General features: G+C 53.1%; 4 protein-coding genes, 1 long non-coding RNA gene and 2 other non-coding genes across 11 annotated transcripts; 4 read left to right on the forward strand and 3 right to left on the reverse strand.

The window, feature by feature from the left end:
• Positions 1–2,357: 2,357 nt before the first annotated feature.
• Positions 2,358–12,432, reverse strand: CYGB (cytoglobin). 2 transcript variants are annotated; one of them, XM_055575213.1, is made up of 4 exons: positions 12,125–12,432; positions 6,676–6,907; positions 6,258–6,395; positions 2,358–3,853 (listed from the first exon to the last, which is right to left on the reverse strand). In XM_055575213.1, exons 1-4 carry the CDS (start codon positions 12,265–12,267, stop codon positions 3,782–3,784), a joined length of 585 nt encoding a protein of 194 aa, XP_055431188.1. In that variant the 5' UTR covers positions 12,268–12,432; the 3' UTR covers positions 2,358–3,781. The 2 variants fall into 2 exon arrangements, with proteins under 2 accessions (XP_055431188.1, XP_055431189.1); XM_055575214.1 differs by having other exon boundaries at positions 2,359–3,853; positions 6,232–6,395.
• Positions 12,433–14,666: 2,234 nt separating this feature from the next.
• Positions 14,667–23,453, forward strand: PRCD (photoreceptor disc component). 2 transcript variants are annotated; one of them, XM_055575216.1, is made up of 5 exons: positions 14,667–14,953; positions 15,254–15,319; positions 17,704–17,784; positions 18,175–18,266; positions 22,875–23,453. In XM_055575216.1, exons 1-3 carry the CDS (start codon positions 14,880–14,882, stop codon positions 17,723–17,725), a joined length of 162 nt encoding a protein of 53 aa, XP_055431191.1. In that variant the 5' UTR covers positions 14,667–14,879; the 3' UTR covers positions 17,726–17,784; positions 18,175–18,266; positions 22,875–23,453. The 2 variants fall into 2 exon arrangements, with proteins under 2 accessions (XP_055431191.1, XP_055431190.1); XM_055575215.1 differs by lacking the exon at positions 22,875–23,453 and adding an exon at positions 18,601–18,721.
• An 8,308-nt stretch (positions 23,454–31,761) lies between these two features.
• LOC129648671 (uncharacterized) lies at positions 31,762–36,308 on the forward strand. 3 transcript variants are annotated; one of them, XR_008712811.1, is made up of 6 exons: positions 31,762–31,906; positions 32,412–32,483; positions 32,918–33,010; positions 34,564–34,695; positions 34,780–34,857; positions 35,805–36,308. It is a non-coding gene; the product is annotated as an uncharacterized LOC129648671 (long non-coding RNA). The 3 variants fall into 3 exon arrangements; XR_008712813.1 differs by lacking the exon at positions 31,762–31,906 and adding an exon at positions 31,967–32,037; XR_008712812.1 differs by lacking the exon at positions 31,762–31,906 and adding an exon at positions 32,067–32,250.
• LOC129651922 (small nucleolar RNA R38) lies at positions 32,769–32,846 on the forward strand. The gene has a single exon (XR_008714414.1). It is a non-coding gene; the product is annotated as a small nucleolar RNA R38 (small nucleolar RNA).
• Positions 34,339–34,423, forward strand: LOC129651923 (small nucleolar RNA R38). The gene has a single exon (XR_008714415.1). It is a non-coding gene; the product is annotated as a small nucleolar RNA R38 (small nucleolar RNA).
• A 135-nt stretch (positions 36,309–36,443) lies between the features above and the next one.
• On the reverse strand, positions 36,444–55,678 carry ST6GALNAC2 (ST6 N-acetylgalactosaminide alpha-2,6-sialyltransferase 2). The gene is made up of 9 exons (XM_055575217.1): positions 55,447–55,678; positions 51,553–51,616; positions 46,682–46,856; positions 45,893–46,061; positions 45,335–45,473; positions 42,850–42,953; positions 40,997–41,080; positions 38,919–39,018; positions 36,444–37,781 (listed from the first exon to the last, which is right to left on the reverse strand). The coding sequence occupies exons 1-9, from the start codon at positions 55,569–55,571 to the stop codon at positions 37,614–37,616; spliced, it is 1,128 nt and encodes a 375-aa protein (XP_055431192.1). The 5' UTR covers positions 55,572–55,678; the 3' UTR covers positions 36,444–37,613.
• Positions 41,081–41,956, reverse strand: LOC129648670 (uncharacterized). The gene has a single exon (XM_055575218.1). It carries the CDS (start codon positions 41,954–41,956, stop codon positions 41,081–41,083), a length of 876 nt encoding a protein of 291 aa, XP_055431193.1.
• Positions 55,679–68,056: the final 12,378 nt, after the last annotated feature.

Raw genomic sequence — 68,056 nt, forward strand, 5'->3', positions numbered from 1 at the left:
CCGCCAGCAGAATCACTGCCTAGCTGCGGTGCCCGAGCTTCTCGGTGAGGTGGCTCCTCTTGTCGCAGAGGGCGGGCTCTAGGGCATGAGGGCCTCAGTGGTTGTGGCACGGGGCTGGGATCTTCCCAGACCAGGGGTCGAACCCACGCCCGCTGCACTGGCAGGTGGATTCTCAACCCGTGGACCACCAGGGAAGTCCCCGTTGTTTGTTTTGGTAACCCCTGGGAGGCTGTTGTGTCTCCAATTAAGTGAGTTTATCTGTTGATGTTGGTAACCTAACAGCTTAGGAAATGTGGGGCTTTGTGTATAGTCTTTTAAAAATTACTTTTTTCCCACTTGGGTCAAAACAGGGGAGGATATTTTCATAAATATACATGGGGTGTACATTTTTTCTTTTGGCTTTAGGCTTGGTTGGGGCACCACTTCCTCTAAAGCAAGGGAGAGGGAATTCCCCACTGGTCCAGGGGTTAAAACTTGGGATTTCACTGCCGAGGACCTGAGTTCGATCCTTGGTTGGGGAACTAAGCCACGCGCGGCCAAAAATAAATAAATAAAGAGACGGAGGAAGGTGAGCCCCAGAGGAAGGAAAAGAGGAATAATTTGGACCGCCCGCTCAGGCTGAGGCTTCTTCCCGCGTGACGTTCCCGCCTCGGCCAGCAGGCGTCGCTGTGGGGCTGCCTCACCGGGTCCGCGTGGCAGGGAAGGAGACAGTCTCTGCACTCGCGTTCCTGACACCCCATCACTCACCGCCAAGGGGAGCTGACCCACTTGCTCCGCTCGGTCGGCGACAAGGTTATTCCTCAGCACAGAGCACAAAACAAAATGCCAGTCACTGCTCCTGGACCCGGTAGCCTCCTGCCTTCAGCCTGCCACCCACCAGGACCCGGTGAGCCCTGCCAAGCATCATCGCCTCTGTTCAGACTTTTATCAGGCCCCTCCTCAAGCAACACCCCTCCCCCAACTACAGGGTAAATCACCAGTTGCCAATGTCCCCTCTTTGTGGGGTGGGCAGTGGAGAAAATCTTTCTCCAGAGCCGCGTTCCAGAAAAACTCCCATCTCCGAGGCCCCTTCACCACACTCCGGTCAAGAGAAGTGAAATGGGGAGGGGTTTTTCTTTCTAGAGACTACCCTCCACCTCCAACCACAGATACCCCTTTTCTTAGCCACAGCCACTGTGGGGACCACAGCCACGCGGTCCCCACCCCCACCCAGAGCCCTCTGGCTCTGGCTCAGTCTGAGCCCACCAGGGACCATGAGGCCCGGAACCTGGAAGTCTGGCAGTCTCTTCCAAGACTCGTCACTCATCTTAGCCAGCTCCTCGCCCACCCCCGCCGTCCTTCTCTTTGTTGCTTCCAATGACCTGGCGGTCACTTTGTCCTGAGCATTCCCACGTCCCCAGGACCATGGCATGCATCCTCGGTCTCCTCATACCTGCCTCGCAAGACAGGTCTCATGTTCACTCCTATTTTAAATTAGAGGTGACCCATGGCTCGGAAAGTCTGAGTGACTTGCCCAAGGTCATGCAGCGTAGGGAGACAGTCCCTGCAGAGCTGGGCGCTCTGTCCCTGGAATAGCCTTGCCCTCTCTCCATCCTCTCCACCCTGCACCCGCCTCCTGTATCGGTGAAGCGCCCAGCTCATTTTTGGCCCCAGGTACTGGTCTTGCTTTCTAAGAGTGGAGTTTATTTATTCCCTGGATTGCTATCCAGTACCTCTGCTGTGCCAGGTCCAGGCAGTGGAGGCTCAGCCTACATTCAAGGAGTTCACGGCCTGGAGAGATGAGACTTTCTTTGTATGTCAGCTGAATCTTCCCAGGCAGCCGGAGCCCTCCCCAGGGGCAGACGCTGCTTCCTGCTTCCCCTGCAGCCCACCCCGGGGGTGGTGACCTCCCGTCCGCTCTGCTCCTCAGGGAGTTGTGCTGCTGACTGTTGCCGCCATCAGGGATGGGGGCTGGGCAGGCCTGGCCTGAGGCTGTGGAGTGGGAGACAGAAGGGGCTGGGAGCTGAGGGTTCAGGGTGGTCCTAGGGGGTAAGGCTTATAAGGGCAGACTTTCTCAAACGCCCACAGGCTACCCCACCCATGAACCTCAAGCGGCAAGCAGGGTATGGGACACCCAGCTCAGGTCTGGAAGGTCAAGGCCTCGCCCTTGGCTTGCTTGGCTCACTAAACTATCAGGACCTTCCTTTCCAAACATCTCTCCCTGGAGTCTTCCCTCACTTATCCTATCCGCACCAGGGAGATTTCCAGAACAAAAGGTGAAAAGTCTCCCGGACATTTTAAAACAAGCCCAGACTCCCTTTCTGCCCCACCCCACCCCCAAGAGCCCAGCTTCCAGTCTGCAGCTCTGTGATCCCGACTGAACCACCAGGGGGACCCGCACCACCATCCTGAGCCCCAGTCAGAGGGGCCCGTGACCAGCCAAGGCTGAGACACAGGTGAGGGGGGCCCTTGGTGGGGAGGTCAAGAAAAATGCCCCGGTCTTGAACTCAGGATGGGGAGACAGAGGCGAGGGGCAGATGGCAGGAAAAGACCAAAGGAGCGTGCACAGACACGGGAAGAACGAGTCTGTTTAATGACACGGCTGGGTCTGGTTACAAACACCAGAAACTACAAAAGGAGGACAGGCAGTTACACGGACGGCTGCACGAAGACGGGACGGGAGGAGGCGAGCATGGAAACCACAGCAGCGAAGCATCCTTGAAGACAACACGCACGACCCAGGGGCACACATGGGCGGGGGGAGTCCCCAGCAATGCCGACCTGGATGGATGGACAGGCCCGACCACCAGCCAGCAGCCAGGCGAGGCAGGGGAGGGAAGGCCCGTGGCCCTCACAGTGCCAGGACAAGACAGAGGCATCTGGTCCCATCACCACTGCCCTGCCTGGCAGATCAGCAGCCTGGATTCCCTCCCACTGTCTTAGCGGCAAAGGCAGATGGAACCCAGCATTCCAGGTTTCTTGACTACGGCCCTTCCCCTGCTGGCTGCAGTCACCCCGTCCAGAACTTCCGGCCCCCTCTGCCTGCCCCGGCCCATCTGGGGGCAAGTCAGGAAGCCACCTCCTTTTGTAGGGGGCAGAGGTAGGGCGCGCCAAAACCTTTCTGTCTTGAGAGCTGGGATGTGGGCAGCTGGTCAGAGAGAAGGGTCTGCGCTTTGCTGGCGAGCTGTGTTGCCTCCGCCCTGCCACGTGGCCCTCTCTGTGCATCTGTGGGACCCCCATCGTCTCTTCCAGAACACTCTGATCTCTGCCCAGAAGCTGCCAGGACCCCTCGGTGGGCAGAACCGAAGCCTCATACGTACCTCTGGGCCCCACTGTACACATTATAAGATATGTATGTGTATATATATATATATATATTTATATAGAGATTGTATATAGAATATATCTGTATATGCAATAGACGTGTGCATGGTACTCTAGATAAGTGATGCAGAGACCAGACCGGCATGTGGCCAGGCAGATAGAAACAGGCCTCTTCGTTCCTCGAGTGACTCACAGACCTGTCCCTGATCCCCGCCGGTCTCTAACAGTGAGTAGAAAAGCTAAGAAGGGTGTGCCCGGCTCTTCAAAGAGGGAGGGTCCCCCATCCCCACAGGCCACCCGCTTTGGCGCCCTTGGAGTCGGCATCCGGGTAGCCGGTGTCACCTCCCGGTGGCTCCGGGGGGGACTGTGGCCCAGGCGGAGGCAGCCTCTTTCCAGGAAGATGAGTCAGGGATTCTTCCAGCTTCCTTGGCACCCAGAGATGGAGGGTCAGGAGGGTCTTCAGAACTCGGCCTTCTGCTCAAGGTGCTGCCAGGGACGGGGGAGAAGAAGAGGGTCCTATGGCCCCGAAGAGGGCAGCGTGGCTGGTGGGCTGTGGATGAGAGAGAAGGAGGTGACAGGTTACTAGGGCCTCGGCGTGGGGCCAGGGGACCTTTGCGGAGGGGCCAGGGGTCAGGGACTGGTGAGATAGACACTACCTTCCTGGAGACCCACGTGGGGCCCCTGAAAGGAGCCCACTGTACCCAGCTTCTAAGGCCCTCTTCTGCCAGGAACCTGCGGTATGACCTCCGCCAGCCCCCTGAGCCTCAGCTCTTTTCCTCTAATTCCTGAGTCCTGCCTGCAGCACCCACCTCCGTGAGAACTGAGTGATGGAACTGCCTGAAAGTGTTTCGCAAACTGCAAAGAACCATACAGATATGAGTGCTTGTCCTCAGTTGTAAGATGCAGACACTCCCAGGTTGGCCTGTGGTACCCCCTCGGGCCACCCATGGGTGTCCCCTTGGCACTCACCGCCCCCCACCCCCACTGCCACCTCCTGACTGCCCCCATCAAACCCACACACACACGCTCACACACCCACACACACCCTTAAGCAGAGACAGTTCAATAAACAGTGGCATCTGGCCCAATATTGCATCTCTGATAAGAGAGGCTAGATGGAGGCCTTCTAGAACTCTGCCCTGGAACTCCGTCCCGCCCTCTGAACCCGTTTGGACTCAGCAGTAGTTGGGCCTGCAGGCCCTGGGCCCAGGCAGACACTCTCTTGGGGGTTACATCTGTGCTCCAAGGAGACAAGAGTGTGGAAAGGGATGAGGGGATTCCCCCAGAAACGTGGGGTGCTGGGGCCCAGGGGGGTGCAGGGCCCCGGCCAGTCCCCACGGTGGCCAATCTCCACTGAGCCCACAGGAGCAGAAACGGGGGAGGCGGGAGATTTCGGCGGTTTCCTAATGTTTAGGGTTTGGCAAGATTTCAGTCCCAGGGGTCCGGCTGAGGCAAGAGAGGGGAGGCGACGGGGCTTCGTGTCGGGAAATGCTGTCCATGTGGCTCTGATTCACTCGCACCGGCCAGCTCTCTCTCCCCGGCCCTCCAGGCCCCTATAAAAAAGCCCTTTTCTCTAGAAGCAGGAAGTCTCCTCTCCTGGCTGTAAACAAGCTCCTCTTTGGCGGCAGAGCCTGCCTGGGGAGAGGCGTGGGAGGGCAAACCCCCTTCCTCCTTCTGACCCTCTCCTGGCCCCTCCGGCGCTTCCGGAAGCTCTGCAGGCTCTGCCAGCACCTCCTAGGCAGGTAAAAAGCCGCCTGCCGGCTTCCTGTCCATCCGCTCTGAGGTCTGGGGCCGGCCAGGGCCCAGCTGCAAACATCTGGAGTGGCCCCCTGGCTGTTGCCAGCAGTCCCCGAGGGCTCCGTTCCCTCGAGTGGTGCTGAGGCAGGGAAGGCAGCGGGAGAAGGTGGGGGCCAGGGTGGTCAGTGGCAGGAAGGCCGGGAGGCAGGGCCTCGCCAGGCTGCCCTCGGAAGACCCGAGCTGCGCGGGGACGCCTGCGAGCAGAGGTCCGGCCTGCCCCACAGGCCAGCTCCCAGCTTGGAGCCCCAGGGGGGGCAGGGGGAACGCCGCCTCTTCCCTGGGAAACTGCTGGGACTGTTTCTCTCCAACGCGTGTCCCGAGCCTCTGGCTGACCCCTGCTTCCCATTCCCTTCCCGCCCCCGCGCCTCTCCCCCCTCCCGCCTCCAGCCTGGCCTGGCCTCCGCCCCTCCATTGAGCTCCCAGAGCCCCAGCCCCAAGGGGGCCCAGGGAGGCTGGAGTGTTCCCAGCCGCCACGTCTGGGGGCCAGCCCTCCCCGCGTGCTCCAAGTCAGCTGGAGTCACCCGGAGGCCACTGGCCACCCTCTCAGAGCCCGTCCCCAGGGCCTCACCCCAGAACTGGGAACGTGGACTCCGGAGTCAGCCCGGAAGCAACCCTCCCCCACACCCACCCTGCTGGTGTGCGTGGGAGGGACACCCACGTTGGCCCCGAGTGGGCTCGGCACGTGCGTGCATCCCCGTGATTCTCCTGGCTCCGGCCTGCTTGGAGGCCAAGGCGGGAGGGAGCGCTGCTCAGCACGAGATGAAAAACAGCCCCATGTGATGGGTGCCCGGGGAAGAAGTGGCCAGAGCTGGCCTGGGCTGCCTCTGGGCCTGAAGAGCCAGCCTCCTGCCAGGAACCTTCCGAACCTCTCTGCCCGGGGCAGCCTCGGTCTTGGGGTGCTCTGCGTGCCCCTCCAAGTTCTAGGGGAGGGGAGGCTCTACCCAGGGAGAATCCGTCTGGGGCCCTTGGCATGAGTGGGCCTTTTCCTATCGTGCCTGTTCTTCTCTGTCCACCCCAGAGCCACCCTCCCTGGGAGTGTCCCTGCCCTGGAGGGTGGTCAGCCCCTGGGTGTCAGAAGACGTGGGAGGCCGTGGGACAGGGGAGGACAAGGCAGGGAGGCTGCCTCCTCACGTGGTGGCGTTGGGGACCTGCTGTACCCAGCCCACTTCCTTGTAGGCAGCGGTCACGTGGCTGTAGATGAGGCCGCGAAGCTTGGCCCAGGCTCTCTGCGTCTCGGGGGGAAAGTCGTTGGCAAATTCCTCAGCGATCACCTCCAGGATGACTCCAGAGAGGATCTGAGAACGAAGAGAAGGAAGTGGGGAGTGAACCCCGGGGTTCCCCCGCCCCCAGCAGCCCACAGAATCCTGTGGTTGGCTAAGGGCATCATTCAGGACACAGCACCTGGCAACTTTGGGAACCAGACACCCTCAGGACCCAGCCCCATCCTGCTGCCCCTCCCAGGGACAGCCACGCCGGGGGACGAGGCTGGGTGGCACCCCGGGCTGTTGCTGACCGTGGGGCTCGGAAGCCGAATGGGGTTTGGTGTTGGGTGGCAGCACCCATCCAGGGACCCACCTTGAAGTACACGGGCTCCACCTTGTGCTTGAGGGCGTGGGCTTTGCCCACCAGGGAGAGCACAGAGGACACCTTCTCGGGGTCGTGCAGGTTCTCCACCACCGTGTTGAGGGCCCCCATGACCCGGCAGGCATGCTTCCGCAGCTGTGGGCTCCGCTCCATTTCCAGGGGCTCCTCCATGTGCTTGAACTGGCTGAAGTACTGCTTGGCCGACGGGAAGTTCACAAAGAACCTGCAGCAGGCAGCAGGCAGGCGCTGAGCAGGGGGCGGCCTCGGGCCCCACCCTGAAGTGTTCGGATGATGGGGGGGTGCAGGGAGGGCCCAGGAGGGGCAGCAGGATGGGGCTGGGTCCTGAGGGTGTCTGGTTCCCAAAGCTCCCACAGGTGGGAGAGGGTGATGGGGGAGAGGCAGGACCCACTCCCATGCCACCACGTGCAGCTGTCCCTCAAACACCGGCCCTTCCTCTGGCCGAGCTAGTGGACATGAAGCCCCTCCCTGGGTCCCAGCCTTTTCCAGCAGTCAGATCTGCATGTCCTCTCCCAGGTCTCTGCCTTCCTTGCTCCCTTGCCTCTTGCCTTCCTTGCTCCCTTGCCTCTTGCCTTCCTCCCAGACACCACACGCTTTTCAAGGCCTGCTCCAGTTGCAGGTCAGAGGGTAAGAGCCTGCCTTCTGGGAATCATGGGCTGGTGTTGATCTGGGGGGCAGTTAACTTTTCTGAGCCTCAGTTCCTCCTCCACGAAATGGGTATCACTGTTCCTTTCTTGAGAGTCCTTGTGGGATGTTGGGAGGAGGCAATGAGAGAGCTCCCCGGCACAGGGTGGATGCAGGGTGCTCAGTGAAGGCCTTTGTTATGATAAGGTCAGAGCTCTCTTCCTAAACAAAGGAGGGCCCCAACTATGACTTAACTCCTGTCACGGAAGGGAAGGGAAGAAATGAGACTCAGTCCTCCTCCCAATGCCGTCCCTTCCCTCTTCACTTCCCTCTTCACTTCGTCCCTTCCCTGCCTCCCTCCTCAGCCTGCAGTAAACAGTCATTGGTTGATTTAATTAAAGATATCACTTGATGTCACCTGCCTGGTGTGGTTCTGTAAGTCCTTCCCATCTGTCCGTACATCTGACCTCTCCAGCCAGCCTGTGCACACCTTGGGGCAGACCCCAGGGTGATCTACCCCTTCCCTCTTGGGTTTATCTGCAATTGTCTAATTCCCCCCAGATATCACATTCACTATGCGCCAGTCCTGGGTTCGATCCCTGGGTGGGGAAGATCCCCTGGAGGAGGGCATGGCACCCCACTCCAGTATTCTTGCCTGGAGAATCCCCATGGACAGAGGAGCCTGGTGGGTTACAGTCCAGGGGGTGCAAAGAGTCAGACACGACTGAGCACACAGCACGTCACATTCACTGGGTCACTCTCCCACTCAGAAACATTCCATTGCTCACCATTGTCCTACCGGACACAGTCAAAATTCCTTAAGATTCCAGGCTTGTTAGAAACTGCCCCACACCTGCTTCTCCAACACGGGGTCCATATTCTGCCCCTATGCACCAGCCTGACAGCTTCACTTAGCATCGGTAAAAGATTCCTCGGGTGAGCTGGCCTGCCCTTCTACACAATGGACCACCTCCCTCCTTCTTTCCGTGTGTCAGTCGGGCCTCTCCAGGAGTACACAGCCCGGGCCAGGGTGACTGTTTTCCTTCCAAGGCCATCAGTGGGTTCCCTGCCACCTTTCACGGCTTTTTCCCTTTCTACCCGTCTCAGTCCCACAGCCCCAGAGCAGAGCCCGGGTCTCACGCACCCTCTGACCCTTCACCCTGGCTCAGGGCCCTGCGGTTTGCAGGATGGTGATGACATTCGCGTTCCATCTCTCTCCCAGTAGGGACAGGGAGGTATGTGGCCAGACTCGATCAGAACTTATGTAACTCAACTGAAGCTTCAGAAAAAGGATGGACCGTCTTGGACCTGTTTTTTTTTCAGGTTGTTTTCACACCTTTGGAGTGTTCCCCTTTGTGATCAGAGAGAACTGGTAATTTGCTAAAATGACCCTTGGGGCAGGTCTCAGATCTGAGAGCTGGGATAGATGCAGGGAGAACAGCTGGCCCCCGCCACCCTTGCAGGCGACGAGACAGAGGCTGGCGGGGGAGTGACCGGGACACAGTCCACATGGAGAGCTGGGAGGGCCCCTCTCAGAGGCCAAGTGTGACCTTGGACAAATCACTTCACAACCTTCTGTATGAAAAAGTGTGAGAGGAGTCCCTGCACCCCTGCTCGCCACTTCACAGATATACTGGTGAGGACAAATGAGGTGATGGGTCTGAAAATACATTGGAAAAAAGCATCATAGTGAAGGACAGCTATGAAAAACGCAATCTGGCTTTAAATGGGGAATCTCTGACTTTGGAGATCTTACACAGCAATAAGAATACTAATTTTTACTTGGCTGGTGAACAACAACATGCAGAGCATGTCCACTTGTCGGGTTTCCTTTAATGCCACCACCAGGTGGGTATTATGACGAGGAGGTAACAGGGACTATTTACTGAGCACTTACTATAGGATCTCATTAATCCTTGGGATACCATTCTGAGGTTGGCACTGTTTTTATCTCCATATCCTCAATGAGGAATTGCTGCCCAAGGCTGCCCAGCGGAGTGGGTAGCAGGACCAGGAAGGAGCCAGAGCAGCTCCCACATTGATGACTTCCCCAGTCCATCTCAGAGGCTGCTCTGCTGGGGATGGTGGCCTGGGACCCAGCGGGTCCGCTGCCCAACAACACCCAGCACCACGTTATGGCCCCAAGGAAGGACGGTCCTTCTGGGTCCCTCTTCTGAGCCGTGAGAGTCTAAGGGCCTGCACTCTGCCCCTTCATCCTGGGGTCTCTCCCGGGCCCCTGCATTAACTCCTGACCCTCTCAGTCCCGGCCTGCGCTGCTGCTGGGAGAAGCCTCAGCGGCCAGCCTTGGGGAGTTTCTCAGCTTCCAGAGGCATCTGGGCTTGCAAGAGAGCCTGAAATAGGCCTGTGTGCGTGAGGGGGAAGGCGGCAGTTACAACTGGGAGGGGAGCCTTCCTGGAGCATGGGTGCTCCCTCTTGGACTCTTCCTGCAGGGAAAGGAGGTGTTGGGTCTGGGCGGCCCCTCTGCTACCTTCCTTGTGGCTGCTGCCTCCTCAGGGGGTGAGACTGGCCCCAGGGCTACTGTCTCAGGCTCCACCTGGCCTGTGGATGGCCCGTGAAAACAGGAGGTGGTCAGGACAAAACTGGGGGGGTGCAGGATCTGGGGAGGGGCCTGATCTGAGAAGCTTATCAGTCTTGCCCCCTAACACTGCCCACCCTGGGGCAGACAGCAGGTGCAGGAGTGAAAGAAAAGGGAGGCTGGTGGGACGGGGGCTGGGGGACAGTCTGCTCCGCCAGCTTCTCTCCTAGGCAGGGCTGGGCTCCGGGCAACCAAGGTGGGGTCAGGTGAAGTGTAGCCGGGGGTTATCAGCAAGCCAGATCTAACTGCTATCTTGGTCTTCTTCTTGGGTTAATTGTGGGCCTGCACACTTGGTAAACACCTCCCCAGCCCAACCCAGTCCCCTCTGAGAAACCAGCTCCCCCCAGGGAACTAGAGGGGCACAGAGAGAGAAAGAAAACCTTGCCGAGAGCTCAGACCCTCCAGAAACACCTTGGGGTTCAGTTGCTTCCTTGGCAATTCCCTACCCCACTTTCCTGGGGAAGCTGGGTGGGATCCCAGGAGCGGAGTTGTGGACACAACTCCTGTGCTGGGCTTAGTCGCTCATTCGTGTCCGACTCTTTGCGACCCCATGGACTGCAGCCCGCCAGGCTCCTGTCCATGGGATTCTCAGGCAAGAACACCAGAGTGGGTGGCCATGCCCTCCTCTCATGTCCTTATTGGCAAATAGCAGGGTGTCGGGACAAAAAATAGCCATGGTCCTGTAAACCTCGCCTCATTTCCTCCTGGTGACCCGTGTGGGTATCCTCCGCATGCATCCTGAGACCTCCGTGCTAAAAGCCGCGCCCCCCCCACCCCACCCCAGGATGCAGTCTGGCGCATCTGTGACTCTGCGACCCACCGTGTGGGTGCTCGATAGTGCAGAGATGCACCTCCCATGTCTGATGGCTTGGGAACCTGAAATCCCCTCTTGCCTTCCCCACCACCCCAGCTGTTTCTGAGCCTGGGAGCTGCCCAAATAGCTGTCTCTTCCTTGGGCGCCCTCCTGGAACTCCTCAAGAGTGCTGCTTGCTCTTTTTTTCCTCCAAAATCTGTTTCTAAGTTGGAATCAGGGCACATCATTATGGAGCTGGGTAGGTCCCAGGCTTGGGGGAGGCAGAAGGGAGAGAGTGTGGGAGAAAAAGAGGAGCCAGAGATGGGGCCAAGCTTGGGAGACAGGCATGCACTTCAACTGTCCTTTCCAATGGGAGGTTTCACCCCATCTTTAAACCAAAAGACTGCCCAGATCTGTCCTAGATTTGATAGCTTCCCTCTGCCAAGGACAGAGAGTTGGGGGTGAGTGAGGGTCTGGGGCCTCCTTGCCTGCACCCCCCAGGGACCAGCATGTGTGGGAAGAGAGCAGTGATCTGGAGCAGTAGTCAGGTACTAGCTTATGCACTCTGTGGGAATGGCATGCATGTGCACTGACTGGCGTGTAGGAGTGTGAATAACAGTGTCACTCTGTGTGTGCATCCCTTGGGAGCATGTGGTTCCTGAATGACCCCTGAGCCCAAGACCCACGACCTTTCCTCCCCAGACCTGGGGTTCAGGATGGGGTCCCGTTTCCTGAAGCTTCTCCCTTTCCCTCCATCAAACTCAGCAGGGACTGTATCCGCGGGGACTGTTCACTTCTCCACTCACCTGCACCTCACCTGGGAGCTCCCTGCTGGCCTGGCCCCAGGGGCAGGAAGGGACCAGCTGGGAAAGTGGGACCTCTGGGGTCCACTTCTTCTGACCTCTATTCTTTTGCCCTTTGCGCAGCCCTTCCAGGTCTCTGCATACGGGAAGGGGCTGAGCTGGAGAAAAGGGTTTGCTCCTCTTTGTCCTCTTTGGCTGATCCTCAGTTTTCTTGTCTCTAGAATGGGAAGCCCCCACGACCCCTATTGGAAAGGCCGTAAAACGTGTGTCCAAAACAGCTGCGGGTGGCTGAGGTCGCGGCGAGGTAGGCAAGGCTGGCTGAACCAGGAGTTCTGAGGCCCGGGAGAGGAGGGGGATGGAGGTGCCTTCCTTCTGTGTCTGGTTCCTAGTTCCTGGTGAGCCCCTCGCCCAGAGCTAAGAAGGGCTCGGCCAGGGCTTCGCCCACCCCAAGCCGCCCCAGGCTACCCGCAATCCCCCGACCGGCCCGGGCCCCAGTCGCAGCTGGGAAGGCGGCGCCCGAGCTCGGACCCGGGCCGAGCCCGCCTCTGCCCGGAGCCGCTGCCGCTGTCCCTCCCCCGGGCCCGGCCGGGCCGGGGCGACACCTACCTCACCAGGATGGCCACCCCCACGTCCTCGCAGTTGGCATAGAGCCGGGCCCACGTCGCCTGCACCGCCTTCCTCTCCGCCTCGGACAGCTCCTCGCTCCGCTCCCTGCGCTCAATCTCCATCTCGCCCGGCACTTTCTCCATGAGCAGCTCCAAGCCCAGCCCGGCTTCGCTCGGCGGCGGCGGGGCGCGGGGCGCGGTGCGCGGGGAGCCGGGGCCGGCTGCGTGCGCGGCGGGCGGCGAGTGGTAGAGCGCGCCGGAGGGAGGGAGCGTGTCTGTCTGTGCGCGCCGGGTGTGTGTGTGTGTGCGCGCGTGTGTAGGGTATATGTGCAGGGGGCGGGGGACCGCGAGCGGGGGGCGGGGATGTGGTCTGCTGGAAAAAATGTGAAAAAAAATAAATCCGCTCCAAACCCCCAAACCCGTGTCCGTGAGCCAATTCCGGCAAGGTGAAGGATGGGCGGGGTGGGGGCGACGGGGCTGGCGCCTGCCCGCCCTCCAGACCGGAGTTTGATGGCCGGGCGGGGCTGGGGCGTAGGTGTGGCGGAGGTACTGGGGGTCCCGGGAGAAGGGGGCTGGCAGTCACCGGGCGCGGGGCCGCGCTGGCCGCACAGGAGTGCGCCGCGCTGGTGCGGGTCTGGGGGCGTGTGTGCACCCTTCCCGCCAAAGGGAACTGACTCTGAGTCAAACACTCCTGGGCATTTGCGGCGTGGCCGCGAGCCCGAGGGGGCGAAGGCGAGCCCCTCCGGCAGCGCCGCGGTGGGAGCTGAGCTCCGGCTCGACTCCCGCCTTCCCCAAGCCAGCCACGGGGCCCTGGCGCCACCCCCAGCGCTCCGGACCCCAGACTCCGAAGGGTTTGGGACTGGGGTCATCTCCCTGCTCCAACACCTTACAGGAAAACCCCGGTGCGGGGACAGGAGGGCGGCTGTGGAACTTGAGCAGCCAAGAGGTCAGAGCCCCTCTTTCCTTCCCGCCAGCACCCCTCCCCCTCGGTGCACGCACGTGGCCTCAGAAAGAAGGCCCTGGAGGCCCCGGGTGACTTACCAATGACACAGGCAGGCCAAAACCTGGGACTCCCCTAATGCTGGCCCTGGAGGAACAAAGTTTGAAGGAGAGGCAGCCGACTGGGCAAAAGGGCCCTGCGGTGGGGATGGCAGGATGTCAAGAAGTCCTGGGGAGGGCCAGGACACTGGAGCCATCTCAGCTGCCAGGGCCTGGGTTAGGGAGGGGTTCTGTGAGTGGAGAAGACAAGTCCTGGTGGGCTTCTCAGGGAGGCCCGGTTGGACCAGAGGTAGGGACCGGTACCTCTGAGAGCCACCCTTACGGCGGGGGTCCCACCTCTGACTCCCAGTTGAAGCCAGAGACTGCAAGCACCTGAAAGCTGCGAGGGCACTTGTCGGGTGTGTCCAGTTCTCCCTAAGGCTTCCTGGTGACCCTGCCTGTCCAACTCTGTGTCTACTGCTCAAGTTTTGCAAGAGGCGTAGCTTGGCTCTTCAGCTTTGGTTGATGTGCTTCTTTAAAAAATCATGTTTCCAAGTCGAGTGCCCTGGCACAGCCCGAGGTCTGGGCCTCGATGGAGTCCAGGGTTCAGGTACCTCGCTGGAACCCTGGCAGGAGGGTTCTGCCATCAGGTCTCAGCTGAGGGAGGGCAGCGCCAGTGCCCCCCTCTGGGGGTCTTGGAGAGGGATAGAGGAGAATGGGTGGGCTCAGCGCTTAGGCCACTCCAGACCCGTGTCCTCGCTTTTGATCTGTGCTCCGCATGCTGCCTGGACCAAAGCAGAGCACGATGTGCTGGGCCACCTCAGAAATTCCTCCGAGAGCTTCCCATGGCCAGTGCAGTGGCCTTCCAAACAGCGGCCCAAGAGGTTCCCCTGGGATGTGGACAGAAAGTAGGAGAAACTTACTTTCATCTCAATCTTTACAAGCTTTATGCATGTCTCTGGTGGCAGGACTGCATTTGTACAGTAATATGGTGTATAATTTATGAGTGGATGCATATAATTCCTTTATGAGTGTACCCATATGTTTCTTTCAGGAGTGCACACTTAAATTCTGCTTTTTACTGAAGAGGGTATGTAATCGGAAGCGTTGGGTGAGGACTGTCCAGAGGTTAGAAGTGAACCATTTAGCCAGCCCTTCACTCCCTGGCCTCCCTTGTCTTTCTGGCTTCATCATCTATATTCTTCCTCCCCTCATGACACCTCCCCTGTGACATCATGGCTCCACCAATACTCGAATTTCAGTTGCTGGAACATGCCTTGAGTTTTCACGCCTGCAGCCCTGGCAGAGTCTTCTGTCTGGGGGCCCACTCTTCCCTGCAGCCCCTGCAAATTCAGCCAAGATGAGAGAGCCCAACTTCTCTCTGAAGTGTCTCCTGATGCTTGTAATTCCCAGAGAGTTCTGTAGGCGTCTTTAATCGCCTGAGTCTCTCCGCGGTGGGTGGTGGCCATTTGTTTAACTTGCCAGGGAGTTTGTTTTAGACTCTAAGCCCCTAGAGGGCCAGGCCCAGCGCTTAGTCATATCTACATCCACAACAGACAGAGGGCGATTTACCCGGCCACTGGGGGGACAACCTGGGCCCAGTGAGGTTAATCAGGCTTCACAAGGTCGGGTCTGCTGACCCCACTAATCAGCTTGAGCCTCCTAATCCATCGCCAGCAGGAACTTCAGGACGGAGGGCAGAGGCTCGGGAGAGCTGGTGGGGGCCATCTTGGCCTTCTCCTGCAGACTCGGTCCGGAGGGGATGGGGCAGCTGAGACATGTGCACCACCCTCTTCCTGCTCAGCACCTTGGCCATGCTGTGGCGCCGCCGATTTGCCAACCGGGTCCAACCGTGAGAAAATCACCGGGCCCTGGGCTGGGGTGGGGGAAAATGATTGGGCTGAAGGCGGGCAGGGGCTGCCTGTACTCACAGGGAGGCTGGGAGGGGCTTGCCGGGGAGCCCTGAGAGGATTCCCCTTGGAGTAGGAGGCACTCTGAGTTCTTCGAAGGTGCTGGCTGCGGCCTCCGGTCCCCAGAACCCAATATGGCTTAGGTCTTGCAGAGAAGCAGGAGAGGGGTCTGGGGTCCGGGGTCTGAGCTCTGGGATCTGGGTGTTACCCACAGCTCTGCCGACCTCTTTTCCCTCCCGCAGAGAGCCCAATGGAGTCGATGGGGCAGTTTCAGGCAGCAGCTTGGACACAGACCTCCAGTCAGGCAGGTAAGGCAGAAGAGCCTGGGGTGGAGCAGGGAGGGTGTCACGAAGGAGGCTGCCACTGTCCCTAGTCCCTACCCAGGCCCTGGGGTGTACGTGTGTGTGTGTGTGTGTGTGTGTGTGTGTGTGCTCCAGGCCCTGGGGTGTACATGTGTGTGCGTGTGTGTGTGTGTGTGTGTGTGTGTGTGCGCTCCAGGCTGGCCCCTCACCCCAGCTTGCCTGTTCCCTGTGTGCCTACTGGGTAGGCTGAATGTCTGTTTTCTCCAGCTGGGTATGGGAGTCCCAGCCTTCCCCTGTGGACCCAAACTGTTCTGTCTTGCGTGTCCGAGTGTGGGGTGGTCCCCAGGGCCCCGCCGTTGGGAAGCGCAGCGGGAGAGGAGAGAGAGAGGAGTCATCGGCAGCTCTGTGATGCTCGGCCTGCCTTCCCCTCCCCCTTCTTCTCCCGCGGCCCCGCCCAGCCTCGGCAGCTCCACTGCCCGAACCTCCAGCAGGATTCGCTGTCTGGTCCCCAATAGAAGGCGCGGGAGGCGCATGACGTCACCGCCACCGAGTGCCATTGGCTGGGCAGCCCCTGCGGGCAGGACGTTGTCTCCGGTGGCCAGAAAGTTAACTCTTCCCTCTTCTGAAGCCATGTGGCCTTTAGAAGGGGTGAAGTTTGGGCGGAGGGGTAACGTCTGGACTTTCCCTTCCCCGGGTGACTAGTGTCCTTTGATGAGAGGGGCTGTATGCCCAACAATAAACACTGAAAAATCGACCAATATTTGTTAGGGACACACTGTGGGAGATGTTGGTTTGTGCCTGCCGGCCCACCTGGTGTGGGGGCCTAGCTGAAGAGGGAGTTCTCTCCTGTAACAGCTTCTTCTGAGCCCCTGGCACTGCTCCTCTTACTCCCCATGAAAGACAGAGTGTGATGGCCTTGGGCTTCGGGGGACCCTGGGAGAAGGCTGTCTCCCCACAGGCTCAGATGGCTGAGACAGACAGCATGCACTGGCACGCTTGTCTGGACGCCCCATGCCTCGTCCAGGGTGTGGGGAACGTGCCTGCGCTGTGACCCCTAGATAGCTAGAGATGGGCAATAGAACATGGGTCTTACTTCTCAGTCTTTGGATTCCCCTAGGTCTGGAATGTCAGAACCATGTTCCCCGGCTCCCCGCCCACCCCCAACTCCATCTCTCTGACCTCCCCTGGTCCCCAGGAAGCCCAGGGCCTGTGCAGGAAGCAGAGTCATTTCTGTGATGCCCTTCCTCTTAGTTCCCCGACTGGGGATCCAGCCTGTACCCCCTGCACTGGAAGGCGGTGTCTTAACCACTGGTCCTCCAGGAAAGTGCCCTGGTCCTCACTGTGGGGTTTGGGTCTAGCGTGGGGCAGGCATGCATGCTCAGTGGCTGTCATGTCCAACACTGGGCAGCCCCATGGACTGTAGCTCACCAGGCTCTTCTGCCCATGGGGTTTCTTGGGCAACGAGTGGGTTGCCGTTTCCTCTGCCAGGGGATCTTCTCGACCCAGGGATCAAACCCATGTCTCCTTCATTGGCAGGTGGATTCTTTACCACTGAGCCACCAGGGAAGCCTGGAGTGGGGCAGCCTGAGTTTAAATCCCACCTCCTCCCCTCTTACTGAGAGTCTGTGGGCGAATTATGTAATCTTTTATTTATATGTAAACTGAGATTAATAACAGAGAGGTTGCAAGGTTTCTGTGAGGTTTGAGTGAGATAACCATTATAATGCACTGGCACACAGTAACTGCTCAATTAACACCAGGTTCTCTCTTGCTGTTATGAGATCACTGCTTTATTCTTCCCTGGGGGGCTCTCATACATTAACTCACTCAAAAGAGTCCCTGGCCCCAGAGGTCCGGCCCTTCAAGTATTTCTGGCTTTTGTCAATGTTGCAGGAAACTGAAGGAGAGGGAGATGGAAAGGACTTGCTAGAGGTTGTCTGCCCAGTTTGTGGTTGACGTGGGACTGGCAGGTCTCTGACTTCAGAGTCCATCTCCTCCACATGAAATGCCCCTGGAGCTCCTGTCAGGAGAGAAAAGGCCAAATCTGGGACCATCTGGCCGGGCCTGGTCTGCTGTGGCCTTGCCAGGACTGTTAACTCCTTGGGACTCAGCTAACTGGAGAAACTGGCCTCCTATCTACCCCTCTCGCAGACAGTGGGTCCACGGAAGGCTGGCCTGGAGGTGGGGAGTGGGGCTGGGGACGGTGGTAGATGGGAAATTTCTGCTCTCCAGTTCCACTGTTGTTACTTCCAACTGGCTTCTGGGAGCGGGGGGCTCCTGTTCCTCTATTGTAGGGTGAATCTCTAGGTGCAGGGCTGGGAGAAAGAAGACTGGAAACAGGGGCGGGTCATCCCTCCCAGTCCTCTGACTCCATATTCTTTCCTGTTTAGGGAGAAAGAGCCTCTGAAGTAAGCCCTGGTCTCTTGAGGTGGAGCTCAGCCCCAGGGCCTGGGATCAGCTGGCCACGGCAGGTACGGCAGGGTCTGCAGCCTCGAGGGCAGAGGGCAGGGCTGGGGACAAGGCGGGAAGGACACAGAGTCCACAAAGCCTGGCAGCATGGGAGCGGGTCAGGTTGTGGTCACGACGGAGGTTGAGCGTAGGAGGGTGGACTCCTTCCGGTGGCTCCTGCCGGAAGCCTGTTGTGTTCCAGGTCACAACGTAAGGGTCAGTTTTAAGAGAATGAGGGGTCATCTCAACAGCATTTTCTAGGCCTGGGGATGAGGTGGTGGTCCTGCTGGGAGCCTGAGGGCTGTCTAGAGGACTTCTTAGGGAGAGGTGGCACTCTGGGATGCCCACTCTGTAATACAAGTCCCCGCTCTGGGATGGGAGACCCAGCCCATAAGCTGGTTTTTCTCTTTCAGCTCAAGTCCCAGTGTGCCCCCCACCCCGGAAGGACAATGTGCTGGAAGCAGCAGCTGCAGGAGGGGAACCAGGGAAAGCAGTTGTCGAGAAGGTAGACTCCCCTTTTGGCCTGGACCACTGGTCTGCACCACCCTAGGCCCTAGCCTGGGGCTCCTGGAGAAGTGGGCCTGGTCAGGCAGGCGGGAGGGCCGGAGGAGCTTGAGCTCTGGGACAGGCTCCCTTCCTCGGAGGCCACCCAGAGAGAGGGACTCAGTGGGGTGCCCCAGCCCTGTTAACTCTGAGGCAACTCTTGCCACCTAGGGGGCGACAGGAGGGAACAGTAAGGAGTGAGGGGACTCCAGAAGTGAGGCACAGCCATGGCTCACGTTTGCCGAGGAGGGGGCTGCCTGTTGTCCTCTGCTGAACCTTCACAATAACCCATGCAGGCTGGTCACGCGATCACCCACGGTTCAGAAACAGAGGAAACTCGCAGAGAGGTTCACTGACTTACCCAGCGTCACTCAGCCAGAAAGTGGGGGACCCCAGGCTCATAAGGAGGAGGGGTGCAAGCCTCCTGAAACCACCTGGAACCTGTAGCTGCTCAGGGGAAGAAGCGGTTTCGCTGGCCTGGCCACCCATCGCTGGCAGCTCAGCTCATCCAGAGCTGTGTGGTGTCACTTGGCGGCAGTGGCACTCACGTCCTGTGACATTTGCCGCTGCCCGGTCCCCAGAGCTCCCCAGAGCTCACCCTGCTGGCTGCTCTGCTGAACCGATCACTAGGAAGGGCCAGCTGGGTCTATGAGGTGTCTGCCTGCAGCTGGATGGAAGCAACCCACAGCTTGTCCTCCTGGCGTGCGTGCGTCTGTGTGTGTGTGTGCGCGCGCGCGCGTGCATGCGAGCCTGTGTTCCAACCGGGCAGTAGCGTGTGGGAAGGGAGAAGCGTGACACTTGTTTTTGTCAGTCTGCTGACTGCTCAGTAGCGGCGGTGGTGGCCTCCTTTGCCCCCAGCTGCTCTGCCATTTCTCTCTCTTTACGATCCTGCCTGATCCCGAGTGGAGATAAAAGCAGATTTCCGCTTCTGCTCCCTGAGATCCAGGCGCAGACCCGGCAGGCAGCTGCTGCCCACTGCCTTGCAGCCATTCATCTTCCCAAGCCCCCCTCCTCCCACGTGCATCTCTCCTCCCTCTCCAGCCCCTACTGCTCACCCTCCCACCAGGAGCGAGGCCTCTGCCTGGCCAGCCCTGCTCCCTGACTTTCGAGAAAGAGAAGCTTCTGTAGATAGCAGGGAAGGCTGAGATGCAGCAGACTCGGGGAACCCACTCTCAAGGGACAGGGAGGAGGCACAGCCTGCTGCAGGGAGCCTGGCAGTTCCGTGGGAGCCTCAAAAAGTAGGGCAGGGCGGAGGCAGGGGAAGGGTCGCACCAGGGGAAGGAGCTCCGTGCTGGAGCTGAGTCAGAGCCCCACTGCCCGCCTGATATGGGCCGCAAGTTCATGACCACCTGTCTCAGCTCCCGTCAGCCTGTCTTTCTCCGGGAGGCATCACCATCCTGGTGGCAGGACTCACAGGCTGAGGGCCAGAGGGCACTGTTCCCAGGACCTGGCCTGTGCTCCCCGATCCTACCTTTGCGTTCATTCTCTAATCTCTTTGCCATATTCCTGTCACTTCATCCTGGCTGCCGCTCTCTGCCTGTCTCCTTCCACTGGGCTGAGGAACTGTCAAAGCAAGGTCGGCTCGCTGTACCGGGGCTGGCTCACCGCCCAGACACACATCCACAGAGTGACACCCCTTTGCAGCCCTGTTCTCAGAGCCTGCCCAGGAGGTGAAGGCGCCCCTGGGGACCATTAGCCGGAAAAAGGGAGGGAAAGCAAGACGAAGGGGCTGCTGGAGGTGGGGGGAGGTGTCTGCCAGGCTTGGAGGCTGCCCAGGCCCTGGCAGCTGGGGTGCCATGTGGGCTGGCTGGGAGGGGCTCTCTCCCCCAGGGAGCACGCTGGCTTTGGTGGGAGCAGATTGTGTTTACACCTTCCCCACACGCCCAGCCCACGCTCGCCTCTTATTCTCAGGGCTCTCCCACCCCTGGGCTCTGCACAGTCTGCACGCTGGCAGCTCCTACTGCAGAGTGGCCACCCTCGGCCGAGAACTCCTCTTCAGGAGGCTGCCCAGGGCCGAGGCGCCCTTTCCTCGGCCCACTATCTCCCGTCCCAGCAGCTGGGTTGAAGACTGTGCGGGGGGTGGGGTGGGGGGGGGGCGGGTGGACCCAGTGTTCCCAAGAGGCTGAGTCCCTCTCTCTCCCATTTCCTTGGTAAGAGCTGCTGCTTGGATATGAGAGCAGAAAAGTTCAGGGGCTTGGTAGATCAGCTGTAACAAGAGGGAGGGGATTAAGGGGAGACTCAAGAGAGAGAGCTGGGTCCCTCCTGGTCCAGGGTGTGGGCTGTTAGGAAATAATGATCAAGGATTTGAGAGCGAGGAGCCCAGGGTCAGAGCACCAGGTTGAAATCTTGACTCCACTGCCACTTCGTACCTCTGTGGCCTTGGGTACGTTACTGAACGTCTCTGTGCCTGTTCCCTCATCTATAGCACGGAGCTAAAAGTGTTAGTTTCCTGTCTCACAGGATTGATGTTAAATTAGATAATGTGTGTAGCTTGGAGAAGGAAATGGCAACCCACTCCAGTGTTCTTGCCTGGAGAATCCCAGGGACAGGGGAGCCTGCTGGGCTGCCGTCTATGGGGTCGCACAGAGTCGGACACGACTGAAGTGACTTAGCAGCAGCAGTAGCGTGCTTACCACATTACTAAGTGTTCAGTATATGTGAGCTAGTGGGATTGTGTTTGTAAACTGTCAGTTACTGAACAATTACAGAACAATCAGTAGGTAAATCTAACAGCTGGAGTCCCTCCCCTCTTTCCCAGAGCCCCTCCTGGCCTGTCTTTCCACATAGACGACCACCGGGCACTGGGCAACTCTGAAATAAAGAGTAGAGGGCGGCACTGCTGGGTGGGGGCCACCAAGTAAGACCTAGCACCCAGTGAGACGGTACAAGAGCCTGCTGCTGTCGCTTCTGGGTACCTAGAATCCCATCCCAACCTCCAGGGGGTAGGGATGGTCCTGGCCTGGACACCTGCCCCCCAAGAGGCTCCGCTTCTTAGCTCCAGAGAAGACAGGCAGCAGTTGCCCTGATGCTCTTCTACCCTCCGTCTGAATGCTAATCTCCCTGCCGTGGAAGCCTGAGTGACAGGGAAAAGGCTGCTCGGAATTGCAGGGCAGCCGAGGGCAGCAGCGGGAGGCAAGGAGGTGCTGTCGTCTGCGACTTCTGCAGCTGAGGCTCAAGGCTGCTGCCAGTCTCTCCTGGAGCCTGGGAGACTGGGACACGACCAGAGAACTTATGAGGCAGCAGGGGTGGGGCGGGGCAGCAAGGGAGGCAGCCGCAGCAGCTGCGTCTGGCATGACCCTGGGGTGCAGAAGCAACCGGGGAGAGTACCGGCCCATCCCAAATGTGTGACTGTGTGTCTACGGACAAGACGGTCCTGGGCGGGGGCAGAGAGCAGAGGCCCAGTCTTAGACTGGCGGGACACAGCCCCATCTGAGGCAGCCACGCTGACACAACAGCAGGGGGCCCAGCTGGCCCCACTGCTCCCGGGCCCCCTCTGCAGGCGCCCCACTGCTAGAGAAGCCCAAGACCTTGAGATAGAGCCTCAACAGAAGAAGAGCCAAGTGGCTGATACCGAGGTTTACTTTGATGATAATGATAATGATACTACTACTATTAATAATAATGGCTAATAGGTCTCAAACACTCTGTGCCAGGCGCTGTGCCAAGAGCTTTATTTATAAGCACTGTCTCATTTATGAGGCAGGAACTGCTGTTAACCTCATTGACCCAATAAGGAAAGTGAGGTTCACAGAACTCATTCAAGGTCACTCACAGCTGGTGGCAAAGCCAGGACCTGCGCCCGGGCAACGTGATACCGGAGCTTGTGAGCTGGCAGGGCAGGAAGGGCCTGAGTCTTGAGGAAAGCCAGGGTGACCCGGCCTCCAGGCACAAGGAACCAGTCATGGCCCGGCCTGGGCGGTGCCTCTGCAGGTGGGCCAGGAGGGCTCTGCCAGGATTATCTGTGTGCTCTCTCTTCTGGAACCCATGGTTCAAGGGTAGACACTGGGTTCTGAAATGGCTAGTCCTTGCTTGCCAGCTGACAGAGGAAAGGAGAGCGGGCTCTGCAGGATCTGTCATCCTCTCAGGGAGGAGGCAGTGGCCACCGGCAGGGGTGACAGACAGGCCAGCACTCAGAGCCACTGCCAATCTGCTGTCCCCTTCAACCAGGACAGAGAGAGAGGACACAGCCAGCAGCCTGGCTGGAGGGGGAGCTGAAGGAGGGGGAGGGCTTCGAGCAGGTGGCTTAGAGAGGGAGCCCTTGACTTAAACTGGAAATGAGTCCTGGTACATAAGGACTATAGAACCTCTCTGTGGGATGCACATGCCCCCTAGTGGGGACTAAGCCTAGAGGGTGGACAGAAAATGAAAACAGAAGTAACGGATGACTATGACCTGTGAGCCTAAGTGGGAAGGGCCAATCCCATCCTTCGGTGAAGACACACACATCCACTTAATGTCACATGTAGAAGCCAGCTGAATTAAGCATTAAAGGAGACTATTAATGTATTCACTTGCTTGTTTATTTGACAAGCACATATTGGGAGCCCACAACATACAAATCTTGTATTAGGTGTTGGGAGTGAGACAGCGAAGAAAAAGACAGTGCCTGCCCTTCCAGTTAGAACAAGACCAAGACCTCGGCCTGGGAGGCCCAGTTCTGCCAGCCAGACACTGCCTGACCACGTGACGGCTCCTCCTCTGGACCCCCACCTCCCCATTTAACAGGCACGTGTCGGAATCAGGTGGGCTGGCGCTGGCGACATGAAGGACTAATGGCTGTCCTCAGGAAAAGAACTGTCGACTAAGATAAAGGGGACCAATCAGATGACCTCTGGGGGCCCCAGAACTTCTCCCAATCAAGAGACTCTGATGGACTGTGTCTGGAGGTGCTAACAAGGACTCGCTCACTCAACAGACATTTATGGAGTGTCTGTGTGCCAGGCACTGTGGATGCCAAAGTGAATTAAGACTTCCTGCCACAAACAACTAGAAAACTGAGCAAAATATAAGAAACAGACACTTGACGACAGGCAGCACACAGGATGGTGACCTCACGACTTCCTGGGCATCTGCCTCAGACAGTTCCCTGCCTGCGGCGGGGGGGCAGGGGGCAGAACATGCAGACTACGGCGGTCTTACTAGGGTGAGGAGGCACGATCAGAGTTCAAGACAGTGTGGCGGGGCGGGGGGCGGGGGTGGGTGGCGGAGGAGGCAGTTCCAAAGGACATACACACAGATCAATGGGATCCGAAGAAGGACAGTGATTCAACAGAGAAAGGGAAATCTTGACGACAGAAAACAGAAAGCACTAACCATAAAAACAAAATGGATAAACTGGACTAAATCAAAACCGGAAAGACTAGGAGAAAGTATCTCCCAAGCAAATATCTGAGACAGGACTTGTGTCCAAAATATATAAAGAACTTTCACAAGTCAGTAACATGATAGGCCAATAAAAAAGGGAGGGTTTTAATAGACTCGTCATAAAGAAGTACACGTAGGGCCAATATACACAGAAAGATGCTCAACATCACAGTCAACAGGGAGATGCATGTTAAGACCACAGTGAGATACTGCAACACACCCACAAGAATGGCTAGCATTAAGACTGACCATAACAGGTCCTGCTAAGAGTGCGGAACCAGCGTAACTCTGAAACACATTGCTTGGGGGAATGTAAGCAACGCAAACCACTGGGGATACCAGTTTGGCAGTTTCCCTTGCAGTTATCCAAGAGGAATGAAAACTTATGTCCACAGACAGATCTGTATAAAAATGTTCATTGCAGCTTTATTAATCATAGTTCCAACAGCTCAAATGTCCATCAACATGTGCATGGATAAAAATATTGAGGTATATTTATCTGATGGAATAATATTCAGTAATTAAAAAGGAAATGAATGACTGTTATAAGCTACAGCATGGGTAATTGAGGGAAGCCAGACACAAAAGAGTACCTGCTGTAGGATTCTATTCATATGAAATTCTAGAACGGGCAAAACGAAGCTGTAGTGACACAAAGCAGATCAGTGGCTGTCTGGGGCCAGGGCTGGACGGAGATTGACTGTAAAAGGGTGTGAAGGGGATCTCTGGGGGGTGAAAATGTTCTAAACCACGAAGGGGTCGTGGCTGCATAGGTGTATACACTTATGGGACTACTGCACTGTACATTTTTAAATGGATGCATTTTACTGTATGTAAATTATGCCTCAATAAAGATGACTTAAAGAGTTAAAAAAGCAAACAAACAAGAATAAAGCTTTGACTCTTGTCTTGCTTACGGTCTAGTGGAAAAGCCAGACATGAAAACAAATGATCATAAAATCAGATAAGATCAGTCGCTCAGTTGTGTCCGACTCTTTGCAACCCCATGAATCGCAGCACGCAGGCCTCCCTGTCCATCACCATCTCCCGGAGTTCACTCAGACTCACGTCCATCGAGTCAGCGATGCCATCCAGCCATCTCATCCTCTGTTGTCCCCTTCTCCTCCTGCCCCCAATCCCAGCATCAGAGTCTTTTCCAATGACTTTTCCAACTCTTCGCATGAGGTGGCCAAAGTACTGGACTTTCAGCTTTAGCATCATTCCTTCCAAAGAAATCCCAGGGCTGATCTCCTTCAGAATGCACTGGTTGGATCTCCTTGCAGTCCAAGGGACTCTCAAGAGTCTTCTCCAACACCACAGTTCAAGAGCATCAATTCTTCGGTGCTCAGCCTTCTTCACAGTCCAACTCTCACATCCATACATGACCACAGGAAAAACCATAGCCTTGACTAGACGGACCTTTGCTAACAAAGTAATGTCTCTGCTTTTGAATATGCTATCTAGGTTGGTCATAACTTTCCTTCCAAGGAGTAAGCGTCTTTTAATTTCATGGCTGCAGTCACCATCTGTGGTGATTTTGGAGCCCAGAAAAATAAAGTCTGACACTGTTTCCACTGTTTCCCCATCTATTTCCCATGAAGTGGTGGGATCATAAAATACTGGGTATTAAAAGAAGTATGTTCACATAATAAGAGCTCCACTCACTATGTGCTTCCCTGCGCATGCTAGGTGCTTTGCACGCACAGTCCTAAACGGTCCTACTGGGTTCGTGAGAGCCTCCACCTCCTCCTGCTGCAGATAAGGAGCCTCTTATCAGAGAGAGGTGAAGTCATCTGCCAGGGGTTACTTAGCTCACATCAGCAGAGCTGGGACCCGACTCCAGGTCCGCTTGGTCGCAGAGCATGTGCTACATCAGCCAACCATGGGAACGTTGGAAGGAGCTAGGGGACTGTCTGAGCATCTCAGGTCAGACTTCGCAGAGGAGATGCTGAAGCATGAATCGGGACTTGATACGCACAAAGGGAAGGACGAAGGGAAGGAAATGTCCAGGCAAAGGAAACAAACAGCATGAGAGCACTGCTGCAGCAGTTACGAGAAGGGGTTTCTGGGAAGGGGAGTCATGTCCAGAAAACAGGAGGAAAGGTCAGTGGCATATTATGTATCCTTCAAATTCACTTATTTTTAAAAAGCCTATTAAGCAATAATTTTATGAGCGGCAACAGATCTGCAGAGCAGGCAAATGAAACGTGTGCTACTGGTCACCACAGGAAGGAATCCACTGCAACCCAAGGTCATTCATTCTCAATAAACAGGGTACATGTTGTCCTGTTTCTTCTCCAGAAAGTTAAAAGCTCTGTGCAATGGTCCCAGATTTCTGCTGAACGGGATTTGTGGCCCTCTTTCACAGTCCTGAGAAATTGAAGTGGAAAATATCCTCTATGCTTTGAGGATGTGCTTTCGAGCTGGATGAATTAAAATCACTGGAGTTAGCAAAGCATGAGCCACTGTTACAGTGTATCTTTCCAGGAAACCCAGCACAATGTAAGACCCTAGGTCTGGAGGCTCAGCTGAGTTCCCAGTGCCTTCACACACTAATGACTTGCATTTTTTTGCACTTGAGTTGAAAAACAGAAGGATAATGACAGGGCTGTTGTGAGAGTCAAATGAAAGAGTCAACTGAAGGTGGTTAGGGTCATCAAGTTTTATACATTAAATCTGGGCAGCTTTTTGTATGTCACTCAGATCTCAAAGAGGTTTTTAAAAATATATATATTCTTCTATTTATCTTTGGTTGTGCTAGGTCTTCATTGCTGGATATGGGCTGTTTCTAGTTGTGGCGAGCAGGGGGCTACTCTTTGTTGTGGCGCATGGGCTCAGTTGCCCCGTGGCATGTGGAGACTTCCTAGACACGGGGTCAAACCTGTGTCTACTACATTGGCAGGCAAATCCAGTGGACCACTACAGAGGTTCAGTATATAAAGTGGTTTTTTTTTTTTTTAAGGCACTTAAAACAGTGCCTAGCATGGAGTCAACACTATACACCAGCTATTATTTTTTTCAGGATGGTAATTTGATCGTGTCAGTTCGTCTTTATTTTGCCATGACCCATTCTTCCCGAGAATAACCACCAACAAAAAAGAGAGGACGATTTGGGATATGTCAGTCCTATCATTTGGAGTCATATCATTCTAATGGAATACCCAGCTTAAGATGGCTTAAACAATAAGGAGGTTTCTTTTTTAAAATCTCCCACTCTGTATTTCACTCAAACTAAGATGCCAGTGCTCACAGGATGCCTCCCACACTCAGAAATATTGACATGTAAAAATATGTGTCTCTGAATCAAACTAAAGGTCTAAAGGCTGGGGACATCGGGACTGGCTTCTCCAGCCGCTCAAAAGCATCTTCCAGGACTCAAGCTTAGTTCTGTCCATCACTGCCAACCTTCCGCTCTTCCTAGGAAGCAGCCCTTCTGGACACAAGATGGCTTCCATGCTCTCAGGCATCACTTCACGGGGTCCCAAAACCAGAAGGCAGGCTATTGTTTTTCAAAACTAGAAAACCTTCCAAATGTGGCAGAACTGCACTGCAGATCATTTTCTAAACCAACTCCTGGTGAAGGGAAGAGATTTCTCATGGGCCTGGTGCAGACTATTCAAGACTCACTCCTTGGGGCAGAGACGGGGCTTGCCTCCCAGCAGCTCTGCGGTGTTCGTCACATGGAGGAAGGGCAGTGGTGGGGCTAAGGGTGCCTGCCACACAGGTGAACTTCCGGGAATATCACTGGTGCAACTGCTCCCCATGTAAGCAGCCAACTGCTCAGGAAACACTGCTCCTCCTTCGTGTTCTTATTCATAAAATTAAACACAACTTTCCAGTTAAGACATTAACCTCAATATTTAAAGACTCTTTTCTATTAATGTGGGTTTCAAATGTGTGTGCTCAGTTGCTCAGTTGTGTCCCGCTCTTTGCGACCCCATGGACTGTAGCCCACCAGGTTCCTCTATCCAAGGGAATTCCAAGGCAAGAATACTAGAGCGGGTTGCTATTTCCTTTGCCAGGGGACTCTTCCCCACCCAGGGACTGAACCCACATCTCCAGGGTCTCCTGGAGGCAGATTGGCAGGTGGATTCTTTACCACTGAGCCACCTGAGAAAACAGTTTTTGAATAATACCAAATCTTAAATTTGGAAAACTCAGCAGTGGCCACAGGACTGGGAAAAGGTCAGTTTTCATTCCAATCCCAGAGAAAGGCAATGCCAAAGAATGCTCAAACTACCGTACAATTGCACTCATCTCACACGCTAGTCAAGTAATGCTCAAAATTCTCCCAGCTGGGCTTCAACAGTACATGAACCGTGAACTTCCACATGTTCAAGCTGGATTCAGAAAAGGCAGAGGAACCAGAGATCAAATTGCCAACATCCACTGGATCATCAAAAACAAGAGAGTTCCAGAAAAACATCTACTTCTGCTTTATTGACTACATCAAAGTCTTTGATTGTGTGGATCACAACAAACTGGAAAATTCTTCAAGAGATGGGAATACCAGACCACCTGACCTGCCTCCTGAGGAATCTGTATACAGGTCAAGAAGCAACAGTTAGAACTGGACATGGAACAACAGACTGGTTCCAAATAGGAAAAGGAGTACGTCAAGGCTGTATATTGTCACCCTGCTTATTTAACTTATATGCAGAGTACATCATGAGAAACCCTGGGCTGGATAAAGCACGAGCTGGAATCAAGACTGCCGGGAGAAATATCAATAACCTCAGATACGCAGATGACACCGCCCTTATGGCAGAAAGTGAAGAAAAACTAAAGAGCCACTTGATGAGAGTGAAAGAAGAGGGTGAAAAAGTTGGCTTAAAGCTCAACATTCAGAAAACTAAGATCATGGCATCTGGTCCCATCACTTCATGGCAAATATTTGGGGAAACAGTGGAAACAGTGTCAGACTTTATTTTTTTGGGCACCAAAATCACTGCAGATGGTGACTGCAGCGATGAAATTAAGAGATGCTTGCTCCTTGGAAGAAAAGTTATGATCAACCTAGAGAGCATATTAAAAAGCAGAGACATTACTTTGCCAACAAAGGTCCATCTAGTCAAAGCTATGGTTTTTCCAGTAGTCATGTATGGATGTTGAGAGTTGGACTATAAAGAAAGCTGAGCGTCGGAGAATTGATGCTTTTGAACTGTGGTGTTGGAGGAGACTCTTGAGAGTCCCTTGGACTGCAAGGAGATTCAACCAGTCCATCCTAAAGGAAATCTACTGACTATTCATTGGAAGGACTGATGCTGAAACTGAAACTCCAATACTTGGGCCACCTGATGTGAAGAATTGACTCATTTGAAAAGACCCTGATGCTGCGAAAGATTGAAGGTGGGAGGAGAAGGGGACAACAGAGGATGAAATGGTTGGATGGCATCACCAACTCAATGGACATGGGTTTGGGTGAACTCTGGGAGTTGGTGATGGACAGAGAAGCCTGGCGTGCTGCAGTCCATGGGATCGGAAAGAATCAGACACAACTGAGCGACTGAACTGAATTGAAATCCTATCAGTGAATGGAACTCCGTGAGCTGACTGCCTGAGCGCAGCAGGTCAGCTGACCAGATTTCCCCTCTGCAATCAGAGCCAAGGTCCCTGCACAGCCCTGGGGACTCCTGCCCTGTAAAGCTTCTGATCTACTTCTGTCATTTATCTCTAGACTGTGTGACTCTCCATGTAACAAATATAGGTCTACCCTGGCCTTGAATAATCTAAAATTCAAATGTCCTAGAGCTCACCAGCAAATGAAGTCACAACAACATTAGCATTTCCCTCTCAATAGCTCTGAGCCCTTGCCCTCATTCAGGAACGCTGGCGCATTTTGTGTTTCCCAGTTATTTCCGGGTGGCCTATGCAGTGCACCTGACACGTACGTACTCAGGCACAAGGGCTCATTACGTTTTGCTCAGTCACTTGGCCACAGCCCAGCAGCCCGTGACACCCCTATCCGCCGTGAGCCTGCTGCTGTTCTACCAAGGGCCCTGTCGGGTGTGAAAGCTCCACATGGCCTCTGGCACAGTGGCCCTCCTAGAGCTGGGACGAACAGCCCTCACTGCACACCGGGTGGCAATTACTCTGGGACCCAAGACAGCCCCTTGCTGGCAATGTAGGGCACCTGGATTCAATCCCTGAGTTGGGAATATCCTCTGGAGAAGGTAATGGCAACCAACTCCAGTATTCTTGCCTGGGAAATCCCATGGACAGAGGAACCTGGCAGGCTACAGTCCATGGGGTTGCAGAGTCAACACAACTGAGTGACTAACACTTTCACTTTTCAAGACAGCCCCGCAGGAGCCCAGAGCCCTCGGTCTTTCACAGATCAGCTCCTGCAGCCTGTCATACTCACTCTTCCTGCCAGAAAATGGCTGGAAACTGGAACGGGGACCCATCATCCACACCACACTTCTCAGTTTCATCCCTAACCGCCCATGGAAACACACAAAATCTGTTTTCCTTCCCCTCCCCCACAACCCCAAACCCTTCTATATAAGATCAATTTATATATATATACTCACAGTGCAGTATAACTTCATCGTAAAAGTACAGACTCTACAGGCTAGGATCAAACCCGATTCCACCAGTTACTAGTGGGTGAACTGGGGCAAGTTATGTAACACTTCAATGTTCCTCTTTCCCCATTTGTAAAAACAGGAGTAGTGATAACGCACTTCACCATGCAGTGGTGAGGATGAAACAAATTAATATCCATAAAGTACTCAAGGAGTGAATGTCTCACAGTAAGTGCTATAAAGCATTAGCTATCATTATTGTTTTGCCAGCAGATCACCTGCCTACACACAAGCAGCTTTTGGCAAATTCCACACTTAGAGCCTGAAATAAATTTAGTCTGCAGGGAGAGACCTCATTCTTTCTTTTGGTATTGTACAAAATAATTTGTCTTCAAGGGTAAAACAGAGAAACTTAGGGGCCAATTTCACACAATTGGAGCTATTGCTGAGTTAATGATTGTATTTGTGGAGTACATACTGTGAGCAGAGGCAGTGGAATACCAACTAGGTCTGTGAAGAATTTAAAAAGAAAAAACAAATTAGACTTCTGCCTTGAAGAGCTTACAAGCAAATTAAGGAAGGCAAACATTATCAAATGTGGTAACTTGAAAATAAGTCCTCGAAACATATTACTACACACAGAACAATTTAATCCAGACTTAAATGCCACTGAGATCATTGCTAAAGGGCTGGTGAGAATGGGGAAAAGGTGATGTAGAAAAGGCTTCGTGGTCTTGCACCTTTACTATTATTATTACTATCGGTCGTAGGACATGCGGCACGTGAGATCTTAGTTCCCTGACCAAGGATCGAACCAGTGTTTCCTGCACTGGAAGCCTAGAGTCAATCACTGGATTGCCAGGGAAGTCCGCACATTTAATTTCCAAATAGGTATACATTCTGGCTCTGACTCTATAGTTGTTTTGCCCTTTTACAATTTCAAAACTAAATCCGGGGTGACTGCCTGAAAAACAGCCCTCAGCAGTAGCAGACGGTGTTACACTACTGTGTTCTTTTCGTAAAGTATAATTATTTTTGCGTGGCGCCCCTGGGGTTCAGGGGAATTTCGAGCCCGGCCCGGCCCGGCCCGATGCGTCGCTCTCGGGCGCCCTCTGCCGCCCGCGCCCCAACTAAGAGCAACGGAGCGGGACGTCGAACAACGAATTCCCCGGGAATCTCCTTTTCCTTCACTAACGCAACCATCCCTCCATGACTCTAATAAAATCCGTCGAGCAATTAACTACGAAGTCCGGCGGGGCCCGAGTTCCCTCAGTCGTTCCTCTGGAAGCCCCCTCGAACTTTCTGCGGCCTCCACCACCCAGCCAGTCTCGGCCAGGGACAGCCTGTTCTCTCAACAGATAGCGACTTTGTGACCGAAACGACCGTCGGTCTTCGTTTTCTAGCCGCCGGGTTTTCTATACAGAGCAAGCCTCCCGCCCTGGACTCTCTACTGTCCCCAGTGGCGGCCACCATCTTACCCGGGCTTCGGAGCCTCGGGCGCCCCTCAGTGGCTGTCGATCACACTACATTTCCCAGTAGCCCTTTCTCAATAGCGCGAGAGTTCGCGCGAGACTTCCGTGAAGACTTGGGCGCAGGCGGAAGCCCGCCCCCTCTTCCGCTGCGGGCTGCATGGCTGGAAGCCATGGCTTCCTCGCTGTGGTTCCAGCAAGGCCAGCAACTTCGGCCCTTTGGCCGAGGGAAGGCTGCGGAGGTGGGTAAACTGCTTATTCCTTGATACGGCGCTAGCATACTTGGCCTTCCGCTGCTCGAAGGCGAAATAGTGACGCTAGGCCTGGTTCCCCCAACCCCCACTCCCATAGGGGGTTGGGAGGATTAACTGAGGTGAGAAAACACGTTCCAAAGGGTGCGAGTTTTTGTTACTGAAGGGAGAGAGAGCCCAAGCCCACCTTTGGCATCGGAGCGTCCCTCCTGGGGGAGAGCGTCTCTTCCATCCTGCGCACCTCCCAGGCCTCACGGCCACCCAAGCGCTGAGCTTCCAGGCTCAGCGGCCCTGCTGGTCCCCAGGTCCTCCCACGGGGCAAGCTCGCATCCAGGGTATTAACGTCTAAATATTTGGCTTCCTGTTGGAGTGCCTAGAGGACAGCCCCAATCAATTTTCACTTAATTCTACAGCTGATAATCAGTGGCGTGGTAGACTTTGGAAGGCTGCAGTTTTATAGCGACCCTTAACATGCTTACGTTTTTATTCTCCACAGGCTTTCTTTGGCATTTGCAGAGATGGTGAGCAGCAGACCTGCTTAGAAGTAACGAATGGAAGTCTGAAATAGGTAAGAATGCATGTAGGCAGGAACTTGGGTGGGCAACAGAAATGAGAAAGCCGAGATGGTCTTAAAGCCTGCCACACACCGCAGCTCTGAATCCTGGCTGACTCAGGATCAGTTGGGGGTCCTACCCAGAATCCAGAAATGAGGATGGTCTCTGTCCCAGTGTAATTGGGGCCACTAGGTGTCGCTCTTTGAAACCAAAGTGGATGCCACTGCATTCACGGGTAAAAGGGAGACTTGGAACTTGAGCTTTCAAGTTGATTGAGATTTAGAAATGTTCTTTACTGGTTGAGCAGAGGTTGATTTAAAGTTATCCCTGTCTGAAAAGACTTCTGTTGTGAGGAATTCTAACTTGCTGAGGCTCAACGTTTTAAATTATGTTCTTGGGAATGAATAAGTTTGTTCCTGTTAATGTGTTATCCATATTTCTCTTTTAGAATAAAGATGTAGGCTGTGGGCTTTGAAAAAAAGTCACATGAAAACCATCATCCAGAGATGTAAGGATCCTTGTGATGAGATTTCTATAAATGGTAAGAGTTTTAACTTCCACAGAATCGCATAGGTTATGGTTCATTTAAGTGTTGGCTTGTTAGATTTCAGAGATGTGTGGGTCTTCCCAGACATTAACAGCTATCTGAGAGATACTTGTGTAGACCTTCTTGAATAGTTTTTCCTTTTAGTGCCCAGAGAACTCTTTCCTAGACCCCTCACCAAGTTCCCTCGCAGGGATTGTTACAGCAGTGTGAGGTAGATGTTTTCCCTGTGTTGCTCCCGAGTAAGTAAACTGAATTAATGCGTTCACTTGCCCAAAGTTACACAACTAGGTTATTTTTTTTTAAGAGCCATAAAAATGTAGCTATAAGTGATTTTGGAAGGGGGGCATTATTATTAAGCTTTAGTGAGATATAGTTGAACAGCTGGTCATTGAGTTCGACTAGTGGTTCTCAACTAGGGGTGGAGGGTGTTGCTGGGATCCAGGCAGTGCCCCTAATTACCCTGTAGTGCACATGACAGGCCCCCCACCACCCCGACAAAGAACTCCCCACCCAAAATGTAGAGTTAAAGTTGAAACCCACTGTTAGACTGCGACTCCAGTCTCAGCCTGTTAGCAGGTAACCACACCAGAACCTTGTTTCTTCATCTCTAAAAGACAGGAGTGGTGCTTTTCAGATCTGGCTCTGCACCTGTAGAATGTTCCTGGACCCCACCTCCAGCCATGCTAAGATGGGTGAGATGGCTCTAGACTGTGGCCCAAGGATCACGTGTGGCCATTTAAGAGCAGATGTGGAGGAACAGTGAGATGATCTGATCTACTTTTAGCTCAGGGATTTTTATTACAGCAAGGTTATAGTACTGGCTATTTTTAAGTAGCTCCCAGGGCAGACTATAATCCCTGTCTTAAAGAACTGAAAGCCACATGGTCGCTGTGCAGTATCGTTTTGCACACAGAGGTGAGCAAAGGAGAAGTGACCTTGCTTGGCGTTGATTTTTCTTGGCATCAGGCACCCTTTGCACAGCTGGCCTTCAGTGGTCTGGCTGGAAGAAGTAATCCACACTGTTTGAGACATTTTACTGACAGCTCAAAGATGCTGAAAGATTTACTTGGCTACTAGACACTTTGTGCTCAGGGAGACCCTGGCTTTAAAAGGACAGGAACTGTCACCGTTCAGGTCTGGGACTCTGGGTACAGCTAGGCACTAGATACAAAGTTTTTACCCGTGAGGGAAAGCACGTTCTAATAAAGCATATAAGATTGAATGAGTTCCTGAGAAAGGAAGTAAAGCGGAATTTGGTAAGGAGAACATGGTTTGCTTGTGCTGTGGATGTCAGTGCTGTGGACTGGCAGCTGGGTGGGGCGCTGAGTCCATGATGATGTGAAGTTATCCCTGTCTGAAGGCCAAAAAAAAGCCTTTGAGTGTGGAATCTGGATATCTGAGACTCAGTTTCCCAGGTTTGCTTTAGAGAAAATTGAGGCCTGGTTTATTTGGTTTGTTTGTTTGTTTAATGCCTGAATAAACAGTGAGCTATCCGAGAGATAACTTGTGTACTTCTTGAATTTTCCTTTGCAATTTCCCCTCGCTAGGTACAGCCTCAGTTTGAGGCTGAAAAGGATACTCCAGAAAAAGACACTGGCTGCAGGGCTGTGGCGGCTGCCCCGGACCCCACGTGGAATTTCTCTCGTGTGTAATAGAGAAAACCTTTGGAACAGGCCTGGGTGGGTGTTCTTTTTGTTTCCCCCGGCCCTTGGGTTGTGCTGAGTGGCAAGGTGACTTTGACATAGGTCTGTTTTCTTTGCTAGGTGTCTACAGCGTGTGTAACAGGACTGACCTGCTTTACCTAAAGCAAGTGAAACCGTTCCTCTCGCGTTGTTTGTAATGTAAGCTTTCTGTTTCTATCTTACGTGTCCGAAAGAATCCCCACAAGCCTGTGATGGTTAGTTATCCCTGTCTGAACATCTCGACTGAGGGAAAACGATCTGTTCTGAGGCTTAAGGGGCTGGCTCTGGGTTCTTAAAAGCAGTTCAAGCTTTATAAGGGATCAGACGGAACGCACTCCAAAGGGAGTTGTGCTTATGTACCCTGCCAAGACCCCAGTCCTGGGGCCCCATCCCTCTGCCACTTGAAAACCAGTGGTGGGCTGCCTTGTCACCCTTTGGCTCTGAGGGCACAGGCTATAAGAGGTGGCAGAAATGGGCAAGTGGCCCAGGTTTGGCTTATGCTCTTACTGTGGAATGAAAGAGTGCTTGTCACATATTTCAAGAAAATGAATGCGCTCTTTGAGACAGACGGCAATGGAAGATGTATGCCGGCTGTGGCAGTGAGCACACTTCAGGGCTGTCTGATCTGTCTTTTTACTGTATCCTGACATTCAGGAAAGAAGGGGTACCATGGCACTAGCATGGTTTCCAGGTGCCTTGTTCACGCAGGGCACTCTCCTGGAGTTAGCCCAGCTCTTGTCTGAATGGCATGGCTGGCTTGTGAGCAAGAGAGTAGCAGAGTGGCACTGGGCTTTGTTCCCATTGAAATGCCACGCTTGAAGTGGGCACAGATTGCCTCTCTTTTCCTCTGAAGTTGGGAGGTATGTGCAGCTCTTCATATGTAAGGTCACATATTTGTTTGGTCACCAAGGAAGCTGTATTTGGGGTGGGATTTAAAGAACTAGAAAACTGGTCCAAGCAGCTGACAGCCTAGAGCAGACATAGTGAAAGGGTGTGCCAGCAGGCGGGAAGGTCGGCCTGCTGGGTCAGTCTGCTGCTGAGTGGACTTGACTGTTGTGCGGGACCCAAGTGAACCTGGAGGGGTTTTTTGTGTTTTGTTTTTTCAGCTCTGCCGCACGTGAACCCTGGCCCTTGGCAGTGAGAGCGCCGAGTCCTAACCGTTGGACCACCAGGGGATTCCCTGAACCTGTATGTTTGACTTCAGAGGGCGTCTGAATATAAATGCCCCCAGCACTTGGTGGGTGCTCTTTACTGGGCCCTTGCACCGTCTCCTGGAAAGAGGCATTTGGGACCCACTAGCCTGCACTGAATCAGTCTAGTTGTGCCTTACACACAAACACAGGAAAATGATTGATTGCTTAGAATGAGTTCCTTCAGGATTGCCTCTTGTAAATGAAGGTATAACTAAGAACATCTGCAATACCACACACAGAGTTTAGGTGATCTTGGTGCAGTGGGGGGACTGCAGTGATTGTAAAGTGAAACTCGCATGTACACGCTCTGTGGAAGACTAAGGGAAACAGGTGTTCAGCCTAAAAAAACATTTCTCAGTGGATTTCTACAGTGTCTTGGGCTTAACTTGAAAGCAAATTAAAACATTTAAAAGTTGACTTACTAGCATTTGTGGATTTCAGATTGAGACCTGTTGTAAAAGCAGTGATTTCTTCTGTGAATCAGCACATTCTTTTATAAATGAAAGTTTAAAGTTTCTCACTAAATCGATCTTATACAATTGACTGGTTTGCTAACTACAGATGTGATGGGAATAGGGAAAAAATAAAATATGGGGGGAAAGGGGTCCGGGCCTCAGGAAGCCATGCTTTCTCAAGTAGCTGCTATAGTGGTTAAATCCTGTATGTCGTTTTTCTTAGTCACCTGTCTTAAGTTTCTAAGGCAGAGTGTTGTACGGAGAGGAATGACCCTTCAGAAGCAGGGGCCAGAGGCCAGGTTCTGGCGGGGAGGCCTCCCCAGCCTGCTCCACTGCCTTACGGGCTGTAGTGACACCAGCCAGTCAAACCCAGGGTGTGTGTGCGGAGCTGTGTAGTGGTCATTCAGTTGATCTACACTTGGAAGCCCGTATAATCTAAAAGAAAGCTGCCTGTATCCAGTCAAATTATTGAAGCCTTGATAGTCAATGTCCAGTGATGAGGGTTTGTTATCCAATAATGTCCTTTTGGTGATGGGGTGTTAATACATCTTCAGTGGGCCTTTAATCAGAGGCCAGGACTTGCTGGTGGTTCAGACTCTCCATGCTAAATACCCTGCGTAATACACTACTTTGCCCAGCACAAACACAGACACAGTGGTTATCCGTCATTTATGCAATTAACTAATTTCAAATGACTTTCTGCCCTTTGTGCTCCCACTTTATCAGGGGGCAGAAGTGAGTCTGTTCCCTTTAGAAAAGCTGTTCCAACATGTCCTTGAGGTGAACTGCTTTGGAATCTGAGGCCGGACATGCTAGTGGGAGGATTTGGGCTGAAAAGTGCATTTGTTTCTACTGCTGCTTGACCTTCGTTAATTTAGAGGCCCTGAGCCACGCCACTGACCAAGTCAGTCCGTGCCACTGCTGGCTTGGAAATGCTCAGCTCTGAAGGATACCTGCATGCTCGCGCTGGTCGGTCTCATCTTGAGAGTGTTGTCTTCAGTTTTAAAGACGAGCCCAGCAGAGCAGTGTTTTTCCTTGACCAAGGTTGGGTGGTCTACCTGGGCCCAGAGGAGTCTCCTCGGGTGAGCTAAGGACAAGGCAGGGTGTCCCACAAAGGGCAGTCTTGAGTGACTGACACATCCACTCTGTCCTCTGTAGTGAAGGGGGTAGGGGGATGTCAAGGATAGAACACAAGAAGGTAGCTTCAGTTACTCGAGGGGCCCAGGGCCGCAGCTCTGCAAAAATAAAGGTCTCGGATGCTTTTGGGTCACCGCTGGTACAACCAAAGGATGCCAGCCTTGTGCAGGTCCCTCCAGAGGGTGGCTTCCAGGGACAGGTCGTGGTTTGCGTAGAATATCAGTGGCTTCTTCATTCGATCGAAATAGTGGTCAGAAAATTTCTGGTAGTTGCTTGTGATGAATCCATAGGCGCTAACCTGGACAAGGACAGTTAGCATTTGAGTTAGCATTTGAGCTGCTGTGTGTAAAGGGCTTCCCTGGTGCTCAGATGGTAAAGAATGTGCCTGCAGTGTGGCCCCTGGAGGAGGGCATGGCAACCCACTCCAGTATTTCCTGGAGAATCCCCATGGACAGAGGTTCCTGGTGGGCTACAGTCCATGGGGTTGCAGAGTCGGACACGACTGAGCGACTAAGCGCAGTTTATAAAGTGGCAGGAACTTAGGCATAGCTGCCTTGTGTGGAGGTGAGGATAAACAACCGTTCTCACCCATGTTTTCATATCTGCACTGTGTTCTTTCTGCACATTTTCTCACCCAACTCTAAGTGTAGATGCTGCTGTTTTACAAATGGGGAAATGGGCTCAGAAAGATGACCAAAACGTGTGTCCCCAGTCACAAGCTAATAAGTAGTTGGGGTGGGTTTTGAACTCCGGTCTGTGACACCAAAGCCATGATCATTATGCTCAAGATGGAGGCAGAAAGCCCCTTACCTCCTGTTTCCTGTCTAATGGTGACTGCAGACAGGAGAGTCCTGTTTCAAACATGGAAAAAGGGGACCAGAGTCCATTGGTGCTTGGCCTCCAGCTCTTGTGCCTGGGTCAACACAGCCTTTCCCTGAAAACTGATTCTCAGCCTCTGTCTCTGCAGCTCGTGGGTACCACCCCAGCAAGAATTGGCTCATGGAGTGATTTCAGAGACTCCATGTGTGGAAGGCTGCCCACCTCAGTTTGAGAGTGTCCTCCCAAAACAGATGTCCCTACCCACTTTGGTTGAGATTTTGCTTTCACAAGAGCAGTTGGGTCGTATGTCCCTTAAACACCATGTGCAGCATCTGCCCTGGGGCAGAGGGTGAAAGGACAAGCCCAGGGCAAGGTGGCCCTGGGGAGGAAGGCAAGACGGTCTGAAGGCTGTCCCCGAAGGGACCGAGAGCACTTCCTCCACCCCATTCCCTAGACTAGGTGGCTCCTGCAGCTGGGGACCCTTCTGCCACGGGATGGAGGCCCGGAGTCCCAGGTCTGGGCTAGCAGGCCTCAGGTAGAGGGTCTCATGGATGGAAGAAGGGCCCATTCACACCAGCTCTGCTGCTGTGGGCTCCTGAAAGAGCAGGCCTCTTACCTGGTCACAGGTATGCAGAGCTGTCAGCAGCATGAGGGCCCCAGTACTAGGCATGTATAGGTCTCCAAATTTTGTGTTAATCAACTTTGATTTCAAAAACCTGGAAGCAAAAAGAAGCGTCAGAACTCAAAGACTCCGGAGGACTTCTTTGGTGTTCCAGTGGACATGGGTTCAATGCCTGGTCCAGGAAGATCCTACATGCTGAGGAGCAATTAAGCCCGTGTGCCTAGAGCCCACGCTCTGGAGTGGCCACCAAAATGAGAAGCCTGCACCCCACAGCGAAGAGCAGACCTTGTTCGCCACAACTAGAGAAAGCCCGTGCAGTAAAGAAAACCCAGGGCAGCCAAAAAACCCCAGGACTTTTGGTCTTGGACATTTGCTTGAGGGTTGTGCCATTACACCAACTCAGGCAGGTTGGGAAACGGCAAAATTTTCTGGCCCTTCTGCCCTCACCCATCTGCCATTTGGAGAAAGATGAATTATACACAAAAATCTTTGGTTGAAGTAACACCTTAGGTAACAAGCAGTGAGGAAGAGGAACAGGCCCTCCTGAAGAAACACAGGTGAGACCCTTCCCTCTCCCACTCTGGAAGCCTGAGTCCAGCCTAACTTGCTTCTCTCTGCAACACCCTCCCACACCACCACGTCTAGGGCATAGTTGGCGTAGTTATTTAACCTGACACCTAAATTTCACCTCCGGACTGGCCAAGCAGGAGCCACACATGAGGACAGAAGACACGCAGGTCCTGTGACTGGGCCGCTAGTGAGATGGTGCACACGTGTGCAAGCACACGTACACGCTTTCAGACACCCAGATGGTCCAAAAGTGAGGCCACAGTATGGTGACCACGAGCTTTGACCTCAGCCCTGGGTTCTCATCTAGGCCTTGCCAGGCAAATCACCTAGCCTCTCAGCCTGTTCTTCATCTGTTGAGTGGTCTTCAGTTTGCCTCCCAGACTCCCCTGCCACCTCTGGCCTGCTCTGGGTCTTGGGGTGCTAGCCTGGGGCTGCACGCAGTAGGTTTCCCAGCTGCAGCACCGTCACCACTTCAGGCTGGACAGATGTGCGTTGCAGGGGCTGCCCTGTGTCTTGTAGGTGGTTCAGCAGCATCCCTGGCCTCTGCCCACTAGGGGCACTCAGGTCGCCTAGTGACAACCAAAACTGTTCAGACAGGACGGTGGACCAGCCTCCTGCTGAGAACCACTGATGGGTGGGGTGGGGGTGGAGATCTGCAGGCAGGGGTTCCCCAGGGTCCTCCTGTGTGTGGGCCTGAACGCTGGCTTCCACTAGTCCCCATACAGCCCCACACTTACAGTCCCTCTATGCCCAGCCTAAGCCTTGGTGAACATTTTTGGTAAGTAAGCCTGTTGAGTTTCATGTCTACCTTGACTGATAGAACATCACCTCCATCAATGTATTTAACCTGGTGGCTCAGTGGTAAAGAATCCACCTGCCAATAACAGAAGACTTGGGTTCAGTCTGGGTCCAGAAGGTCCCCTGGAGAAGGAAATGGTAAGCAACTCCAGTCAGTATTCTTTGTGGGAGATGCCATGGACAGAGAAGCCTGGCGGGCTACCATCCATGGGGTTGCAAAGAATGGGACAGGACTGAGGAACTAAACAACAAGTAAATGAAGCAGTGTAAGTGCTGCGGGGCGGGGAGCAGGGGTGGCCACGGTGGTCCTCGGCACATGGCCCAGCTTTGGGTTTCATCTTCAGGGGATAAAGCCAGTGTTGCCGGAGAAGGCAGTGGTACCCCACTCCAGTATTCTTGCCTGGAAAATACCATGGACGGAGGAGCCTGGTGGGCTGCAGTGCATGGGGTCGCTAAAGAGTCAGAGGCGACTGAGCGACTTCACTTTCACTTTTCACTTTCATGCATTGGAGAAGGCAATGGCACCCCACTCCAGTGTTCTTGCCTGGAGAATCCCAGGGATGGTGGGCTGCCTTCTGTGGGGTCGCCCAGAGTCGGACACGACTGAAGCGACTTAGCAGCAGCAGCAGCAGCCGGTAGGTGTGGGGCGAATGGCGGGGGTGGGCAGGGGAGTTGCTCCCAGCACCACCCCTGCCCGCACCTACCTCTCTGTCAGGTAGCTGATGAAGTCTGGATGGAGTAGCTTGAATTTGCTGGCAGAGGAGTCCGGTCCAAAATAGGTCTGAGGCCTAGGACCCACGATAGAAGTGAACAGAGCGGCCCGAGGCGTCGTACGACGGGTTGTGGAGTGAGGAGAGGTGAAAGGCGCTGGGGCGGTGGCGGTGGATGGACCGGTAGGGGCGGGGCTGGGAGTAGTAGCGGGAGAAGGGGGTGTAGAAGGTGGCTGGGAGCACCGTGGGCACCACGTGCGGCTTCCCGCCCACCAGGACGTCGGTGGGCAGGGTGTAGGAGAGGGAGGAGGGGGGCGTGAACAGGGCGGGGGGAGATGGGTAGGAGCGGCTGACCTGGGGGAGGTGCGGAGGGGGCGGGAGGAGAGGAAAGTACAGGGAGTCAGGGGGCTTGCGCGGGCGGTCCCGGGCCCGGCAGGGGAAGGAGCAGGGGAAGCACTGGTTCTGCGGGAGGGGCGAAGTAGGAGGCTGGAAGAAGGGGGCCTCTTTCATGAAGCGGGGCACGTAGGGGGCGATGTAGGACGGGATGCCCCGGATGGGCCCGAGCCCGAGCCCGAGCCCGATGTAGGAGGCCGAGGGCGCGGGGCTGTGGGCGGGGGACTTGGCGCCAGGTATGGGGGGAGTTTGGGAAGAGTTTCGGGAGAGGGATTTCAAGCCAGATTGAGAGGGAGATTTGGAGGCAGGTGGAGTGGCATTTTGGGAAGATCCCCGAGGCTGGACATGAGGGCTGGGGGCCAGGGAGGAGGCCCGGGAAGAGGGCTGTGAGGCATTTGGGGTGGCAGGGTGAGAGGGGGCACGGGAAGACCCCCGGGTGGGGGACGGGGAAGGAGCTGAGCCGCCAGGGCTGGCGTAGGGCTGCTGGTTGGTATGGTTGGATCTGGACTGGGAGGGGGACTGGGCAGGGGATGGATTAGGGGAATTGGAGGGGGAGCTCATTGGTGTTGGGGAGGCTTAATGTCCACCCGATGTCTTTGAGCCAGCCCCCCCCAACCCCCAGGAGCCAGTCCCGTCTGGGTCGCAAAGCCCACCCCCAGGAGCGGCTGCCAGGCGATTGTTGGGTCATCAGCAGGTTGGGGCGGGGCACAGGGCGGGGCTGGCGCAGCCGGCCTGGCCCCCGAGGGCTTAACCCATAAGGACGCCTCAGAAGGTGCTCTTTGAGGGTGGGTGAGATGTACCGGGGCCAGCCAGCGAGACAGGAGGGCCGGTCCTTGCGGCCACAGGGGTTGGTGCAGATTTATGAGGACCCGACTCAGGGACAAGAAATTGTCTTCAGCACCACAGGGAGAAGGTTCAGATGAGGCCCGGACATGGTTCAAAAGAGCTGGACACGGGCCTGCTGCCCAGGAAGGTGGGGGAGGACAGACAGAGGGCCCTTTGTTCCCACTCTGCAGGACACTGGGCCCACGTCCCCTGCTCTCCCATTTCATGGGCAGTCTTGGGAGGGTGCCCGCCAAGGAGTGGCATGGGTCCTGGCCCTCACTCTTGGTCGCCAAACGCAATGCACTCAATGGGACAGCAGGGACAGCTGCGGACAGGCCGGCTGGGTGGCTGGGCAGGTTATGGGGACCGCAGCTGAAGCTGAGGGGCCAGGCCTGCCGGCCCCCATTCCAAAAGGAGCCCCTTGAACCTGCAGCCCACCTGGTCAGGAGGGTCCCTGGGGACCAGCAGCATTATCTGGGCTTTCCCGAGGGTAGGAAAAAAAGAAGAGTTTACTCTTCTAATGCTCTGGTGGATTCTTGGGACCTTTCTGGCCACCTTCAGCCACCTTTCCCAACTGACAGTGGACCCGGGAGCAGTACCATGCCCTATTTCCCTGCTTGGCTGCTCACCTGTCTCCTTTATCAGTGCCCTCGGGGACAGGCACACCCAGGATGGCGGATCTCAGCATCAGGTAGTCACGGATGTCCGAGGGGATGAAGATATAGCGCAGGTACTGTCGGGGCAACAGAGAAGCAGCCCTGGTGGGGACAAGACCATGGGGACTTCCTGCTCCGAGTGGACCGCCCTCCGCCCGGTCTGGCCCCTGCTGGGGCAGGAGCGTCTCCCTTCTGAGTCTGTATTTTCCACTTTCGGGTGCCCTGTTCTTTCAGGTTCCACTGAGGGTTTCAGCACTCAGACCCGCTGATACTCATCCCTTCAAGGAGCCGGGCTCAACTGTCATTCCCTTGAGTGTGGGCTGGACTGAGGGACTAAGAATTTTTCTAATGGATAAGAAAAAGTGGGAGTAAGGAAGCATGTGTGACCCCCTTGGAGAGGGGTTCATAAAAGACACTGGAGGAGCTTCCTTGCTCTCTGGGATCACTCGCTCTGGGTCAAGCTAGCTACCCCATCGGGGAGGCAGTGTATTAGCCTGCAGAAGTGCCCACATGGTGAGGGCTGTGAGGGAGCCATCTTCACCCTGGTCCAGGCGGGCCTTCTGATGACCGCGGCCCCTGTCAAGCCTGACTGTGACTACTGGGAGACCCTGAGCCAAAACCACTCCGATGAGGGACTTCTCTGGTCCACTGGTTAAAACTCCACCTTCCAACGCAGGAGCGCAGGTTCAATCCCTCGTCAGCAAACTAGGGTCCCACATGCTGCTGGTGTGTGTACGCTTAGTTGCTCAGTCGTGTCCAGCTCTTTGCAACCCCGTTGGACTGTAGCCCGCCAGGCTCCTCTGGCCATGGGATTTCCCAGGCAAGAATACTGGAGTGGGTTGCCATTTCTTTCTCCAGGGATTGAACCTGCATCTCCTGTGTCTCCTGAATTGCAAGTAGATTCTTTACTTGCTGAGTCATCTGGGAAGGGCATCCCTGATGGCCCAGACAGTAAAGAATCGGCCTGCAATGAGGGAGACCCAGCTTGGACTCTGGGTCAGGAAGATCCCTTGGAGAAGAGAAAGGCTACCCTCTGCAGTATTCTTGCCTGGAGAATTCCAAGGACAGAGGAGCCTGGTGGGGTACACCCCATGGGGTCGCAGAGAGTTGGACCACATGACTGAGCGACTAACACTTTCATGCTGCCAGAGGAGGCTGAAAAAAAGAAGTGGACAAAATCACTCTACTGAGCTGCTCCCAAATTCCTGAGTCATGAAAACGGCAAGATAAGCAGTACTTGTTGTTTACAGCTATGAGGTTTGGGGGTCATTTGTCATGCAGTTATGGAGAACTCATACAGGTTCTTCCCAGGTAGCACTAATGGTAATGCAGGAGACATAAGAGATGGGAGTTTGATCCCTGGTTCAGGAAGATCCCCTGGAGGCGGGCATGGCAACCCACTCTAGTATTCTTGCCTGGAGAATCCCATGGACAGAGGAGCCTGGAGGGCTACAGTACCTAGGGTTGCACAGAGTTGGACACAACTGAATCGACTTAGCACGCACACATACAGGTTCTGTGGCTACACCAGAAATGAAACTGTGCTATCTTGTTTCATCATGAGCTAAACGAGGCTTCAGAGCATGGATGCTGTGGCTTGGACACCCCTGACATCCCTGGTAAGAGGAGGAAGCTGCTGAAAACTCAAACCAGCCCTATCGAGCACCACAGCGCCCTTATCTTGGGACCTCCCCGCTGCATGTGGTAGCCAGCCTGCTCTAGAAGGGGAAAGAAAGTGAAAGTCGGTCCAGTCTTGTCTGCCTCTTTATGACCCCATAGACTATATGATCCATGGAATTCTGAATTCTCCAGGCTGGAATACTGGAGTGAGTAGCCTTTCCTTTCTCCAGTGGATCTTCCTGACCCGGGAATCGAAGTGGGGTCTCCTGCATCACAGGTGGATTCTTTACCAACTGAGCTCTCAGGGAAGCCCTCTAGAAGGGGAAGCATGGTGTTAGAGCAGCTGGGTGTGGCTGAAAGAGCCTGGAGGCAGCAGACAGACTCAGGTTCCAGTTCTCAGGGGCTGCTGTGCTGAGTGTGTGTGGGGTGGGAATGGAGGAGACACTCAGCAAATACCCTCTGGCTGGCTGTGTGCTGCTGAGCTCTGGGTCGGGGGGTAGCAGGGGTTTGAGTCGGGCTCCGCTGCCACTCTGCTGAACGAAGGGGCCCTGAGCCTTAGTGCCCTCACCAGTAAGAGGGGGCTGACGTGGCCTCTGTAAAGTGCCTGGCACTCCATAAGCCTTCAGTAAATATTAGTCATTCACGCTCCACTCCAGAGCTTTCCTGGTCCTGAGCCACAGGGTGCCCCATTACACAGGCCCTAGATCCTGGCGTACAACCTGTCCATCCGCTGGGCCGGGGCTTGGGAGCCCCGTGGCCCGCCCCACGGTGTGATGTGGGGCGGACAGGAAACAGCAGCGCTGGCTGTCAGGGACCATGGTGCCTGTCGGAGCCTCACCTGTCCCTGCGGCACAGAGGTGAAGCCCACGTTCGAGTAGGAGATGAGGGAGTTCTTCATTGTGTTCACAGTGAAACCGTAGAAGGAGATCTTGGTGCCCACGTCATTCTCGAAGCCTTTGATCACCGCACCGTTGAGTCTGGTCCAAACAGAGGCTCATCAGCCTGCTTGGTGGCTACACGGTACTGTATGTTGACTTCCATCCCCAGGCTTCTGGCACTCCCTCTACCCACGGCAGCCCCAGTGCCCGGTCGCCAGCCCCATCCTGACAGCCGGGCACCTGAAGGGATGCCCTGTGAAAAGGGCGAAGCCAGCCCTGGCAGCTCCTTCCTCCCGGGTCCCCTGGGTTGACCACAGCCTCGCACATCTTCAGGGTCTGTCTGCCTAACGCCCTTGTCCACGCCTGTCCTCCCATCACAACTGCTGAGTTGCCTGAGGCCACTGCTGCTCCATTAGCCCACGCCCTCACCTATGATGCTCCCCTCAGGGGGCCTGGCTGGGGACCAGCTCTCCACCCAGCTCCTCTCCTGCTTCCTCCCTGGCCCCTGGCCCACATACCTGAATACGTAGTCATGGGCATCGATGTTCTGACCCTGGCGGGAGCCATTCAGAATACCTCCGTTACCCACCACGGCACACCGGATGCAGCCAGGAAGCAGCTTCCGGGAGACGGCGAACAGCCTGGTGCTCTCCGAGCCGTTCAGGAGACTGAGGGTGGAGGTGATGGCTGTGGGACAAGGTGGAGTGCTGTGAGGGGCACTGGGGCCTTCCCGAGATTCTTCCTGGCACCCGCACCTGCCTGAGGCCTGACACCAGGCCCCTCTCAAGAGGCACAGAGGGTGGAGGACAGGGAAACGTCCGTGGGAGCAGGACGCCTGCAAAGAGGGTGGTGGGGTGGGAGGGTTGGCTGTGGCCCCAGTCATCTTGAGAACTCAGATAACCAGTCCTCCCAAGACTTTGCTTATTCCAAAAGGAAATAATTTGGGGCCTGCGGAGGTAGCGTGAGGGGCCGACTTAAAGTGGAAGGGGCTCTGGGTGGTCTCTCCCAGCAGCAGCCATCATTGGGCTGTTTGAGGGCTCACAACTGCTATCCTCGGCCACCTTTGGACACTGGCCATCTTTCATGCCAGGGCCCAGCAGGGCAAGAGCTGCTGGTAGCGGGGGTCAGGTGGGGCAGTAGCCAGGCCCCTCTCCTTGACCCTTGTAGAGGGTGCTTGTAGAGGCAGGGAGTCTCATAGCAGTGGAGGTGAGCCTTGAAGCCTGCCTGGGAGGAAGTGAGGAGAGAGGGGCACCGTGGTCCCAAAGCAGGAGGAATGGACTAGTTAGGGCCAGAGGGCTGCAGGTTACCTTGGTGGGAGAGCCTCTGCCAGCCGTAGGGGGCTTTGTGCTGGCTCAGGCTGTCCCAGAGCTGCGGGGTGAAGAGGTCCCCCGACAGCAGCACTGGAGTGGAGAGGTTAAACAGATTCCGGAAGCGAGGGTGCCGCTGAATGGCGAGAGAAAGTGGATGTCGACAGAGCAGGTTCTGTGGGTGACAAGATAAGAGGGCTGTTTCTTTTTTTAATTTACTTATTTGGCCGCCTTGGGTCTTAGTTGCATCATGTAGGATCTTCGTGGTCAGGCCTCTCTAGGTGTGGCATGCGAGCTCTCCAGTGGCACTGTGGGCCTAGCTGCCCTGAGGTACGTGGGAATCCCACTTCCCCAGCCAGGAATGGAACCCACGTGCCCTACACTGCCAGGCGGATTCTTCACCACTGGACCCCAGTGTTAGTCGCTCAGTTCTGTCCCACTCTTTGTGACCCCATGGACTGTAGCCTGCCAGGTTCCTCTATCCATGGGATTCTCCAGGCAAGAATACTGGAGTGGTTGCCATTTCCTTCTCCTGGGTGGGATCTTCCCACACCCAGGGATCAAACTCACCAGGGAAGCCCAAGGACCCCCAGGGAAGTCCCCGAGGGCTGTTCTGGAAGGTAGGATGGGTAGGAACCTTCCAGGGAGCCCGCATACCCCATAAGAGGGCTGGGAGGGAAGTGCTGCCCTTCCCCTCTCCAGACTTGGGCCACCCCCTAGATGTGCCAGCCAAGCTGGCCTGTACGCAGTGGCCTGGTGGGGGTCAGAGAGCTTTCTGGATTTACCCTGCCCAGCCCTTCTCCCTGGATGCCACGTCTCTGGGGCCTGACGGCTCTGGCGGGAACTTGAGGGCACTTTCCCACAAATGGGTAAGAGCTGCCTGCCCTGTATTGGAGGAGGTCCACCCCAGGCCTTGGAATCCATCAGCCTGGGTCCAAACCCTTGCCCTGGCCGTCCTTGCTGCAGTAGGGTTCACATGGAAAGGGCTACTGGGAAGATCTGTGATGTCTTTGACCAGCCGGTGCCTATCTTGAGTTGAATAATGTCCTCTCTCCCAATTCATGTCTGCCCCAAACCTCAGAATGTGACCTTATTTGGAAAGAGGGTCTTTGCAGATGTAATCAGTAAGGTGAGGTTATACTGTAAGGTGGCTCAGCAGTAAAGGATCCGCCTGCAATGCAAAAAGGTGAAGGAGACGTGGGTTTGATCCTTGTGTTGGGAAGATCCCCTGGAGGAGGGCTAGGCAACACACTCCAGCCTGGAGAATCCCATGGACAGAGGAGCCTGGTTGGCTACAGTCCATAGGGTTGCAAAGCGTCAGACATGACTGAAGTGACTGAGCCACACACATAAATGGAGTATAACTTCTAATGTACTAAGGTGAGCCCTAAATTCAATGACTGGTATCCTTATAAGAAGGCATGTGCTAGGCTTCCCGTGGTGGCTCAGGGGTAAAGAATCCACCTGCCAGTGCAGGAGACATGGATTTGATCCCTGATCCGGGAAGATCCCACATGCCGTGGAGCAATGAAGTCTGTGCTCCACAACTATTGAGCCTGTGCTCTAGAGCCCGGCAGCCACAACTACGGAGCCCATGGGCCGCAATGGCTGAAGTGTGTACGCCCTAGAGCCTGTGTTCTAACTCAAAAGAAGCCACCGCAATGAGAAGCCCGTGCACCGCAGCTAGAGAGTAGCCCTCACTCACCACCACTAGAGGAGGGCCCACGCAGCAACGAAGACGTTGCACGGCCAAAAATAAATAAACAAAAATAAAATCATACAAAGAAGGCATGTACTGATGGCGGGGGTGGGGGGCAGAGAGTTAAGTGATGAAGCTGCAAGCCGGGGGACAGCTGGAGCCCCCATAAGCTGGAAGAGGCCAGGAGAGATTCTTCCCTAGAGACTCCGAGGGCGGCTGGCCCTGCTGGATACCTGACTTCAGACTTCTGGCCTCTAGAACTGTGAGAGACTCCATTTCTCTTGTTTTAAGGCTCCCAAGTTGGTGGTCATTGGTGCCAGCAGCAAAGGAAGCCTTGCAGGGGCCTCCGCACACAGCGGCCTTGAAGGAGAGCACGTGTACCAGACAGGCCCCAGCCCCCCTCTGCCTGCAGACCCCCGTTTCAGATTCCTGAGCAGCCCCGGCCTGGTTGGGGCTATTCTTCCACTGAAGGGGGTCTTGGTTAAGATGTTGGTTTAATCAAAGGACAACGTGAGAAAGAGTACAGTCATTTCTGCTGTTATGTGACATACGAATGCCTAAAAACCATTGTGCAGAACTGCAACCCAAACCACAGGGCTTTTGGGAAAAGGGACTACTAGCAGCAGAAACTCAAAAAACTTGATCAGTGATGCATAAAATGAAGATAGAAGCAGTTTTACACACATTCACTGGTTAGGAAACATCTAGAAAAGTGAAAATGTTAGTCGCTCAGTTGTGTCCTATTCTTTGCAACCCCATGGACTGTAGCCCACCAGGCTCCTCTGTTCATGGGATTCTCCAGGCAAGAATACTGGAGTGGGTAGCCATTCCCTTCTCCAGGGGATCGTCCCGACCCAGGGATCAAACCCAGGTCTCCTGCATTGCAGTCAGATTCTTTACTGTCTGAGTCACCAGAGAAGCCCAAGAAATATATAAGTAGTTCTCAAAATATGGCACTTGACCTTGGAAAAGAACTGACACATTCTTGGGGATGTGGGCTTCGGAAGGGTGGCAGTTTGGGAGTTATCGTGAAGTGGTGGGAAGCCGGTTATAAAACATGCGATGAAGCAGATGGCTGTCTGAAGTGTGCATGTGCGTGCCTTTTGGGTATTCCTACATGATTCCCTTTGGTGCAGTATGGTTTTCTGCATTTACCAGTGTTCTGGCTGACAAAATCACTGATAAACACACATGAAATTTGGGTTCTGCTCAACTTGTTTTACTCCCACAGCAATCTTTATGGACCAAATTCATGCTTTAAAAGCAAGCATTAAGCTGAACTGACTACATCAGTTTCACTACTCTTCAGTTCATCATAGGGATGTTTTCCAGGGTCTCCACTACAAGGCTCCAAGAGAAAAATCTTCAGGGCATTCTTTATAAGGCTCCAAGAGAAAAATCTTCAGGTCTCCGTATCCAGAAAGGCTGCACTTTGCTTGGGCAGCTGGCTTGCTTTTATCTCATGGACAGGGTGGCAAGCTTTCCTTCTTTGTTGTTGTCACAGGGAAGCTCAGAGCCCATCTCTGACACCCTCTGGCATATTTTTCATGCACTTATCTGACATTGTCTAACTTTCTTACCTTTATTTTTCCTTTACCTACTTCTTCATTTTATTCTTTTTTTCCCCCCACATCATATATATCCAAAAGACAAAAGCTCAAATCTTTTTGTTTTTAAACCAGGTGAGGAAATATGTCGATTAGCATCAAGTAGGAGAAGGCAATGGCACCCTGCTCCAGTACTCTTGCCTGGAAAATCCCATGGGTGGAGGAGCCTGGAAGGCTGAAGTCCATAGAGTTGCTGAGGGTCGGACACGACTGAGCGACTTCACTTTCACTTTTCACTTTCCTGCATTGGAGAAGGAAATGGCAACCCACTCCAGTGTTCTTTCCTGGAGAATCCCAGGGATGGGGGAACCTGGTGGGCTGCCGTCTATGGGATCGCACAGAGTTGGACACGACTGAAGCGGCTTAGCAGCAGCAGCAGCTCAAGGTGAAAGGACTTTAGGAAAAGTAAAGATGACCTGGCCAAGTGCTTTAAGACGCTTGAGGCCTTTCTTTAGCCAGTCGGCCAAGTGTCCACCTGACTTCTGTTCTTGGGGTGGGGGGTGGGGTGGGGGTGGGGTTTCCATCACCTGCCAGGGGGAGCTCACTCTGCTGCTTACAGCTTTGCAGTCACTCAGTCTTGCATGTGGTGAGATCTTGCCCCCATGAGACCTCAGTTAACAAGTTCCAGTGTCTTGGGCATGAAAAACAACTCTTAAACCGGGATCAGGCCAGAACTACACAGTCATCATCCCGCTTGAGTGCAGCCTGCAGAGAGGGTGAGGGCATGTTGCTCGGGAGTTCAGAGCCAGCCCGGGGGTCCAAGAGAGGCCTGAATCCCTGTGCCACCTCTTTTCCACGGGTAACCTGAGCAGGGTATCTCTGTGCCTCACTGTAAAAGCTGCCTCCCAACCTTGCCGACAGGTTTAAGTGAGAGAACGCAGGTAAAGTGCTTGAGATGGCCTGTCAGACCACGGTCACTGCGCTCTGTGACAGAGCAGGGGAGTCCCCTGGGCTTGGTGTTTACTTCATGGTACACAGTTTAAAGGGATTCTCAGGTGGTGCTAGTGGTAAAGAACCCTCTTGCCAATGCAGGAGACGTAAGAGATGCGGGTTTGATCCCTGGGTCTGGAAGATTCCCTGGAGGAGGGCATGGCAACCCACTCCAGTATTCTTGCCTGGAGAATCCCTTGGACAGAGGGCTACAGTACATAGGGTTGCAAACAGTCGGACACGACTGAAGTGACTTAGCACGCATGCATGCTAACAGTTTAAATGTGAGTTTTACAGTAAAAAGACATTTTGAGGTGTAGAATGTAAAAGAGAACTTTTAAAGATAAATCAAGATGTGCAAGACTTTTCTGCTGGTTATACCCCAGGGAGTAAAGATGGAGCCATGTTTCTCTGCTGTTGGGGTGCAGGGACCTCAGTGGTCAGGTCTGAAGAGCGCTGGCTGGCCCCTCAGTTCTGTGCTCCATTCTCTGGGTGGGGAGGGGAATGTAGGGGGGGTGGGAGGAGAGGAGGGAGGGGGTTTCCAGAGAGCTCCCACCCAGCAGGCTCGTAAGAATGTTCTCATTCTGATTTTTCTTTCCCCTTGTACCCCGCCACAGGGTAGCCCGCCACTGTACCTTTCGTGTCCTAGGATTTGGTGCCTTGGGTCCAAAGAAAGCTTGAGACAATGACGTGGTGTTCCTGGGGGAGAAGGCGGAAGTAAAGCTGGGGTCTGACCTGCCCCCGGAGCGTGCTCGTCTGGTAACTCTAGAGGCTGATCGTCCATCAGGGTCTGATTTTTTTATTTTTTTCCCCTATGCTCTGATTCTTGCTCATCTCTTTCTCTTTGGGCACAAAATAGTATCACCTTATTATGTTCTGCCTAGCCCCTTGGCAAGTGGCTGAAATGTGGAATGTATGGGAACAGTGAGATGGTGGTTAAGAGATGAAAATATAAAATAGGAAAGATTGCCAGCAGCCTGGGCTCATGACCATCTAAGCGATCTCCCTGTTAAGGCCTCCAAAACAGGTGTTAGATCCCGGGTGCCCTGGGCCCCCTTCACCTGGCGAAAGGGGTGGGGCCAAAGCCCGACTCCGTGGGTTTGGGTTCCAGGATCTCTGGAAGCCACTGAACTTCTCAGAAGCTCAGTGTCTGTGTCTGTTCAGCAGGGATGATCATGCAGGTACGCAGATGGTCAGATTGAGACAGGCTGGGGCCTGGGACCCTTTGCTGCAGTGCTTGCGCTTGGACAAACGTCTCCTCGAGCAACAAAATGCAAAGTAAACTACAAGGGACTAAAGTAGCTGAGTACATGCGGCGGCTGGGGCAAATTATGAACAAAAGAGATACAGAAAGACCAACATCTGAGCAGAAGCAGGTATGCACATTGACCCTGCACGTGGCACCACTAAGGGGGTGGGCAGGCCACCTAAGCCACCTCTCTGGCCTGACCCCCTGGACCCATCCCTACTGTCATCCTGTAGAAGGAACCAACTCACCGAGCCCCGCCCCACCCCCAGGGAGCAAGCAAGAAAAATTGGCATTGGGTTTCCTTCCTGTTGCCGCCTGCAGGGGCCCCAGTAAAGCCCTGCCTGCATTCTTGTCGGGAGCCTTCAAACAGAGTCTGCGTTATCTATTGTAAGAAGTGTCTTCTAAATATTAGCTATTGTTACCTAAAGGGCAAAGGGAAGGGACCCTGTGACAGCCTCAACGACACTGACCCTTCTGGAGGGAGGTAAGGGTCTAGGTTACTGCCCTACACCCACCTGCCAGGTGCTAGGTGGTCCCTGCACCAGTGTGTGTGTGTGTGTGTGGCACGCACACGCTTAGTTGTGCCTGACTCTTTGCGGCCCTATGGACTGTAGGTAGCATATCAGGCTCCTCTGTCCATGGGATTTTCCAGGCAAGAATACTGGAGTGGGTTGCCATTTCCTCCTCCAGGGAATCTTCCTGACCCAGGAATCAAACCCGCAGCTCCTACAATAGCAGTAACTTTCTTTACCACTGAGCCACCTGGGCAGAGGGCAAACAGGAAGGAACAGGAGCCCCTATCCATTCAAGAGGGTGGTCAGGCTACTCCCAGACTCCTCCCACCTCCCCTACAACCCTGAGGGAGCAGGTGGGGAGGATCTGAGGTCAGCAGTTTCGAAGGAAACAAAGGCTTCCAGTGACTTGCTTCTAGGCACCAAGACCGTTTGAGCCACAAGGGCGTCTGGACCCACCTGCCTTCAAGGTTGTGAAAGACTTTGGAAGAGCAGGCCAGAAAAAGCAGGGCGATCCTTTCCTCCATTCAACCCAGATGAGCCAACCACAAAACCCTGTAGCTCCTCTCAGAGGAGGAACTGGGACCGTGGTGCTCAGCCCAGGTGGCCTTCAGGAACCCCCAGGGAACTTTTGAAAAACACCAGAATTCTGATCAGATGGTTCTGGGTCTCCAGTGATTCAACCCCCCTCCCCCCACTGTCATCCCTTCCTCCCCAGTGATTCTAACATGCAGCCAGGCTTGGAATCTGACAGAGGAACTGCTGAATGGGTGGAATAGAAACAGGAGGGAGCCCTGAATTGCTCAGGTCTCAGGAAGGCCAGCTCCTCTCCAGAGCAACCCTTCTGCTCAAGAGACTCCCCCGGCAACCCCCACCCCCGGAATCCAAAGGCTTTTAGACACCACCGTGGGAATAAGGCTTCTCCAAAGGCTCAGCGGTAAATGCAGAAGACAATGGGTTTGGTCAGGAAGATCCCCTGGAGGAGGAAATGGCAACCCACTCTAAAACAAGTCTAGAAATCCCAAGCCCGGGAACTACTGATTGGACCTATTCCACCCTCTAACCTGCAAGGAGAGCCTCATCTCCCATCTCCGGTGTGCCAGGCCTGGTCCCAGCATTCGGCTTCCCCTGAACTCCCCACCGTAGCCCGGGAGGGCTGCTTTTGATCCCCAGGTGAGGGGGGGTCACATAGCTTGCTTGCCCTGCTCAGATTTCCATCCCACCTGCCCCTCTGCTTGTCCAGCTCCTAATGAGGCTGAGTCTGGACTTGGCCCCTGGAGTTTAGCTAAAATGCAAACATCACCAAAACATCAAGGATATGGACAGGTCGTACTAGATTTTTAAAACATGAAAGGTCTTTTAAAAAAGCTTTGTTGAGGTATAATGGATGTTCAGTCAACCTCATATTTATAGTGGTATTAGTTACTTTTGAAGGATGTTCAAATAAATGTGTTTCAAAACATCTTTACAGAAAACTGATACGGATCTCCTTTCTTAATACCCTCAGTCCTTTTCCTTATGCAATGTCTGACTCCAAGGAGGCAAAGTTAACTTCAGGTGTTGCCAGCTAGAACACCTTTGGTTCTAAAGGGAGGGGACACGTAATAAATGGCAAGCGTGTTTCATATTGTTTTGTAACACTGGGTGCCCTTTGACTTTGTTTCCTGAATGTTTTTGGTTTTGTGTTTTAGTCGCGAAGTCCTGTCTGAGTGTCTGACTCTTTGGCGATTCCATGGACTATAGCCTGCCAGGCTCCTCTGTCCTTGGGATTTCCCAGGCAAGGGTACTGGAGTGGGTTGCCATTTCCTTCTCCAGGGGATCTTCCTGACCCAGGGATTGAACCTGGGTCTCCTGCTTGGCAGGCAGATTCTCTACCACTGAGCCACCTGGAGAGCCCCATTCCTGAGAGCAGACACTAATTCTGACTTCATTCCCTTTAGTGAGGACTGTGTGGGTGGAAAAGCACTGGGAAGGGAAAGCCAGGGCCCAGAGGCCTCTGCAGCAGGCTGTAGGTACCCGTGGGGCCTCACAAATCCAAACGTTGGGCACAGCTCGGTCCACCTTCCAGAAGTAAAGCTAAATCCCTTTTAAGATTTCTTCAGTAACTGGAACCGTGACCTACCAAAGGCAGGCTCTCAGGTTTCTCCTCCTGGGGCACCAAATGAAAGGAAGGTGCTCAGGGTCAGCGAGAGGGAGAGGAGCGCAGCAGGAGCAGCTCAGGGAGGGAAACTTGGATGGAGCCCAAGGTGGGCCGCGGTCCACCTCTTCACCGGATCGCGCCCGGACGGGGCTTATCAAAATAAACAACGAACACAGCGGGAGGAGAGAAGCGAGCCGGGCGCGGGGAGGGCAGGGACCACAGCGAGCCGGAGAGGCGCGACCTGCCGCCGCCGGGCTGAGGAGCCGCGCGCAACGCTGGATCTGGGAGACTTGGGTCCCTGCCCCCAAAGTAGAATCTGAGAAATGTGAGGTTAGCGAGGCACAATCCGTGGAAAGCCGGGACTGATTTTATCTGAATCCGATGTCCAAGCCAAAGTAGGACAAATGAAAGGGTTTCTAATCAGGGCCGGAGGGAAGTCAGCAGAAAGCTGTTGGGAGTGGATCTCCGGTGAGCAAGGGGCGAAGTTCCTCTTGGATACAGCAGCAGCTGTGGGACCCCCGGCAGCACGAGTTTAACGCCGGGGTGGAGGCTCTGGATACAAAGGGCCGCAGCCCGAGTCCCCGCGTCCCCTGCACCCTCCGGACAGGTCCCGCGCGGCAGCTCCTACCTGGCTCCGGTTTGGGGCCCCAGGTGCAACTCCACCGCCGAGGAGTACAGGGCGACCAGGATCCCGGAGCAGACAGCCGCGAGCAGGAGCAGCGGCCAGAAGAGCCGGCCACGCTGGAGCCCCATGCAGCCTTGGCCCGAGGGCGTCCCGTCGGCAGCCGACCCGGGCGGAAAGGAGAGGCCAGGGTGCGCCGGGCTCGACTCCCGGAGTCGGCCGTCCGGCCCCGCCCGGCCCCGCCTCCCCCCCCCCGCCTTTCTCCCTCTGTCGGCTCCCGGCCTCCGGACGCCGCCGCACCCTTGGGGGCTGCGCGGCGGGTCCCGGAGGCGAGAGTGTCGCGCCGGCACCCAGAGCTGCCCGCGCCTCTTAGGCGCTACCCTCTGTCCTCCGGACTTGGACGGCCCAGCCCAGAGACGCCGCGAGCCGGTGTTGGGCAGGGCGCTTCCCGGTACCGACAAGGGCGTGCGTGCGCGCGGTCCGGGGACTCTGTGGGGCCGCGGGGCGTGGGGAGACGCCGCCACCTGCCGCCTGGGCCGCACACTGCGCCCTCGGGGGCCCCCTGGGCTCGCGGCTTCCTGGCAGCCGAGGCCCGTGGGAGGGGCGGGGAGCATGCAGGGTTAAACCCCAACCGCTCAGACCCCGGGTGGAATTGGAGGGGATGGGGCAGGGGGCCTGCCCGGGATGGGAAGGGCGGGAGAGCTGAGGTTGTCCGTCTCTCTCATTTAGTGACTGGCCAGAGCCCTCAGTCACAATGCGTCCCTGTTACAACCCCGGGGCAACCTGGAGATCTCAGCAACCCAGAGACACCTGAAAGGTGTAGCAGAGGCTCAGGTGTCATCAGGAAGGCCCGGGGAAGCCTGGGCTCCGGTGCACCGGAAGCAGAGCCTTTCCAGGGGTGAGCGGTAGATGAGACACTGTATTCTCCAGTGGACATCATCCTGGCCCCAGAAACCTGTGAAATACCCTAGACCCTGAACTGTCAACAAATGCGAGGATGACAGGCACCTGCAACCCACCCACCCCCAACCCCTCCCCAATCCTCATGTAAAGGATAAGCCTGGGTGCAGCAACAGATATCTGTCTAATTGCAAGGCTTACTGGGAAAACTTCGTGGAGCCTCTGCTCTCCGGCCGGAGCAGGTCCTTCAGGCTCAGTTCACACTATTTAAAAAATGCTGCCCCTGGCTACCCTCCTGTCCGACCGACTTAAATTGATGATTTCAAGTCTTTTAATCTTTATGGTTTTCCATCCCCCAAATACCTGTCTCTGTTACTTATCCTTTGATCAGCACCTTCTCCCATTTCCTCAGGGGCTGACAAAACATCAGACCTCTCTCTAAGTTCCTAAGTCTCAAACCTACCCCCAGCCCCTTGTGGCTCAGCTGGTAAAGAATTCACCTGCAATGCAGGAGACTGGGGTTTGATCCCCCAGTGGGGAAGATCCCCTGGAGGAGGGCATGGCAACCCACTCCAGGACTTTTGCCAGGAGATCCTATGGACAGAGGAGCCTGGAAGGCTACAGTCCATAGGGTCGTGAAGAGTCAGACACCACCGAAGTGACTTAACACGCACACAAGCACATCCGTATTAAGGATTTGGGTCCATCTCCAGTGCCTAAAAGACAAGTACCTCAAGACTTCCCTGGTGGTCCAGTGGCTAAGACCCTGAGCTTCCAATGTAGGGGGCCCAGGTTTGATCCCTGGTCAGGGAACTAGATACCACATACCACAACTAAAGGTCCCCTGTGCCACAACTAAAAAGATTCTACATGCTGCCACTAAGATCCTGCACAGACCAATAAATAAATATATACATATATTTTTAAAAGGTAATACCCCACTAAGACCAGAGCTTCCTATCCACCACATGGGGTTCTCTTTCCTGTCTGCAGCCTCCTGTGTCCTCACCCCTCCACTGTCTGCCGGCACATCAGTTCTCTCCCTGAAGCTTTCTTTCCTTTCCAGCCAGGCCCCTGGGGGTCATTCATAATCTGAGAGCTACTCTCATCGTAACCCAGATTCTCCTGTGTTCCTGGCTTTCCGCCCAGCAGAACTCCAACCTGGATTAACACTATGATCAGCCTGTGCAGTGTCCCCTCCCCCATGCTGCCCGCTCCCTGGCGTGGCTAGGAGCTGCTGGCCAGGGACTGTTTCATTCCAGAGTAGAATGGTACCCACTGGGCATCAGCTGGGCTCGCCACAACCAGCCATTTCCCCGTTCTTGGTTAGCTCCAGCTTCCATCCTGCCCAACAGGGATTCCAAGATGTCACCTCAAGCCTCCTTTCTCCCTGCCTCCTTTCCCCCTCCTCCGAGAGGGGAGCTTCAATTTCCCAGGCCCACAATTACAAAGGCACCTCCTGGCCAGAACATGAAGGGTCTGAGGTTTACCCTGTGATCGGGCTAACAGGTCAGCCTGCTACAGTTTGATGGATGCCGACAGAAGACGTGAGACTCTGGGGTCAGAGATGAGTGACTTGATTCCTGGTGGCACAGTGAGCAACGTGAACTTCAAGATGGTGCCTCCTTGCTCTTCAGACCCCAGAAGGTGAGGCAGAGGGACCCAAAAGGGGCCACACAGCGGGTTTGCTGCACATACGGTGGGTTTGCCGCACAGCTGAGGAACCTTGAACAAGGGAAATCAGAATCTTTTCCAATGGGCTGCAAGCAAACCTGCCGTTGCCCTCGAGGCAGGCATTAAAAATTATACTGGAGGGACTGCCCTGGTGGTGCAGAAGTTAAGACTCCGCTCTTCCAATGCAGGGGACGCGAGTTCAATCCCTGGTCAGGGAATGAAGATCTCACATGTTGCAGGGCACTGCCTAAAGACTTTTTTTTTAAAGAGAGGGAAAAAAAACTTAGGCTGGAAGTAAGAAAATTTGTCTTCTGCTCCAGATGGGGGTATTATCTTTATCTTCTAAGACAGTTTGCTATATACCAACAATCTTGGAAAGATAGTCTGGGACAAAAGGCAGTTAGTGCCTCTGCTAATGTGTGCAGAAATGTGATTCACCCAGTGAGGGCTCCCAGCGTGTTAATGTCACGCCTCTTCACCTGCACCCGCCCAAGCTCTCCTCCTGTAAAAGCCGGCCTCTCTGCTGTGTGTTCCCACCTCTTTGGGTTGCCCTTTGGCAGCCATCCCTTCCCGATCTACAGGGTCCTTGTCCCGGCCTATGCGTGTGTGCTCAGCTGCTCAGTTGTGTCCGTCTCTTTTGTGACCCCATGGACTATAGCCCTCAGGCTGCTCTGTCCATGGGATTTTCCAGGCAAGAATACTGGAGTGGGTTGCCATTTCCTACTCCTTGGGATCTTCCCAACCCAGGGATCGAACCCTCGTCTCTTGTGTCTCCTGCATTGGCAGGTGGATTCTTTACCACTGTTGCCACCTAGGAAGCCCCCCTGGGCTATGAATATATCCCAAAGAGCTCATCCTAAAAAGCAAAACAAAGTCAAACAAAACCTCTGTTGAGCTGGCACCCTTCTTAACTACTCTTTCCTTCTCATCCTCATTCTTGTTGGGACAACCACGCTGTGACCATTTCTCTCTGAATCTGGTTTCTTTACCTACCTCCCCACTGAAACTGTCCCATGGAGGCCACCAGGGCCTGCATCGTTCCCAGCAGAACAATGGAGCAGACGTTTTCCTGTTCTAGTCCTGCTGTGTCTGCCTCTGAATCTGAATTCTGAAGAAAATTAAAAGTGTCATTTTCAGGACTCCTTTTAGGTGTTTGTTGAATCCAGCATCTGGCCACTCCCACAAGGTAGTTTCTGCTGACTGCCTTTTTCTGGTTTAACAGTCATGCTTTCTTGTGTGGACCTGAAACAAACAGATGGTCAGCTATTTCAACAGCAAAACTGGTTTTATTTGACCTACTGTATAGCACAAGGAACTGTTACTGCTCAGGGTTCTTGGCCTCTTTAATCAATAGAAATTGATCAGAAGCCAGATAAGAAATTCAGGCAAGGCTTTACTGGGGGCCAGAGGGAACTCTTGCTTGCTTGATCCCCGGGGAGGGGCAAGCTTGTTCCTTATATGGGGTGAGGATAGGGGTGTGTCCAGGGGGTGGGCTAGAGGGGTGGTGGCTTGGGTGGTTTGCCCACCCCTTGGGTGGTGGTGTGTGCAGGGTTAGGGTTAGCCATCCTGTCTTTAAAAGTGGCACTGGGGTTTTTTGGTCTCTTTGTATCGTTTGGGTCCAGAATTCGCCCCAACTGTGCATGCATGCAGTTGTTTTTATTTTTTTAATTTATTTTTTAATTGGAGGAAAATTGCTTTACAATGTTGTGCTAGTTTCTGCCATACAACAGTGTGAATCAGTCATAATCATATATATACATTCTCTCCCTTTTGAGCCTCCCTGCCTTCCCCCTGTCTCAGCCCTCTAGGTCATCACAGGGCACCAGGCTGGGCTCCTGTGTTATATAGTAACTTATCACTAGGTACCTATTTTACACAGGTGCTCAGTCACTCAGTTGTGTCTGACTTGCGACCCCATGGACTCCTCTGTCCGTGAAATTTCCCAGGCAAGAATACTGGAGTGGGTTGCCATTTCCTCCTCCAGGGAATCTTCCCCATCTGGGGATCAAACCCTTGTCTTCTCCGTCTCCTGCAGAGGCAGGCAGGTTCTTTACCACTGAACTACTTGGGAGGCTCTCTTTACATTTTACACTTGATAGTGTGTATATTGGAGAAGGCAATGGCACCCCACTCCAGTACTCTTGCCTGGAAAATCCCATGGACGGAGGAGCCTGGTAGGCGGCAGTCCATGGGGTCGTACAGAGCCAGACACGACTGAGCGAATTCACTTTCACTTTTCACTTTCATGCATTGGAGAATGAAATGGCAACCCACTCCACTGTTCTTGCCTGGAGAATCCCAGGGACGGGGAAGCCTGGTGGGCTGCTGTCTATAGGGTCGCACAGAGTCGGACACAACTGAAGTGACTTAGCAGCAGTGTATATATGTTACTGCTACTCTCTCAATTCATCCTTCCCCTGCTGTGTCTAAAAGTCCTGCATCTGCATGCAGTAATTTTTAGCCCCATACAGATTCCTTTTTTGTATTTCGTAGCTGGAGGAAAGGTGTGTCCAGATACAAGTTATATATAAATATATTTATCTCCCCTGGTGGTCCAGTGGTTAGGACTCCGTGCTTCCACTGCATAGGGACCAGGTTTAACCCCTGGTCAGGGAACTAACATCCCTGCAAGCCACTTGGCACAGCCAAAAAAAAAAAGAAACATGGGGCTCAACAGAGAATTGGAATTTCTGGATCTATAATTAAGGACCATATGCAGGTCCCGCAGGGCAAGGGAAGGAGTAAACAAAGATTCCAAGGCTTTTCACTGGCTGAGTCCTTGCCAGGAAGAAAACGGTATCTTTCTTCTTCCTGTTGGGCTCTGCTGCCCTTGCTGGGCATGAAAGCTTCCCCCTTCTGTCTCCTGACTCTATTTAACTGAGGTTTCTGTTTATTAGTTTTTTACACCTGCTTATTTGCTTGTCTCATCTAGTTTTGTTGGAAACTGGACATTTTAATTAGCGTTGTAGCAACTCTGGGTACGGGTCCCCCACCCTCACTCCCCCCAGGCTTGTTGTAACGCCCTTTTTTGTTTAGTGACTGGCTGGCTTATTTTAAAGAAGCCTCCCTCCTCACCCACCCCCCTTCTCCCCACTTTGCAGATGAAGAAACTGAGAAGTAACCCAAGGTCACAGGGCTTTGAGACATGTCACATTTCTTTCCTTTTTTTTTTTTTTTTTTTTTGAGATCCCACATTTCACTTGGTCTTTTACCATTTGCTTTTCGTACTCCTTTTATCCCTTCATGTCTCACTACCCACAAAGTCCATGAACGCTGTTCTCAGAAAAGTCAGTTTAGGGTTGAGATCAGGCCTGGGGATCAAGAAATGGATGTCCACTCTTCTCTCATTAGCTAGGACCTACTAGAAGGGTTGTACTCCACACCTGCTTGGCCCACGGCCACCCTGCAGGACATCCATCCACAGAGATAGGGCCTCCTAAGCCCTCCCAGACGACCTGGCCAGGGAAAGCCCCCCTCCTCGACCCCTTGGGTTTTTCCTCCAAGAACCTTCCACCCACTCGGCCAGCGAAAGCAGGGTCTTCTCACCCACCACACCCTCCACTAGAATATCTTAGATCACATCTCCTCCACCTCCTCACACTTCTGAAGCCTTTTCTCTTTCCCACTGGTCTTTGTGGCCCCTGAAGTGTTAACCGCTGATGCACAGGGAAGTACATTTTGGGGTCTGCCCACCGTCACCCTGGGTTAGCCGTGACTTGCGCCAGATCCTCTTCATTTCTTCCCCTGACCACATGCAGCTGTCAAGATGCGTTAATTGCCAGTTGATCTGTTGCTTTCAACAATGCCCTGGCATATAAATTGCTCTATAGACTCAGGCTCCTTTGAAGGAACAGCTCCTGAGGTTACTGTCTCCTATTTCTCTCCCTGATTCTCTCCTGCAAACTAGCTGACTTGTGCATTAGCCTGATCTTCATGGACTCTACACTCTTCTTCCAGTTGCCTTTCAACACAGGCTCCTTTTTTTTTATATATATATATATATATTTATATGCAGAGTACATCATGAGAAACGCTGGACTGGAAGAAACACAAGCTGGAATCAAGATTGCCGGGAGAAATATCAATAACCTCAGATATGCAGATGACACCACCCTTATGGCAGAAAGTGAAGAGGAACTCAAAAGCCTCTTGATGAAAGTGAAAGTGGAGAATGAAAAAGTTGGCTTAAAGCTTAACGTTCAGAAAATAAAGATCATGGCATCCGGTCCCATCAGTTCATGGGAAATAGATGGGGAAACAGTGGAAACAGTGTCAGACTTTATTTTTCTGGGCTCCAAAATCACTGCAGATGGTGACTGCAGCCATGAAATTAAAAGACGCTTACTCCTTGGAAGGAAAGTTATGACCAACCTAGATAGCATATTAAAAAGCAGAGACATCACTTTGCCAACAAAGGTTCGTCTAGTCAAGGCTATGTTTTTTCCTGTGGTCATGTATGGATGTGAGAGTTGGACTGTGAAGAAAGCTGAACGCCGAAGAATTGAAGCTTTTGAACCGTGGTGTTGGAGAAGACTCTTGAGAGTCCCTTGGACTGCAAGGAGATCCAACCAGTGCATTCTGAAGGAGATCAGCCCTGGGATTTCTTTGGAAGGACTGATGCTAAAGCTGAAAGTCCAGTACTTTGGCCACCTCATGCGAAGAGTTGACTCATTGGAAAAGACTCTGATGCTAGGAGGGATTGGGGGCAGGAGGAGAAGGGGACGACAGAGGATGAGATGGCTGGATGGCATCACTGACTCAATAGACGTGAGTCTGAGTGAACTCCGGGAGTTGGTGATGGACAGGGAGGCCTGGCATGCTGTGATTCATAGGGTCACAAAGAGTCGGACACGACTGAGCAACTGATCTGATCTGATCTGATATACTTATTTATTGTTTGTCCACACCAGGTCTTAGTTGGGGCATGTGGAATCTAGTTCCCTGACCAGGGATCGAACCTGGACCCCCTGCATTGGGACCACGGAGTCTTAGCCACTGGCCACCAGGGAAGTCCCAGCCCTCTGTTTTGAGAGCATCCTTAGGCTTGAACTTCTCCACTCTGTTGCAGATAAGGTCAGTTCCTTTGGGAAGAGATAAGACCTGTCTGTTTTATAGTCTGCTTCTGTCCCTGGGCAGACTCTCTGAGCCTGGACTCCAGCTGTGGGTGGGGACAATGATGTATTTCTCTCTGAGTGACACCCCTGTGTAAAAGTTGACCAAGTGGCAGAAGAGAGCCCATAGCTTCGGGTCTTCTCTGCTTGCCTCTCCTGGAGTTAAACCACCACTTTATGAGCCGGGGCAGGGATGACCAAGGCCCCAGAATCCTCAGTAATATCACACACAAAGTAGAGCCTCATGCTCCATGAATGGGAGGGCTGAGCAGAAGAGAGTTCGTAGCTTAGCCTCAGAAGCAGGTATCTAGGGCAGGATGAGAAATGTCGATGCATTAATCCTCCTAGAAAGAACCCTCGGACAGGGAGTTGATGGGACAGTGAGCCCTGTGCACTTGGCTGTACCAATCTGGACTGGAGTTTTTGTCTCCACTGGGGTGGGAGTAAGGAGGGAGAGAGAGAGAGAGAGAGAAAGAGCAATTCTGGCTCAAAGACTCTTATCAACTTTTGGTAGATTTTCTCCAATAGATGTTTCTGTATTTGCTGTATATTTTTAGGACCATTTCCAGATACTTCGAATGGTTATCTGTTAAAAAAACTTTTTTTCTTTTATTTATTTGGATGCTCCAGGTCTTAGTTGGGCGTGCAGGATCTTTAGCTGTAGCATGTGAAAGTCTTAGTTGTAACAGGTGGGATCTAGCTTCCTGACCAGCGATTGAACCTGGGCCCCCTGCACTGGGAGTGTGGAGTCTTAGCCACTGGACCACCGGGGAAGTCCCAGTGGTTATTTTTTTATACTTTTCACCAGTTCCACTGCAGAGTGGGTCTGTGGAATTTCTTGGGCTGTCATATTGGAAATGTATCCCCTGCAATGATTTTTAACTTAATGTTGGTTTTTCTGTTGGTTTGTTATTCTACAATTTTATTGTTTGAATCAGGGAAATTTGAATACAAACTGGATATTTGGTGAATCTAAGAAATTCTTAACTCTTTTAGGTGTAATAATATTACACCTAATATTTTAAAGAGTTTTTAAAGTCTTTAAAACTTTTAAGTGTTTAAAGTCTTTAAAATATTATTTTAAAGAGTTCTTACCTCTTGTAATGCATACTGAAATGTCTGCAGATGAAACAATAATGATGCATGAGATTTGCTTAAAATAGTTGAGTGTGGGACCTAGTGGGAAGGGGATAAGGACTACAGATGAAACAAGATTGGCTAAGAGTTGACAATTTTTCTATTATGTTATATTACTACTTAAATTAATTATTATTAATATGAGCTGCATGCTAGGAATTCACTGCACTATCCTTTCTACTCTTGTATATGTTTGAAATTTTCCATAATAAAATGTTAATTTTTTCTTTTGTCTACATGTGAAATATACTTCATTAGATATCTTAGAAATATGTCATTTAGTTGAATTAAAATCTTGAAGAGTATATATACATACTTTTCACCTAAGATTATGTTCTACAGAACTGAGAGATCAAACTTTGAGTGCTCTTCTTCTGAAACAACTTTTATAAGCATCTTTGTAAAAAAATTTTTTTAACTAAAATCAATTTATTTTTCAGTATCTGAAACGGCATGAATTTCAAGCAAGTTCCTAATCAAAATTTATCAGATGTTCTAATTATGTGCCAGAAGCTAGTTTTTGTTATTTCAATCAAAACCATTTTTAGATGATTAATTATTATTTTATGAAAAAAGCCATGATGAAAATTGTTCTAGTTTTAATTCAAGAATTTATAAGAAGAGAAATTTATGCACTGAACTGAAGCTGAGTAGAAACTGAGCTTGCAAAAAGAAAATACAGTTGATGACAAAATTTTGAATATCAGCTGGGATGTTCTGGGTCAGTCAGAACATGGATTAGCATTTGTGATTCAAACAATTAGTGCCTAATGCTTTTCAAGATGTGAAATATTTCTTTTTCTACGTTTTTTTCTATAGACCTATTAATGGGAACTTTTTTCCAGTCCCTTGAAAAATGTCAACTTCTTGAGAAAACAAATGTTATTTTGTCAGAAATGAGAAACTAGTCTTAACAATAGACAATTTGTCTGTTTGTATGACAGTGCAGTTGATAAAATTTTGCACAATTATAATTGGTCCTGGGAATAATAGGAAACAAAAATGTTAAAATTATGAAACTTAAAAGTGATTTCATCATTCATCTCAATTGTGCTGCCATAATACTGTATTTATTATAATGAATTAAGTGTTCCAAAATAAATCAGTGATTTACTATTTTCCTGTCTATGATGCTTAACACAGTTCACTATGGTTTTTTTTTGTTGTTGTTATTAGTTTGGAATCCAAATTGAATCCATGTGCTATCTTGTTTTTAAGGGAGGAGAGCCTTGTTTTTAAAAATAAGTTGTTTTTTAAAGATTTATTTATTTATATTTATTTGTCTGTGCCAGGCCTTGGTTGCGGCACGTGGGATCATTAGTTGTTAGTGGAATGGGAAACTCTTAGTTGCGTTATATGGAATCTAGTTCCCTGACCAGGGATAGAACCTGGGTCTGTTGCATTGGCAGCTGGGAGTCTTAATCCCTGGATCACCAGGGAAGTCCCTCTATTTACTATCCATTTACTTCCTGGATCCTAAATATTTTTCAAATCTGTGCTCATCTCCCCGCCCCTACTATAAGTGGACAATATTGGGTTACAACTGTTTTCTAATCACCAGTCTGCCTTCCATCTTGTCCTCTCAAATTCAACTTTTGCTCAGCTAGCTGCCAACGTGACTTAGATGGTGCTCTAAACATAACCTCTCTTCTGCTTAAAGATTTCAGAGGTTCCATACTGTGCGCGTGTGCTTAAGTTGCTTCAGTCATGTCTGACTCTTTGCAACCCTATGGACCGTAGTCCACCAGGGTCCTCTGTCCATGGGATTCCCTAAGCACGAATACTGGAGCGGGTTCCCATGTCCTCCTCCAGGGCATCTTTCTGACCCAGGGATCAAACCCATATCTCTTATGTCTCCTGCATTGGCAGGCTGGTTCTTTACCAATAGCACCACCTGGGAAGCCCAGGTCCATATCACCGATAGTAATTTTTAAAGTGTGAGGATACTTTTCTACATATATATAGAAAAGCCCTGTCCTCTAGTTTGAGAAACATTGTGGTAGAAGTTAGTTAAAATATGACATTTCAGGAGATGGGTAAATAAATCATCAATATAAATGGGGCACTGAACCCATATGGCAATACTTACCAGTGTCCAGATGACCAGGAAGGCGTCTCTTAAACTTTTAAAAGAACAACAGTAAAATGAAAACCACTAGACGAAACATTTCTCATAGCCTTCTGGATAAGGATGATAGGCTGAACACGTGCATTTATTTATATTCCCTCTTAAAAAACCACTACGATAGATAATAAAGGGATTTTTTGAAAGCGTAAACCCACAAAGTTGAAGGAGAGAGGATTAGAGAGCATAGCAACACAGTTCTGCAAATTGAAATCAGAAGGATAAGAAGTAACTGATTTAACATCTCCAGATAGCTGCATATGAACTTTTAGTGGGGAGGCAACAACCAAACTAATTTATACTATAGAAGCTTCAAAGGGGTTAGGAATTTTTGGCATTATGTACCTCTATAATGAGGCTTGATAGAAATACGTTTAAGAAAATTCCTTTCCACACAGTCTTCAACCACGTGCTGCCCTTCATTCTTGGCTAAAGACCAGAGGGTTGTTTTCCTTTAAGGGTTAAATAGAGTCTTGGTCTGGAGGCTACCAGGCACAGTGGAAGATATGGTACATTAGTGAAGCCAAGCAGATTCCCAAGTGGCACTCATGGTAAAGAACCCACCTGCAAGAGACATAAGAGACGTGGGTTCAATCCCTGGGTCAGGAAAATACCCTGCAGGAGGATGGCAACCCACTCCAGTATTCTTGCCTGGAAAATCCCATGGAGAGAGGAGCCTGGCGGGCTACAGTGTAGGGTCACAAAGAGTCAAACATGACTTAGCACACATGCATGCACGTGTTTTTAAAAATATTTATTTATTTCACCATGCAGGCTCTTAGTTGTGGCACGTGGAATATTTGATCTTCTTACTGTGTATGGTATCTTTTAGCTGCAGAATGCAATTTCCTACTTGCAACATGTGAACTACTTAATTGCAGCACATGGGATCTAGTTCCCCAACCAGGGATTGAACCAGACTTCCTGCTAAACTCCGAGTCTTAGTCACTGTGGTCATGCTTGTTGTTATTTAGTTGCTAAGTCATGTCTGGCTCTTTCCTGCCACCATGGACTGTAGCCCCGCCAGGCTCCTCTGTCCGTGGGATTTCCCAGGCAACAATACTGGAGTGGGTTGCCATTTCCTTCTCCAGGGGATCTTCTAACCCAGGGATAGAACCTGCATCTTCTGCATTGGCAGGCAGGTTCTTTACCACTAGCACCACCTGAGAAGCCCAGTTCTTCCCTGCTGCCCCTAATCCCCACATCTCCCACTCTTTTCTGCCTGCCTGTGTGTTATTTTTAGCATTCTACTTTATCTATAAATCAAAATTTGGCCTTGCCAAGTGCCTGGTCCAATCTTAGTTCCTCAACCAGGGATCAACCCATACCCCCTGCAGTGGAAGCGAGGAGTCCTAACCTCTGGACCACTAGGGAATTTCCTATGTATAGTGTTTTTGAGTATATCTCTTTGTGTGTAGTTCCATTTATTTGAGTTCGTTAGTTTCTCAGTAATGTTTCTTAATTTTCAGTATAGATATGTGCGCATTTTCCCTTAGGATTTTTTCCTAGGAGTTTCGTGCCTTGGGATGTTATTGTAAATTATGCTGTTTTAAAAATTTTATTTCTTATTTGTTTGTTGCTGACATGCAGAAACACAAAGGTTTGTTGAAGTGAGTTTATATCTAGAGATGTCGCTAAATTCACTAATTAATTTTAGTAGTTTTTAGAT

The sequence above is a fragment of the Bubalus kerabau genome, chromosome 4, assembly GCF_029407905.1.
Source record: "Bubalus kerabau isolate K-KA32 ecotype Philippines breed swamp buffalo chromosome 4, PCC_UOA_SB_1v2, whole genome shotgun sequence".
NCBI classification, from domain to species: domain Eukaryota; kingdom Metazoa; phylum Chordata; class Mammalia; order Artiodactyla; family Bovidae; genus Bubalus; species Bubalus kerabau.

Coding starts and splice junctions, on each gene's coding strand:
- ST6GALNAC2 (XM_055575217.1), bottom strand. CDS start 55,571: ATGGGGCTCCAGCGTGGCCGGCTCTTCTGGCCGCTGCTCCTGCTCGCG. Junction 42,954..45,334: donor CCTCTGTGCCGCAGGGACAG/GTGAGGCTCCGA, acceptor TTGCCCCGACAG/TACCTGCGCTATATCTTCAT. Junction 37,782..38,918: donor CTCTGCATACCTGTGACCAG/GTAAGAGGCCTG, acceptor GTCCTTGTCCAG/GTTAGCGCCTATGGATTCAT.
- PRCD (XM_055575216.1), top strand. CDS start 14,880: ATGTGCACCACCCTCTTCCTGCTCAGCACCTTGGCCATGCTGTGGCGC. Junction 14,954..15,253: donor TTTGCCAACCGGGTCCAACC/GTGAGAAAATCA, acceptor TCCCTCCCGCAG/AGAGCCCAATGGAGTCGATG. Junction 15,320..17,703: donor ACAGACCTCCAGTCAGGCAG/GTAAGGCAGAAG, acceptor TTTCCTGTTTAG/GGAGAAAGAGCCTCTGAAGT.
- CYGB (XM_055575213.1), bottom strand. CDS start 12,267: ATGGAGAAAGTGCCGGGCGAGATGGAGATTGAGCGCAGGGAGCGGAGC. Junction 6,908..12,124: donor GGGGTGGCCATCCTGGTGAG/GTAGGTGTCGCC, acceptor TGCCTGCTGCAG/GTTCTTTGTGAACTTCCCGT. Junction 3,854..6,257: donor CCTACAAGGAAGTGGGCTGG/GTACAGCAGGTC, acceptor TCTCATCCACAG/CCCACCAGCCACGCTGCCCT.
- LOC129648670 (XM_055575218.1), bottom strand. CDS start 41,956: ATGAGCTCCCCCTCCAATTCCCCTAATCCATCCCCTGCCCAGTCCCCC.